This window comes from Mercurialis annua, linkage group LG1-X (genome assembly GCF_937616625.2).
Source record: "Mercurialis annua linkage group LG1-X, ddMerAnnu1.2, whole genome shotgun sequence".
NCBI lineage: Eukaryota > Viridiplantae > Streptophyta > Magnoliopsida > Malpighiales > Euphorbiaceae > Mercurialis > Mercurialis annua.
In genome coordinates this window covers 58530898-58593527 of record NC_065570.1, presented here as the reverse complement: position 1 = coordinate 58593527, position 62630 = coordinate 58530898, and the positions used below count along the sequence as shown (strand labels likewise).

The window sequence follows — 62630 nt, the reverse complement described above, 5'->3', positions numbered from 1 at the left end:
TAATTTAAATAGAGTCTGCAACATTTTTTACTTTTTTTAGACCAATCTAAATTATATGTTAGATTTTATCATACAATACTTTTCTACAAAATCCAATGAATTTATTTTATCTGGTCCAAGTGATATATTGAATGACACATTACTGTCAGTGTAAAATTAGAAAGTCTAATTAACCCATAAACTTAGTTTATTAGATTAGCTAATATTTTTTTTATCAATGTGAGGTAGAGCCATCCGTCTCTGAATCTAGCCAAAGATAGACCTTCATGCGTGACATAGCTTCGATTAGATTGGCATTTGGCTGAATATATTGTCTGACCCCTGAACTTATATCTTTTTTCTCATCTAATCTCTAAATTTAACGTTTTATCTATTGAACCTATGAATTTATTAAATAATCCGATTTGACACCTAACTAAACTGATGATTAATGTTAGGGTAAGATTAAAAATAAACTGTGTGACCTCAAATATATTAGATAGAGATAAAGTAAAAGGAGCAATCAATAGTTTGTCCATTTCTTAATAGAGCCATAAAAAAATTAATAGTGATAAGGTACATATAGACATCAAAACAAACTTTCATAATCAAGAAAAAACACGACATGCAATTCGACCGACTGAAACAGCACTTGTGCTTAACATTTAATGTTATTTGTCATCTTTTCCCCATTTTTCTTATAGTCTGACATAGGCTTTCTCCTCTATTTCTCATTCATTTTCTTTTAGGCCTTGACTAGGGGTGAGCAAGAACCGAACCAAACCGAAAAACCGAACCGAACCGAACCGAATTTTGATGTTTGGTTCGGTTTTTCGGTGAAAACGGTTTGGTTCGGTTTCTACTCTAGGTAAAGTTTGGTGTTCGGTGTTTGGTTTGGTTTGGGTGTTTTGAAAACCGAACCGACCGAAAAACCGAATTAACCGAACTTTAATATAAAATATATATATTTTTTAAAAATAATATACATATATACTTATATTTATATGTTTTTTGTATTTATATCTTAATTATTGTTGATATATAAGTTAATAATTGTTATTTAAACATATATGGAAGTTTATTATACTCTAATTATTTAATATTTCAATTAATTTTAATATAAAAAATTTTTAAAAAATAAAAAGTGGTGAAATTCGGTTTTAACCGAACCGAACCATACCGAACCAAAATTTTCGGTTTGGTTCGGTTCGGTTTTTTCACCTCCAAACTAAAAAAAGTTCGGTTCGGTTCGGTTTGAGAATTTTCCAAACCGAAAACCGAAAAAACCGAAAAAATTTCCAACCGAACCGACCGATGCTCACCCCTAGTCTTGACAATAACATGCCTTTCTTCCATCGGTTTGCATTCAGTTGAAATCAAACAGACTGTAATTGAAAATTTTAATTTATATATTTTCTGTTATTAGGGAAGGGGATTGATAAATTACTGTTGACTGCACCGGTCTACCGAGTCTGAGACAGCATGAACAAACGAAACGTCAAACAAAATACCGGTGAAGCACATCGGCAAATCGCTCTGACTGTCTAGTCAGTATTTGTAGAAAGAAGAGGAAGAAGAGAAAAGAAGAAGTAGGTGTAGAGTAAAGAATAATTATCTCAGGGTTTGAACATAAGTTGCCTTATATAGATTCATCCGGTGCAAACCTACCGCAGCTGATCATTTCTCTTCTTTTGGTCCCCACAATTCGGTTGGCTGACGTGGCAACTTCTCATTGTGTCTCGAATATCGAGTGAGATACGCGATGCGATGCGGAAAACATTCTATTAGTGGCAGATTATGTCTGTGGTCCCACGAAATTTGTTAAGAAAATGGACAGCTCGATCCGTGGAAGAAATGGGAATAGCTCAGGCCATAAGCCGAACCGGTGTGAGAATTCCGTCTACCGCATCGATAGCGTTTTATATCGAGATACCGTAGTTTCTTTCAGCTCGTCCAGGTGTACAGATGTTCGTTCAGTGTGTTACATAGTGGAGATATCTCGGTCCGGATCCCCTAATTGTCTGACCTGATGAGGTCTTATCTCGTTGAGACTGTTTTGCTGCTTTTATATTACTAGTTACTTCAATCTACCCTTTTAGATTGGTATGTGGGAAGTTACTTCAATCTACCCTTTTACATTATTGTCCTTCTCACTTAAAAAATTTAATTATTAATTTAAAACTATTAAAATAATCATTAAAATTAGAATACTACTTAAAATAATGCTATGTTAAGATAGGTTAGAGTACTAGTTAAAATAAACTATTATATTGAAACAATTGTTTAGAGTACTAATTAAAATATACTATTTTGACTATTTAATGATTACTATTTAGTTATTTTTTAATCGTATAGAATTATAAATAAGATAAACTATTTCAATAAATTACTATTTTAATTTTTATTTTATATTTTCTATTAAAATTTTCTATAATTATAAAATTTGAGTACCAATTAAATTTTTTAAAATAATTAAAACAGTCATTTAGAGTATTTAATAAGATAAACTATTTCAAATTAACTATTATTTTAAATTTTATTTGATAATTTGACGAGTCATACTACGAAACACGTGTGAAACACGTAAAGCGAAACTAGTAGAATTAAAAGAAGCATTCTATCGACGCTAAGTTGTGATGATAAAGACCGGGTTTTTTGGATCCATTTAATTCTAAAGCAGCTAAGTTGTTTGCAATTAGAGAATCAATTAGTTGGTTAAAAGGGAATTCTAATACAATGATTGAATTGAATCATGGAAGTTATATCGGATATCACAAATTAGAGTTCAATAAATATAATTGATCAAGGATATCATTTTCATTTTTGATAATTAGGGAGTGGAGGGCGCTTATGGAAGGAATAGATCCCACGATCTAACAGATTGAGTTTAACACTTATACCGTTTGAGTTCATTGGTCAAAAATATCATTTGTTATTAAAGTAATGATTTAAGTAGCAATTTGCCCCCTCAACTTGTAAGTAATGGGCAATTAACACATAAATTAATTTTATGAGCAAATTAGTCATGAACTTGTATATTATGGCAATTCGCCCCGTTTTAAAAAATTAGCTTAAAATTTTATAGGGCAAATTGTCAAATTAGGGACAAATGATTTACAAGTTTAGGGGCAAATTGGCAAAATGGGGCTAATTGCCTATAATATGCAAGCATAACTAATTTGCCTACAAAGTTAATTTATGTGTTAATTGCTAATTGCTTACAAGTTGAGGGGGTAAATTGCTATTTAAGTCTTGAAATAATTGTTAATTTATATTTTTGTAAAGAATTATTTTGACCCTAAAGATTAAAAAATCTAAATTCATCATTTAAAAAAAAATACTCCATTTAATTTTTCAATTTTGGATTAGTTACAATACAACATAATCTAAAGTAATACAACGTCAATTTTGATGGTCAAAGCAACGAACTAGAACTCTTTTGGTCTTCTATTTTAATTCGAAGGATTACAATGAATCAGTATTATTTTGTTTTTTGTTTTTTAAGAAGACTAGTGTCGCTTTACGTGTTTCACACGTGGCTCGTAGTGTGACTCGTCAAATTATCAAATAAAATTTAAAATAATAGTTAATTTGGAATAGTTTATCTTATTAAAAACTTAAGATGACGGTTTTAATTATTTAAAAAATTAAAGCCGTTTAACTAATTAAAGGTTTAATAGTCATTTACTAATTATTGCACATTACTATTATATTAATTAAATTAATTATAATTATATTAACTATTTTAAAATTATAATATGTTAAATTAGTTAGAGTTTAATTGGATTATAAAATATTAGATGAGTTGAATTAAATTCAATTTTTTGTGGTTTATTTAAAATAAATATTAAATAGTTATAGATAAATTAAAAAAATTGTTGAATTAAAAAATATCTTATGATCGAATTAATTGATTAACTATATTAAAAATTAAAATAATTCCGGTCAAATAATTTTGTAAAAGAAGATGTGGATAGTTTATGGAAATTTAGAATTCTCATCAAATAACAACTCTAATGTTGCTTATTTCATAAAAACAAATTATTTATAGTATACTAATTATCCAATTGTAAAAACTGTAATTGCTATCGTTAATGGTTAGATTATTTTGTTAGCCTGTCTGTTCATAATTTTACCACTATATAAATGTATGAATGACATATTGTATGTTTTAAATTTTTTCTCACATCCCATGATTGAAGATTCCGAATAACATTGCTAAGTTAACTATTAAAGAATTACCATCTCTTGTAATTGTGACTTTGTAATAGCCAGAAGAAGACAATAGTTGTATTGAAGCAAATTATAAAGGATATTTTATATACGGAATCCAACTTAAGCAGGTATTTTTGATAAAGAAAAATTCGTATTAGTCAATATGGTGTTTTAATTAGGATTCTAATGACAATATATTTTATTAATTAATTAAATAAATAATAATTAGTAAATGACTATTAAACCTTTAATTAGTAAAAAATTAGAAAGGATTATTCGGTAAATTTGCCTGTCCCCCCCCATCCGTGCTTTTATATATAGTATAGAAGATATGTGAACCACACAACACAAGTGTTAGCACATAACACTCATCTCTTATTAAATTATTGAGATTAGTTTTTAGATTTCTCTAAATATAGTCTATATGAAGCGACACATTCTTGTCAAGGTCTAGGGCGAAGGGAAAGGCTAGCGGTTTGCGTTACAAATGAAGTGAGCAGAGGTGCTCAAATTTCGTTTTCTATATCCATAGACTAGGTAGGGCGATGTTGATGATGATGAAACATGGTCCAACAAGCAAAATTTGAGTTTGCTTGCTCCAATGCAAATCATTTATAGAGAGAGCTTATTGATCCTCTACTTTTTCATAAATATATGACATGTATTTAAATAAGTTTGTTACAGTCGGTCGAATTCGGAATTTTGAATAATTTTTCAAATAATTCGTAACAAATAAGTTTGAAGTATCGTAATTTTTAACTCAACAAAAGTCGATAATATACAAGCTCAACACATCACAAAAAAAATCTTGAATGAATCAAAAACTAAAGCCACAAATTATTAGGAGTTGATATAGGTAATCGTCTAAAACAATAAGATATTGATCGACTTCATAAAAAATATGTACGCCATAAAAATAAATAAACCACAACCAAAACACACCTCCATGATAAAAAAAAAAGATTATTCAAAAACCATAAAATATAAACAAACCGAAAGCAAAATATAAACAAACGGGTAAAATTTATGGATTTTCAGACTAAGATCGGAAACATCGCATTCTGACATGCACAAATTATCTTCGTTAAAGAAAAGATTTGGAAACAAGCTGAATTGCACTGCTTGCTTTTATTTCCTTGTTAAAATTTTAACTTTAGCCAATAATCATTTTATTAATTGGTGGCGGATTAACAAGAAACGTATATCATTCACCTTCTTTTAAAACCTATTTATAAAAATATTTTAAATTTAAAAATTACACTTCCTATTTGACCATTTGACCATTTTTAATTTGATTTTAATTTATTTTTTTTTACAAAAATACTGGATTTTGAAAAGCACTAAAAATACACTACTAAAGTCGGGTGACCGGTTTAGAACTTTTGCCGGAAAATTTTCCGACCGGTGACGGTCAATGGAGGTCAACAAATTGTCAACATGTGGTATGTTTGATGTTGACAAGTGAGTTGTTGATTTTTATTAACTATTTGTATTGTATATTTTAAATATTTTTAGGTGTATTTTAAGAGTATTTTTTTTGTGTTTTTGGTGTATTTATAGTGTTATTTTATCATGTATTTTTATAAAAAAAATATTTTGGAAAATTATTTCTCAGTGCTAGTACTTCTTTTCCCCAAATAGTTACTTGAAAATCCCTTTTTATCAGTCTAGTAGTTAATTTATTTTAATTCAATAAACATATATTTTATATACATATATTTAATTTTTTTGTAATGTTCGTAATTTTTTCATGGATATATTTTGAAGTTTTTCTCATATATAATCCTTCCATCTCAAATGTTTACCTCTTTTTACACTTTTTTTAATTCCAAAATATGTGATTTAAAATATCCTGCTTCAAGCTTTGATAAACATTAGTCTTTCTTCTCCCCTCTCTCAAATAAAAAACTCTAGCCGTCAAGAATTTTCCTTATATTTTTCGATAGTTTATTTTTGCTGTTGGCGGTAGCCATTTTTTATTATTACTTTAGAATAAAATAAATGACCAACTCTTTTTCATATTTTTTATTTTATTGGAATCTATCGACGAGGCGCATCAATTTCAATATATATACAAATCAAGAATCGGAGATAGATTAAGACCTTTCAAGATTGAAAATGAAATCGTTATAGGTTATATTCGTTTTTTTATATAACTATATTACAACGATTGTCTTTCTTTAAGAAAGTTTTGCTGTTCTTTCTCTATGAAAGATTTGTTTATTTTTTTTTATGAAGAGTTTTTAAGTTTTCTGTTAGGCAGAAAAGAATTATATTTTTTATGAAGAGTTTGTGAGTTTTCTTTTAGACAGAGAAAAATTGAATTTTATTGTGATAGAGCAGTTATGTAATTTTGATTTTATTTTGTAAGGCGATTTTTGAATCAAGGTTTACATCTTATTTTATGTCAGATCATTAAAAATAATTATACTCTTTTTAAATTTTTATATTTGTAACTGCTCATTATTATTAATGAAAAATTATAAAAATGTGATGATTTGATAAATAGACATATATCTTTTTACTTATTTCTAACAACAGAAACTATAATCTGCATTTAATCATTGCCATTATTGTTGATATTTTGACGGACTTCTATCACACGTTGGATTCCAATTTCATGAGGGTATGGTGTATCACACGAACAAACGTTAAATATTCTTGATCTAATTAATGAGTATAGTGTCAAACTATAATTTACATCATGAGAACGTTAAAAATCACATATAATTCTTAATAACGGAGCAATCTACTAAAAACATTGAATTAAATAGAGGAATATATGTATGAGAGATAATGAATTTTGGCTAGAGAACGAAGATCACCGTCTACCACCCTTCAAAACCAACAAAAATGTAACTCTCTTTCTCTAGATTATGTTCTCTCTCTAAAGAGAAAACACCGCTCTTAAGTATATATGTAATTTGTTGGTCGGTTTTATAGTTCGAGACAGATTGTCGAATTATAGATCTTAAAAGTTCTATCAACGCTATTTTTGACTAAATTGCATTTCCATTCTTCAAATAATAATATATTAATTATTATCAAATAATTCCTCTATGTCAAAATTTGTGAAATTCTCTACGCTTATCATCGATTGTGGTCAAAATGTTTTCCAATTTTTATGATTGTTAAAATAATTATTTTTATTTATTAAAATAACTATAGTAATTTTTAAAGTTTACAGAATATGAACTAATTAATATAAAGATGATTTAGTTAAATTATTAATAGTTAATTAATCTCTAATAAAATAATTAAAAATAAATGATAAGTGTATGATATATTTTGCATGATAATTTTGTATTTTTAAAATAATTATTCCTTCCCTTTTTATTTGTCGAAACTAAAAAAATATCCAACTCTTTTTACTTTTCCAATCATCTTATTTATCCAAATAAAATTGAATCCACATCTTAACTTTTCATTTCATCTCCTCTTTTTCCTACTTTTATATTACTTGTTTTTCCCGTTCAAATCATATATCCATGCAAAGTGGCAAATTGTTAATCGGTGCCTTATAATATTATTTTATTATTCACAAATTAAAATGTTTTCCAATAGAAATAAATAATAAATGTAACTTTTTAAATAATTATAAAATTAAATATTAAAAAAAAAAGCACTACATAATTAATAACACATGTGAGTGTCACACTGAAAAACAAAAATTAATTGCATGATTGATTTAAATATTACTAAATTTGTGATGAGATAAGGAGTTGCTACACATGCGTCAAAGATGAAGTTTGACAATGGAAGGAGAATGTTTATCTACAACTACAAGTCTAGATTGGCTGCCGGACTATCGTTTTCTATCATCTGACCAAACTCATTGTCGTTCGGCCGCCGCGTCCATCTCCTTTTTGAAGAAACATTAATCCTTGTCAAGATATATTTTTGAAGAATCATTTGATGAAGACACGCATTTAAATAACATTTTGTTTAGGATTGCCGACTGATTCTTGATGCCCAAGGAAGCGTTCGGGAAAATTAGGAACTTTATAAGTTGATTTAAGCTGTTTATAGAGACATATTCTTTCTATAATAATAAAATTTTATTAATAGAGAATTTGAGTTGCAATTTAATCAAAATTTAAGTGAAAACAATATATAGTTCATAAGTATAAAAGAGAAGATTAAATATATAATGATTAATCTATATTTATATTTTCTAATTACGTTGGTGGGGCTTTTTAAATATGTAATTCGTCTTTTTCTTTATCCTTTTCAGTGGTTGGGGGCGAAGCTACTAAGGTAAAATGATGGTCGACCACTATTTTGAAAAAAAATTCCATGAAAATATTTTACGAATTAATTTATGTTATATTCATTTTTGATAAATTGATCACCTTATTTTTAAAGTTCTGCTGATCTATGGAATTTGTCCCTTTTTATAATAATTCCTAACTTCGCCCCTGTCAATGATTATTTTAAATTATAAATCGACGATTTGATTTTTATATGGATTTTAATGAAAGAAAAGAAAAACAAAATTTTAGTTAATAATCACATAAATTTTTACTATAATAATATATTCATAAAAAAAATCCCTAAAACCAATACAAAAAAAAAGACATCCATAAAAAAACCACAAAGGAATTGAAATCTCAATATACATTGAATTAAAATAAATACTACTCCTTGACAGGAAAAAAATGAGGGACCGTTTCATTTTTTTAATTAATTTTATTTTTTTAGTTTAATTATTTGATTTAGTTGACTAACACTAAAATGGACAACAAAACTAAATCGTTGACGGAGATAAAAGTGAGGACCATATTATTTGATTTCAAATATGAGGGACGAAAATGTGAATTATAATATACGTCAGGGCCTTGTAATAATTTGCTCATAAAATAAACAGTGTTAGTCAAACTAAAAATATTAAGACATAATATGTCTCTTTTTAAACGAGACGAGAGAATTATGAATGTGTTTTGTAGCCGTCAGCTTCTTAGGGATAAGTTTAGTAATAAAAAATGCATGAAAATTTAATTTTCTATAATTTGATTTTATATCTATTTTGGCAGCCAGTAGTCTCATTTTTACCACGAAAATTCAAGATACGGAAAATTGTTTTAGATGAAAAAGGAGGTTTCATGCCAAATAGTTGAATAAAGTCAAGTTAATAATTATGATTATACAAAATTCTTCCTTCATGCATGAAATAATCTTACAAAGGCAATTTAATTAATGTTGGAAAACATGTAACAGTAATAAAAACTAAAAATGGTTGACCCTAAAAAATAGTAATCATTATATTCCTTTTGTTGGAAGTCTGGACTTGGAAATAAAATGCACATTCTTGATTCCCTGAAGAAAACACAAAGACAGCAACGTATTTTTTGAGAGAATGAAAAGAAGAACAAATTTTCAACCCTAAAGAAAATAGAGACATTTACTTATCAAATTTCAACTACAATATTTTTGACTTGTGTCACATTGTTAAAAGCTAAATTGGAGATAATTTAACTACCTACACTACTAAAATGTTTGCTTTTAGCGACGGATTTTTCCGTCGCTAAAAGCATGAAATCCGTCGGGAAAACGTTTCCCGACGGATTTCCCGACGGATTCAATCCGTCGGCAAAATCCTCGTCGCTAAATTTTTGGCGACGGACCAAAAAATTTGGCGACGGATTTTTCAGAAATTGCCGACGGATTTTAGCGACGGATTTAAATCCGTCGCTAATTACCGACGGATTTTAGCGACGGATTTAAATCCGTCACTAATTACCAAAAAATAAAAAAAAATTAAATCGTAAAATAAATTATTATTATTTAATCGGTCACACACCCGTCACACTCCGTCAACCTCCGTCCCCCACCCGTCCCCCGTCGCCCTCGGGTACCCATCCGTTGCCTCCATCACCCACTCGCAATTTTTACAAACTTCCCAGTAGGTCACCCATCCTTCCCACTGCTCCCACTCATTGCTCTTTAACTTTGAAGTTCTCCCGCGCGTATCTCCACCTGAACCAGCTCAGCTTCTTGTTATATATATATGTATTTTTATATTTAAATGTAACTAAAAATGACAAATACTTCCTCCCACATTTTAATATAATTATTTTTTATAATTAATAGTTATTTTAAATAATTATTAATGAATAAATAAATAACAATATTTTAAATATTTATATTTATGTTATATTTAAATAATATTATATATAATTAAAAAAATAATAATTATTTTTTCTTTAATAATTATTTTTCTAAATAATTTTTTGATAAAAAATTTATTTAATTAAATAATTTTTTACGATTTTTTTTATTTTTTGGTAATTAGTGACGGATTTAAATCCGTCGCTAAAATCCGTCGGTAATTAGCGACGGATTTAAATCCGTCGCTAAAATCAGTCGCTAAAAACAGATTTAGCGACGGATTTGAAATCCGTCGCTAAATACATCAAAATAATTGGCGGGAGTGTTCCCGCCAACTTTAGCGACGGATTTTCCGTCGCTAAAGTTGGCGGGAACATTCCCGCCAATTTAAATGACAATTTAGCGACGGATTTCAAATCCGTCGCTAAATCCGTCGGTAAAAAAAAATTAGCGACGGATTTTGAATCCGTCGCTAAAATCCGTCGGTAAAACACAGTTTTTTAGTAGTGCTATTCTAATTAGGACTTTAATTATAATAGTAATTAATTAAATAACTAGTTAGTTAATGACTATAAAACATTTATTAAGTAGTAAATTGAAAAGGATTATTCAGTAAATTTGCCTGCCCACCCCCCCATCCGTGCTTTTATATATAATATAGATAGATATAGATATAGATATAACACATGATATTATGAAATATCATAACTAATTAATAAAAACATTTAATTCTAATTAAAATATCACTAATAAGTATGATATTTATTGATTGATTAGTTTTATTTAATAATATTACATGTTATATATATAACGAATGACTTTAATATATTTTATCTGACAAACTAAATGGAAAATTATACAACACAACAGTTGTGTTATTTCATTCATACAACAAACTAATGAGGCGTTTGCTATATGTTGGAATATTTAGTGATAAAAAAAATGAGAACATCTCCATTATATGCTAAATTAACCCTATAATGTTAAATTTAGCATTTGGAATGAAATGCACAACTCTATTGCAATACAATATTATATACTAAATTTAGCATATGTTAAATTTGGTGCTAAATTTATATTTATCTACCTATATTAATTATAAAAGTGCCAATAATAGTAATTTTATTTAGCATAATTATATCGATAAAAATTATTTCAAATTAATAAATTATAATAACAATAAATTCCCTTATATTTGACAAATATTATATAATTATTTTTATTATTAAATATAAGTTAAATGGAAAATAATAGAAATAGTATTAATATAATAGATTTTAATAAAAAAAATTATTAAGATAATAGTTTTTTTGACATATTAAGATAATAGTTCAAATTATTAATTAGTAACATATTGTATAAAGAATATTAAAATAATTTTAATTTTATAATATTTTATTTTTATTTTTGTTATGTTATGTTATATTTAAATTTAATAATAATATTATTTTTAATTAAAAATATATATTTATATTTAATTAGTAATTATAAATGAGATTGAAATATTGAATTAAAGTTAAAATTATCACTGAATATTTTACATTTTTTTGATATAAATAAAATTCCAGATAAACTTAAATGTTTGTCATTTAATATAAGAATGTTTATCGGAGTCAAAATTTAAAAATTGGGATATATTTAATATTTTATTATATTTTATGTTAAAAATAGCACAAAATACACCATATACAATGAGATGCTTTAATTAATAATTAATCTATTGTAAATGTTTATTGCTTGATAAATATGATATACTACATGAGATAAATACTCGAACTAAATTTATGTAATTATTTCTCCTCTCTGCGTATCCGTTCTTTGTCATTAAATTTTTATTTTTATTTTATAATTAAAAAGAGAGAGTGTTTGTAGAAAAAATTGAACTCACAACTTAGCAGTTTTCTATCACTTATCACTTATTGTACTCCTACTTCACCTAACTCAAACTTTATACACTCTTGTTGACATTGGTTTGAATTATAGCGTGAATAAAGTATTCATTCTTTAGTGTGCGATATTAATCATAACCGGAAAATAATCCAAATCAAGTTTCAATCAGTCAAATGAAATTATTACCACAAAATACCAAACTAAAATGAAGATTAATAAACACATCACGACTCTTACTTTGTAAAAATATATTATTTGGAAGACTCCAAGGGACACTTGTATGATTTTCATGTAATATTGACAAAAAAATTTAAAAAGAAACCGACTAAACAAAGCAAAGGTGGAGAAGAAAAAATCATAATAATGATGTTATAGCTGAGCCGAAGAAAATTTTGTTTACAATTTTCTTTTTTTACATTTCATGATGAATGAATGAGTGGTTACCAATTATAAAAGATTCTGGTTCGATGGTCCAAACTCAAAAATATGCAATTCAGAGACACAGTGGGGACCTGAAAATAATTTAAATTATTTTTAAGTAATACCACACTTCTCTTCTTCCTTATAATTCCCACCATCAATGGTGCACACACCAACAGAACCCTTCTGTTCAATTTTCTTTAAGCACTTGAATCTTTGTTCCTCACTATAATAATATTCTTTACTCTATAGTTTCAATTCCTCAAAAAATTATATATTGGCACTCAGCAGAAGAACCACTGTTGATTCCGATACTCGTCTGTCTCCACCTTTCATTAAATTATACTATAAAAGACAGCTTCTTTATTTCACTACTTTAAAACTAGCTTCACTCACTTATAATAATATATAGACACAGTGTAAGAGTGAAGATACTTTTAATAAGAATATGGCTAAAGAGATGCAGGCAGCAGGCAGCTTGTACGTGGAACAAGCAGATGTTGAAGGATATGAAAACGGTGGATTTCGCAAGAACGTAGATGATGACGGTCGACCAAACCGAACTGGTATGTATTAATCAAATGTTCGTAGTTTCTTCATTTTCTTGAAATTTACTTATTTTTATTCTCTTCTTGTTCAGGGACATGGTTAACGGCCAGTGCTCATATAATAACTGCTGTAATCGGGTCAGGAGTGTTGTCTCTGGCATGGGCAATAGCTCAGTTAGGTTGGGTGGGTGGGCCGATTATTCTGATGGCCTTCTCCTTCATCACCTTCTTCAATTCAACCCTGCTTGCAGATGCCTACAGGTCACCTGATCCTGTCACCGGCAAGAGAAACTATACCTACATGGATGCTGTCAGAGCAAACTTAGGTAAAACATGCTCACACAAGGAGGAGGACTATATAGTTTAAAAATCTGATGACTAATTAACTTGTTTAATTTCTCTATAAAAAATGTACCAGGTGGCTGGAAAGTCACGTTCTGTGGGATTTCTCAGTATGCAAATCTAGTAGGAATCACTATTGGTTACACTATCACAGCTTCTATTAGCATGGTGTAAGTAACTAAGAGTACCAAAATTCTATGTTACGCGGAAATTTCTCGAGTCTTACGTTTTGGTGTTTCGTTTGCCGCCAGGGCGGTGAAAAGGTCAAATTGCTACCACAAGAATGGGCATGGAGCGAAGTGCGAGATATCGAACAATCCATACATGATACTATTTGCTTGTATCCAAATACTGCTAAGTCAGATACCGAATTTTCATAAGCTGTCATGGCTTTCGGTGGTTGCAGCAGTAATGTCGTTCGCGTACTCTTTGATTGGGCTGGGACTGTCCATAGCAAAAGTAGCAGGTGGAGGACATGCGAGGACGAGCTTAACTGGGACTACAGTTGGGGTCGACGTCACAGCAGCACAGAAGGTGTGGAGGGCTTTCCAATCTCTCGGGGACATTGCTTTTGCTTATGCTTATTCTACTGTTCTTATTGAGATTCAGGTAACTCATTAATTATCTCCTTTCTTCTGCTAATTAATTTACCATGGTGATTCAGTAGATTTGACTGAACAATATGGTAGAGTAATAGGAAACAAATTGAAAAGTGTGCCGGATTAAATGTTGACATGGGTTAGTTAGTTAGTTAGTTGCTGCTGGTTCTCTAGTATTATTCAATGGCCTGTCACAGCCTCGTAAAAGAAATGCATGGTAATAAACACACAAATAAATCAGTATTTTAAAAATCGAACCAATAATGGTTACAGAACCGACCGATTAAATAAAAATGAATACCATATTAATACAACATACCCCTTCTATTCTAGAAAGATAGACAAAATAGATTAATAAATAATAGCCAGCTTAGTTATTTCTGTAGGACGGAAGGAGTATCTTATAATTTTTATTTTATTTTATTAATTGATTGAACTAGTGAAACTGTAAATTGATGTTTATACCGGTTCAGTCGTTGATTCGGTTTTTAAACTTTATGTAGCAGATGAACTTAATATAGACATTATTATTTTGATGATAAATTGTGGGGTAGGTCCTGCCAAGGTGGTGATTATATAGGCAAGTTGCGTTTCCTGATTTGATCCCTGGTTTTCTATGTATGGTATATCTTGTCCACACACTACACTGGAGTGATAACGACATAAGAAACCCTAGACTCCAGATTTTCCATAAATCTCTGGACAACTGTGTATTGATCAGAATGAGAAGTGTCTAGGGGGCTTAACTTGCACTACAGTTAATGGGTTATGTAGATTCCTTATGGACTATATTTAAGAAAAGGGTTCGATGAATGGTGTGACCACAATGCATAATTTGGGCCAACGAATATGATATCTTGTCTCTGTCTAGCATCATCTCCTTCTCTGCTCTGCTGCTCATCATGCAATACCCATTACAAATCTGTCTCACTTATTCACTCGTTGCTCTATTACTAATTTGTCTCTGTGTCATTCCTTTGATAGGAACACTTTTGTCCAGTGGCTAAGTTGACAATAGAGATAATAAAATCATAGTTGGATCCATAGATTTGCATCTTGTTCCTACATAGTCAAAACATTTGATTAGATACCCGCAATGAAGGATGGTTGGAGTCGATGGCTCTCCTAATGTTACTCTCATTCGAGATCTCCGATAATAGAATCAAATTGTTCGAAACCTTACCTAATCATTAGATCTTTTGAATAAATTAGTTATTTGGTATATGATTGAAAGATATAAAGTTTGATCCTTGGTGATTCCATTTATTTAATGATAATACCACAATAAAACTTTTACTTAATAATTTGAAATTTGAATGAATGAATTGGTTATTTGACAATTGCAGGATACCATAAAATCAGGTCATCCAGAGAACAAAGCCATGAAGAAAGCATCCTTCATTGGCATCCTAACAACCACCTTGTTCTACCTCCTATGCGGTTGCGTTGGTTATGCTGCTTTTGGAAATGATGCTCCTGGCAATTTCCTCACTGGTTTCGGATTCTATGAACCTTTCTGGCTAATCGATGTCGCCAACGTTTGCATTGCTATCCACCTCATTGGCGCATATCAAGTAAGCTTTTCTCTAGCACCACATTATATATACTATATAGCTAGATAGTCTAAAATGACAAATTATACGCAGGTCTTTTCTCAGCCGATCTTCAGCTTTGTAGAGAAGAATTTCCGGCAAAGGTGGCCAGAGAACAAATTCATAATCAGTGAGCATGCTGTTAACATTCCATTTTATGGAGCGTATTACGTCAACATATTCAGACTTGTGTGGAGAACTCTATACGTTATAGTGACAGCAATAGTAGCCATGATCTTTCCGTTCTTCAACGACTTTTTGGGACTGATAGGCGCAGCAGCATTCTGGCCGTTGACAGTCTATTTTCCAATAGAGATGTACATCGCACGCTCTAAAATGCCCAAGTACTCTTTCACTTGGACGTGGCTGAAAATACTGAGTTCCGCTTGCTTCGTGGTATCAATTCTTGGTGCAGCTGGATCAATTGAAGGTCTCATCAACTCTCTCAAGACCTATAAGCCTTTCCAAACCGAGCAATAATTCACTATCTTTATTCCCTCAAATGTTCTGCTATTTCGAACCACTTGTACTACACTATCAATTAACTGCAGTAGTAAAGTCTACTTTCTGTGTTTTGTTTGTATTTATTGAAGCCAAATCCGATTAGATTCTCTTTACAATTAGCTGATGTAAATTTATGGACAATAACTGGAACACGTGAATGTTTTAAATAGCTAAAAGTATGAGATAAACAGGCAAATGTGAAACTTACAAGGCATGACAAACAAAAAGGTCTGTGATTAAGAATTCTAATATAGTCCAAATGTTCTAACAAATCCACGGCATCAAGTAGGACGTTTAAGTACTAATCAAAGACTTTCCTTGCGAATGTCTACTACAAAATTATCATTCAGATTTCACCAAAATGTAAGTTTGGTAAGTCAACTCTAGTGGATGCCATAAATACATTTTGAGCAATTGAACATGCATGCCAGCCATCAAATTAGTAAACTATGTGAAAAGTATGTAATACATTTCACCATAAAGCGCAGACGAGTTTCACTGTACTCACAAAAACTGCCAAGTTAGAGGTGCAACTATCTTCCATCTTCACAGCATTGGCTAGATGCAAGTTTTTGCGATTACTCGGTCCCTTCTGCAAATACATTACAGAAGCAAGTAATAGAATAACTTATCACAATACGCGTACAAGAGCATGACTAGGCAAAACTTTGAAGGCAGAGAGAGGTGTTTACAAATGTGACCTCATATAAAGATCAAGCGGACTCCCTTTCACTCATCACAAATGCTTGAATAAGACTTTGAGCTGCATGGGTTTGTTCAGGAGTCCCAGATATTACAATTACAGTTTCTACTGCTCCAGGCTTCGGCTCAATATCCGTAACTTTTGCATCCGAAATCTGAAAGAGAACTAGATTACAAACCAAACTTTCTTGCTAATAGTAAAAACATTTGACTAAGAGAGTTCAGAAGCCAGAAAGTAAACATCGTAATTAATCATAGGCATCAGGCGAATCTTCGACAACAAGACAACAAGTAGAATAACCAAATAGTATACTGAAGTGAATCTCAATAAAATCAAGGCATGCAGAAAATTATCTTGAGCAAATGCAAATGCATAGCCTCACCACTAATGAGCTTATGCAAGCATTTCATCATAAGAATCTTTCAACAGACAATTATTGCTTATAGGATTTAACATGACTATATCTTAATATCCACAAATGATTCAAAGCTCAATGACTTTTTTTCTGTTACAAGACATTTGACATCAAAAAGCAAAATCCGTTTATTTTTTATATGTTTAATGGTCTGCAATCACAATATCAACCAAGAACTTACCTGGCGAATTTGTTTCAAACATGCACCACCTTCTCCATATAATACAGGGACCACAGAACGAGGAACAACAACTTCAACAGTTGTGCTTGTGATGATAGCCGGATGGTTTACACTACAAACATATAGTACAGAAAAATAAGGAATTCCAGCAGCATAAAAATGAACAATTTGAAAATTAAAACCACAGGACCATAATGAAAAAAGATCTTCAAAGATTTTATATAAATACCCTCCAAAATTAGAAATTCTTCTTTTAGGGTGCCCTCCAAAGTCCGCCATGCCCATTGGTGCACCACCTTCAATATGTCCCTGAAGACCAGCTAAGAAAAGAGAGACTAAAGTGACAGCTTACACAAATTTGTTGCACAAATTACTCTTATGGAGGCTTAACAGTATTTTGACAGCAAATTTTGCTTCTTAAAAAAACTTTCATTGTTTTGTCCTATACACCATATATCCCTAAAAGTTTACACAACAGCCTTTGGACAGTCAAGAAGAAAGCAGATAACATGATTTTTTACCTGAGGACCCCAATGTTTTCTTTCAAAATGCGGGGGCATGCCTGGTCTGTGAATATTATGCATGAAAGGAGAATGATCGTCATGGGGATGGAAACCAGCATGCGGCGGTGGACCACCCATGCCATCAAAATTGTGAAACGCATGGAATGGAGGCGATGGTTCCCTTCTTCCCATATATGGAGGAAATGGCGGTGCTTGGTCCAGAAAGGCAGGATTGGAAGGATAGTCTAGAGAAGGAAATACATCACGGAAGACATGATTGCGTAACCTAGTGGTTATCTGCACAAGTGCTTCTTGAACTATTTCATGCTCTCCATTTATCTGCCCAAAAAGGAAAATTGACTATTACAGACCTATAGACAAGTATTAAGCAGTTTACTTAAAAAAATGATATGCCGTAAATGGAAGCAACTTGGTCGTCAAGCTAAAACAAATAGACATTATGAATGCACCTGAATTACTTCTTCATTTTCTGAAGCACATTTTGGAACTTGATCCTTTCCCAAAATACGAATATATGCCCCAGTTGACTTCCTCATTTCCGTCATGATAGAACCACCTCTGCCAAGGAGACAACCAATTTGATTAGAGGAGACTAGAAGCCTTGCAATCACAGCCTTGTCCTTGCCATCAGGTAAAGGTAAGGCCCTAGCAATCCTGGTTTGTACACGAAGGACAGCATCTTGTACAACTGATATCCTATCATCTGGGTGCTGCAATGGTTTATTGGTTGTCAGCATAATGTAAAAAAATCAAGGAAGGTAAACATTAACACTTATCAGTTATCACAAGCAAATTTTGTTAGAGAGACAAATTGTACCGCTGGACCAGATATGACAATGATGCGGTCCTCTGAATCAGAAAGCCCTTCCAAAACTTTAATCTCACAGCCTGTTTCTTGCTGGAGGCTTTTTATTGTTGATCCTCCTTTTCCAATAACACCGCCTACCTTCTCATCAAAACACAGTAAGCGGAAGGTTATAAAATTTGGTGCAGCCCTCATTCGACCAGGCATACCACCTTCATGAAACTCCCGAGGTCCAGTACCATAAGGAGTTCCTCGAGCATTAAAAGAAGGGTATTGTGGTGGATATGCTTCTGGCCAAGGAAAAGGATGGACAAATGAATTGGATGAAGGTCCCATTGAATTGGGAGGATAAGAGTCATGATCCTTTGGTGGATTCTCCAAAAGCTGCTGAGCAACTAATTGAAGAGCTTTTCTAACCGCATCAGTCTCTCCTGCAATCTACAACATAAACACAGAACAACATGGAAAGGTAAGATTTGATACAAGATATAAAAAACATACACCACATAATAGTTCAGATATGCATGTATTTTATTGCATGAAGCAGAATTATTATTTTTTTCCAATTAAAGCTGCAGTTCTAATGTTTTTGTTTTGTCAACCTAATCATTGTGCAAGAATCAGATGGCTACATAGATGCATGATGCATAGCACTTAGTTGAGTTAGCTCAAGTTCGCAGGAGCTAACCAAAGTAACTAATGCTAAGAGAACAAATCTACACCATAAATACAAAATTACAGAAATCATGTAACATAGTCTTTGACTGATGCACATACAGTTGCCATCTCATAAGAAAAAATCTTTTAAATCATTAAATCCAATTTGAATGGTCTCCATCCAATTTTGACACTGGCATTCCAGATTCCCATTCTCATTCCATGTAAGAAAGAATCGCAACCCCTTTAAATATGACAGCTAACGATTATGGTTTTCATCATCAATGAAGCAGTAGGTATTGTTTACGATTACCTGCAGAAGTTCATCATTAGGTGATGCACAAGGAGGAAGTTTATCTCTTGGAAGAATCCGAATCTGTGCCCCACTTTCAGCTGACATTTGCTTGATTACACTACCACCCTTACCCAAAAGGCAACCAACTTGACTGGAAAGCACAAGTAACCTCAACGTAAATGAAGAAAGCTTCTTCTTTCCCTCATCCTCTCCATCTGCCTCCGGTTCTGCTTCAATTATTCTCTCAAAAACGAGCACCAAAGCTTTTTGCAAGGACGAAATTTCCTTTACCGTTGTATCATCACCTTCTCCCTCCAAATTAGCCTCTTTACTATCATTATCCTCTCTATTTTGCTCCGCATTAACATTGCTTTCCTTATCGGCACCTGCAATAACTACAACTCTCTCGTCACTTCCGGGGACAGTTTCCTCAACCCTAACCTTGGCACCAGTTTCTTGACGGATTTGCGATATAATGGAACCACCTTTACCAATAAGACCTCCAGTTTTAGACGCAGGACAAAGTACTCGGAATACTACATTACGGCTAGGGGAATTAAGGCCAGCTGTCTTTTGTAACTTCCCTTTTCCATTAGTCTCCGTATAATTCCGATCATGCGGCCTCTTAGCCGGCGTCAATGCATTAGACATATCTATTTGCACCAAAGCTAAGTTCACTGCAAACTAGCAAAAACATAACATTAAGAAATCGGAATCCTAGTTTTATAAATTATTCGCTACTAGCGCAGCCCTAACTGCTTTAAACTACTTATTCTAACTAAATGGTGTAAGTAATTGCTTGGGTAAAGCGACACTGAGCATTCAAAATATAGAAATAGCAAAAACTAGGAATTGTGATTGACGGTACTTACATGCTTTTTTTTGTCGATTTAGAGCAATACGCAACTTAATTTGCGAGCTTTTAGAAATAATGATGCAGAATTAGGTCTTCTTCTTTTATAAGAAGAAAAATAAAAGATGTCGCGATATTGTCGTCAGAAACGAAAAAAGAATATACAGTAGAGATGAGAGAGTGATAAAATGGTGAACCGGTTTTCTTTGGATAACCGACCCAGTTCCTTCTTCGAATTCGTTTTTTAGGGCTTTTAACACAAACAACCTATATTGCCAAATTATTTACTTTTATACAGGTACAAGTTTGAGTTTCCTAAACTACCATGTGCGGAATAAATTATTACTTTTATACGGATTGTTTATATTCAACCCTAATAGCACAAAAATCATAATTTCATTTATTTTCTCTCTTCTCATCAATCAATTCTCTCTTCCTCTCAACTCAATGTTCTCTCTCTTCACTTATGTTTTTTTCTTTCATTCTCCGGCAACCTCTTCTTTACCGTTCTCCATTTTTCTATTCCGCCGTCTTTCGCAACGCCGTTCTCTGTTCCTCCGCTCCTCCGTCATCGTTCTCATCATCGTCTCCGTCGTTATTTTTGCCAACGCCATCATCTGCTCTACTCATCATCGTCATCTACTTGATTTAAGATCTACAATTTATTTATTGTTCTTTTTCTTCTTCTTCTTCTTTATTTTCAGATCTACACTTTTTTACTGTTTTTTCACGATTAAACATGTATACAGATTATATTTAAAGAATATAATGTTAATTTCATGTTATGTAAAATAAATTTATTGTTATATGGAATAATTTTTGTTATTTCTGCATTTTATTTTTGTTTTTGGTCGTATTTCTGTGTTTATTTATTATGCAGCTCGTTTTTTTATGATGGTTGATTGCTGAATTATTATAATGTTACAGAGTTGTTGATTTTGTGTTGATAATCAGTTGGTATTTTCTTGATTTTAACATTGGAAAATTTTATTTTTAAATTTTTCTGGCAAATTAGATAACTTTGTCGCGAAATAAACTAAATAAAATAAAATTTAACTGAGACTAGATAATTATATGTTAGCATTATCATGTTGACATATTGTTGATTTCTTGTTAATATTTTATTGATTGTCACAGTTTTTCAAAAAATTATGTTTTATTTTTATTCCTTATGTTGATTCGTTGTTGATTTATTGTTGACATTATGTTGATATGTATTTCAACTTTTTTTAATTTTTAATTTTATGTTGACATGTTGTTGATGTACTGTTGATAACATGTTGATTTTTAAATCATTAAAAGAAAAATAAAGTTAGTCTTAAATTGTTGTATTAATGAGCTATTGACATGTTTTTTGATAATATGTTGATTGTTTTTGACTTAAGTCAATCAATGTTCTCATTTTACAAACATCTTTACTAAATTAGTATTAATTGTTGATATCATGTTGACATTATGTTGATAACTTGTTAATATGATAATAATAATTTTATTAAAGAAGAATAAAAGTACAAAAAGTTCAAAATAAATGAACCAAAATTAATACTCAAAATAATATGAAAAAACAACAACAATAATTCAAATAAAAAATTAAAATCATCCTTATACATAAAAATAAAACAATATTATACATACAACCAACATAATAGTTTGTAAATTAAAAAAATCTATTTCAAAATATTTTGCTTACTCAATTCTTTGCAGCTGAACAATTCTTTCAACTTCGCTTGTGTAATTGTTTTTCGTCTTCCATCTCTCATACTTAACCAAACTTTGACAAATTCGGATACGATACAATTCCATTTCACAAAATAGAAAAGATGAAATACCTTAATAAATACATTATCCAAATCTTTTTCAGGTTTACTATAAGGTTTCTTTTTCGAAGAACTGGAAGTTGACCTAACCTTAAGTGACTGTTACAGTCAACATAATATCAACAACATGTCAACAAGTGAAAAGATAAAGATTAATAAGTCTTTCAAAATCAGTAACCTGCATATAAAATCAAACCATTTCAAAATAAAAAATATACAAATTTAAAAATTAATTTAAAACATAAATTACTATAAATAAAACATACAAAAAAAGAAGATAAACACAAGCTTGAAAATGCAGTATACAACATCAACATCATCAACAACAAAAGGTTTATTTCACAGACAATATTATCTTATTTGTCAATGTTGAGATAAAAAGAATCTGTTGATATCAACATAATATCAACATAAAATCAACAACATTGTACATTACAATAATTCAGCAATCAATAATCATCAACAAATCGTTCTGCAAAATAAAAAACGCAGAAATACAACAAAACATAAAAAATGCAGAAATAATAGAATTTTATTACATAAAATCACAAAATTATTCCACATAACATGAAATAAGTATTAGATTCTTTAAATATACTCTTTATACATGTTTAATGGTGAATAAACAGTAAAAGATAAACAAATTACAGATCTGAAAATAAAAAAAAAGAATAAAAAATTTCAGATCTAAAATTAAAAAGATAAAAGAAAGATGGCGGGACGAGACAAAGGCGGAACGATGGAGGCGGAACGGCGAAGACGGAGGCGGCGGAACGGCAGAAGCGAAGGAGCAGAAATTGTGTAAATTTTCTTTCACAACTCAAAAAAAATTGTGGAGAAGAAGAATGATTGAGAAAAATAAGAAAAATCGTATAAAAAAAAAGAATTTAAAGTAAAAGTTATCAAAGTAAGAAAATAAGGTAGGTAAAGTAAAGATTTAGGTTGGGCCGTATAAAAAAAATAGTGGCTGATTTCCTGTATTCTATATAAAAAGCCCTTCTTATTAGTTGAATGGTTGCTGCCATAGGCCCACAGCCCACTTTTCAAATTATATGACCCATTATTAAAGGCCCGTTGATTTGTGCTACTCCAACACAAGGGTACTTTTTCTTTGAAAAATTACGCTCTATACCTCATTTTTTGAAATTTTTTGTAAAAATATATCTTTTACCTCGAATCTACCAATGAGTTGTCAATAACATACTAATAAACAACCAAAAATATATATTTTTGCAAAAAAAAATAAAAATTTGGGTTTTTTTAAAAAAAAAAACTCTTTTTCTTTCCGTAAAAAGATTACAATAAAAAAATGTTTACTTTATGATTTAGGTTAAAAAGGGTCATTAAACTATACATGTTTCGTTTATATGGTCTTTAAACTATTTTTTATCCTTATCTAGTACTTCAATTTAGCGAAAAATTATTTTTCAGTCCTTAACTGATAAAAACAACGCCGTTTAGGGTATCAATTTGCATTTTCGAAAATAAAAAAACAACCAGTGACGGACCTAGAGACATAATATTGAGGGGGCCAATCCGAATTTCAAAATAGCACGACCTAATTTTTAAAATATATATGCAATTGATCTCGTTTATTATTATTTTTGTATAAGTTTTAATATATTTATTGTATTCAGTTCGAATTTTAAAAATACAAAAATTAGTTCAAACTGATTAAAAGATCAATTAAGTTTATTGATTTTGTACAGTTCCGTTTAAAATATTAAAGTATTTTGATAAATTATAATTAGGTGTAATTGTGAAAAAAATATTAAAATTAAAATTTAATTAAATTTGACTCAAACCAAATACTCCATTTTTAAAATAGATTTAAAAGTACCTATTTATATATTTACAATTACAATTATTAAATCTAAATATTATTAAAAAGAAGATAATTATTTAATTTTATGTATATGTTTTCCATGAGAATTAAACACAACTCTAACATTTTTAGAGATTTGACATTAAAAAACAAAGGCATTAAGTTATATATTATCACTTACAGATAAATAGAATAAGTGGATAAAATTGGGTTCTTCATTTTAGTTGAATTTTTCTTTTTAATTGCTGCATTATGGATGTCTTTTATTAGGTCCTGTTGTTTGCTTTATTTCTTTATATTGCTTTTAAAAACAAATAGCATTAATGGATAGACCATTATTCTTTGAGGTGGCCATGGCCACCTCTGGTCATGTTGTAGATCCGTCCCTGAAAACAACATCGTTTTTATCATTCAACGACTTAAAATGCGTTTTTGCTTAGCTGAAAAACCAGATAAGGATAAAGAATAGTTTAAAGACCAGCTAAACAAACCAAGTATATTTTAAGAACCTGAAAATGAATTATTTCAATTAAAATATAAATTTATGCAATAAAATCATGTGAGTTTTAACTAATGCCACTTTTAGTTTCATGTTATTATAAAATTGTTGGTAGATTGTAAGTTTTTAAACGAGTTGGGTATTCACGAGTTATTCGAAATTGACTCAAAAAGTTCGAACTACTCGAACTTCATCTCGAGACGAGTTCAAGTATCAATTATAAAGGTTCGTGAATCTTATGAGTCTAAATTGACCTAAACAGACTTCATATACATATAATATTATTTCTCTAAAAAAATATATATCTTTAAAATTAAGTGTATATCATCTTAATTGATTAAATACTACAGTTTATAATAAAAAATTAAAACACATCAAATATTATAAATTTTAATCGTTAATTGTATTATTATTGAATTTGAGTTGAGTTCGAGATCGAGCTCGAGTAGATCAGTTATTGTTCGAGCTCGAACTTCAATATTTACGCCCATTTAAGCTGAAAATCGCGGTTGTATAACGCACCCGACATCGAGCTTGGCAATAACTCAGCCTCGGTTCGGCTTGTCTACACCCTATTAGTATTGGTTTTCTTTTTTCATGCTCTTAGTAAATTAATTTGAATCGACACTCAAATCAAAAATTATTTGCCAATTAGTTATAATTCAAATGATATAAGTCTTCAATAACAATTATTAGGTCGTGGGTTTTATTCCTCCCACAAACGATCTTTCCGATTATCAAAAAAAATTCAAAAATTATATTTCCTCTCTACCAATGTAATTGATAAAATTTCAGATCCACATTTTTTATAATTATGCGTCTTTTCTACTTATTTTAGTTTGTAGCTTTTCATTATATTTTTTTAATTATTCTATTTCTGTTAAAAATAAAAAAAAGTAGATTTTTATTTTATTTTTTATTACATTAAATATTCCATATTTTATTGTAAAATTTACAATATATTGATTAAAAGCGATAAACACAAAATGAAATTATAAATAAAAGTTATCACTTAGAAGAACACTAATTCTTTTAATCAATTATACTAAAATAGAAAATGTAAATAAATAAAAACTGCAAATTGTTTTTATTATGCCTAAGATTCTTCATATAAGTAGAAATTTCCTCATTTACTATACTTTCTGTAGGGGTGTGCATTCGGTTAAACCGAACCGACCGAACCGAAATTTTTGATTTTTTAAGAAACCGAACCGAACCGAAATTCTGAAAAATTTAATTTTTCAAACCGAACCGAACCGAACCTGTCGGTTCGGTCGGTTATTTCGGTTCGGTTCGGTTTTTCGGTTCGGTTTACGTGTAAAAGTGACTGAATTTTTTTTACTCTAAAAACCGAACCGAACCGACCAACCGAAAATATTCTACTTTTTCAAACCGAACCGAACCGAATTTGTCGGTTCGGTTCGGTTTTTCGGTTTCGGTCGGTTTTTGCACACCCCTAGCTTTCTGCAATGAACCGATTTCCATTTCCAGTCTTTATATGCAGAATCAGGCAAATAGAAATCGTCACGTCAACTTTAATTTTGAACTCATCGTCACGTCAACTTTAATTTTGAACTTACTTTTTTATGCCTTACATTTAAAATACAATTTCTTAACCAATGGGAGTTGGTCCAAGTGGTAAGCGGCTTGTTATCGCTTAAGCAAGGTCTCGGGTTCGAGTCCTTGTGAATGCAGAAAATTCCCATTGGCAGACTCACCCAACATGCCAGGTGCGCGACGCGGGTCGGATTCGGATTAGTCGGGGCGAAACCTTGAAAACCGGATGGGCTTACCGAAAAAAAAATACAATTTCTTAGTTTACTTTGGGCCAAAGAAATAAAATGTAAACGTTATTTAAATATACAAACAGCTACTTAACCCACAAGTCACTACTTTTCCGTCTAAAACATGCATAACCGTCTAGATTCCGATCTAGTTTACTATTATTTGTCAAACTTCCCAAAACACCTTTATAGTTTTGTCACCCACCGACTCACACCCGAGGTTAGTTTCGTCAATATACAAACAAAAAAAGTAACTATTCTCATGATAAACATCTACTATATTATTCAACTTAACAATACGTTTACTGTTGATTCTTCCAGTTCTTGTTGATTTTGAGGAAAAAGTTGCGAACCGCTATGGCTCAAGAAACAGCAAAGAACATGGTGGAATCCCCTGCTGAGGTTAGGGTTCCGACCTCAATGTCAGTTGCTTCATCTTCTTCCACTTCGGCGCCGAGGAAGATCATAGAAAGAACAGACAATTGCTGCCGGAACTACGATAACTTCAAACGGAGCGCCGTTCCAGTTCGGTTCATGTATTTTAATCACGACGGTTGTTGGACCGATTTTTCAACTGAAGTTATCGATTCTTTAAAATCGGCTTTCTTGAACTGTAAACCGTTGGTTGACTTGTCAATTACTGGCTCCAGTTATCTTTTTGATTTCATGCGTATGTTGCAGACGGATTTCGACTCCGGTAGTCAACGGTCAATTGCCTGGATTGATGAGAATGGGAAATGTTTCTTCCCTAAAAAATTTATAGGTGAAGATTTTGATTTGAAGTTGAAGTTGAATCATCATCGTCAGGCAGTTAATCCAACTATCGAAATTGATATCCGTATCGCTTACATCAACAACAATGACGGAATTAAGCGAAAAAGGAAAGAAGAGCCAGAGGTGAGTTCTGGAGATGTTTTGAAACGGCAGCGTTTAGACACATGGCCAGATTGTGTTAGGTTATTGATTGAAAGTGAATTAGCATTTGCAACAGTTAGGGATTATTTTTTGAATGGAATGAAGAAAATCGACCCTGCTGTTAAAATTACTGCCGTTCGTCAATGGGAACATAGAGCTCCTATGCGGCATGCGCGTTTTTTAACATTCGAAAAGCAAATCGAGGTCACAAAAACTGCCTTATTTCGGGATGGTAGGTCTAATGTTGTCTATGCGTGGTATGGTGCGCCAGTTAAAGATGTGAAGAGTGTTTTAATGTATGGATTTGGTCTGCCTAGTAAGGTTTACGGCCCTGATAGTTATGGAATTGGTGTGTATCTGTCTCCTGTTGGATTTCCACATTTAAGGTAACGCGCATTGTGAGTTGTCGGCAATTTTTTTTATCTGAAAATGAAATTATAGGCTTATGATTTGTTTATCATTTTTGTATAACTTAAGGTGACTCTCTGTTTTGTTCAGTGTCAAATACGCGGATGTGGATGAGAATGGGGAGAAGCATGTTGTATTGTGTAGAGTTATCTTGGGTAATCTCGAGCAAGTGGGGGCAGGGTCCTCACAAGATTGTCCCTCTGGTAGGCGTTTTGATACTGGTACCGATGATGTTGATAATCCCAAATTCTTTGTTGTTTGGCAATGCAATATGAGCAAGCATATTATTCCCGAAGCTGTTGTGAGCTTCAAACATTCAGTACAATTTTTACAGGGTAAATGTTTGGTTTTCTTTCTCATTGTGGCTGCTTGCTCAATTGTTAATGGTTCTTTTTAGAACTGTGTTTGATTGAGGTTGTTTGCTAGGTAAATTGAAGGGATCACTTGATACAAAAAAATCTCTTGAAAAGCTAATTTCAAATTTGAGGAATTTCCTCCCTCTTGCCAAATTTCAGGATGTGGAGACATTGTTTAAGACATTCAGGGTAAGGAACATGTTATGCATTTCTCATTGTCTTGCCTAAGGAAAAGTTGGAAAGCAGCATGTGATGATCTATTTGTAATCCTTTATTTTTAATTACAGGCAGGTAAGCTGTCCAGGGATATATTCGCAAAGCAGTTTCGGTTAATTGTTGGGGATGAGGTTTTAATGTCCATAAGGAGGGAGATTCGAGGCCAGGAATAATCTTTTTCTGGTTTTATCTTGTCTTGTTTCAAAGAATATACTCTGTGGTTCAGTAAATTTGTAGGATATCATTAGGTATAGAAAATTAGTATGTGAAACAGCGACAAGTATTCCAATCCCTTAAAAATGTAGCAGAAACAAAAGAAATATTTTTCCCAATGTAGTGTAGCTGTTATGGCCCTAATTCATTGGAATAACATCTCTAATTCTTTTAGTTATTGTTCTTTGTCTCATCTTTTTTTTCCTCCGTAAACTATTTGAGGAGCATATATCTAATATCTTAAAGTATTTTGCGTCATCCATTGAGTTTATGACTTCGCCTAGTGATAGAATTCAGTTCTCTTTTGAATTTTAGATTTCAATGTTTAAATTATTTTAAATCAATGAAGTCTTAGTTTCTTAATGATTCTTAATTTTGATGCTGAAAGTGGCATTATGTGCATCAATGCATGAATTACTTCTTCCGTGGTGTTGTACGCATCTTCGCTTCTTTAATTGCATTATTTCCACATAATCTCTGTGATGTTTGTGAATAAACTACCACATGTATTTTTAAGCATAAGGAAAAAAATAAAGGTTTGCACCATGCTATGGATTGTTTGAATTTTGGGCATCAAGAGAGGGGAACTCAAATTGTTTCTCCCTCATTTGAGAAGCGAAAGAAAATCAGAACCGCTTAGCAGTTGGTTCTTTCTGTGTTTTTGCGCAAATTGCTGCTACTGCTTTGATATGTTGGGGTTTAAATTTTTTGCATATGCATTATATATGTCGTAAATGTGAATTTTACGAGGAATAAGTTATGATGTTATATTTAAGTGATTTTACATGTGAACTTTGCAAGGACCAAGTTATTTGTTTAGCTAATATGATCTCTGTATGTAGAATAATGACTGACAATCTAATCATGGACGTTTTTGTGATGGCCGAATGAGTTTAACTTTGCTGACTGACATTTTTCAGCATCGTGAATAGTTTTGGAATTCCGCTGGTTAACTGCTATCCATTGACTTACACATGTTTTCACCTGTGTTCTGCATATGAATGTATCTTGATTTCATGTGTATTATTGTCTTTCAATTCATGTTCTTTTTGCTGAGGCTAATACAGTTAAAGGAGCTGTAGCTGCCAAGTTATAGCCTGGCAAATTAAGGTGAGGTAGAGTTTTAAACCATAAAGTGGTGGTCCATTAAATGGGTTTGTGATTCAGTGTGCACTGTCTTGTTCCTGTAATTGCTTTCAGATCATAAAGGTAATTTCTAATTCCTACGGTGACAATACTTCTAGTATACAATCTTATTTAACATCCAGATTATTTTGCTAGCATGGCAGGCTTGTTGCTTGTAGTACATGGCTAACTTGCTTTCTTCACTATGTTGCTTACTCTTCATATATGAGTGCGGATTGTAAAATCATTGTTTAGCATGCATATATGATATCTTTTCATAATTCTGCTCATGTGAGTTAGGATAAGGTGAAGTTCTAGGGGTAACTAAGCCGTTCATTAGTTGCATGGTTTTGTGCAGGCTCGTTACCTCTTTCGGTTCAACACTCTGAAGATCGGTAAGCCTCCGCTGAATGTGAAAGTTTAGTGAGGCATGAAGTATTTAAACATAAAAACAATAATTGAGTTGGATGGCCCCACAATGACAGTATAATCTCTATAAATTAATAACTCCTACATCTATTAATTTGAGTAACTAGAAGAGATCATTGATTTAGTTCCTTAGTCAAGTCGGAACTATACAAAATTAGTTATTAACAAAGTTAATTAGTTTATAGAGGCTATATCGCATGAACATTTTTAATTGTGAGTGAGGGATTCAGGAGCAGGCTTCATTCCAAGTTTCTTCTTCATAATTTTGGAAATGCCCAAATGATTATGGTAGCTATCATGGTTTACCGCGGGGTGATGTTAGACATGGAGTGGGTCAGTTGATGTCATTAGTTTTAATGAGTCGTGGCTGAAAATGAGATTTCTTTTGAGGTTTTTGATTTTGCTGGAACCTTTTAGAGCAGCAGCTGCATGATTCATATGTGATACTTTGAAGACCTTGTACGCATTACGTGGGTAGATTGAGGTTGGTGTGTGCTCAACTTTCAGGGACTTGTATGTGCTTCATGTTAGATGACAAAATGTCGTGAAGTGTAATTAATAAAAGCAATATGGTTTTATAATTATTTATGATTGACGAGAAAAAATGAAGTTCATTGACTTGGTAATGCTATAAAGGTGTAACCAAGTCGGGCCAACTTGCGAGCTACTCGGAGTTGACCCGAAGAATATTCAAATTGACTCGATTAATATTGAGTCGAGCTAGTTAATTAGCGAGAGTTTGAGCATCAAAATACTCGGCTCGATAATCTCGTGAGACTAATCGAGTTTTAGTTAATTTACTTTTTCATCCTTTATAATTATATAAATTTACAATAATATCTTTATTTTTATATTAAAACTTTTTTTATATATCTAGTCGAGCTTGAATTTCAATTATTCTAGCAGTTTTGAGTTCGAGCTCCTAAAATGGAACTTGATAATTGAATTGAATTTTGAGTTTTAAATTATAGAATCTGAGTCGAGCTTAATAGTATTTTGATTCGACTCACATGTGTAGTATGTGATATTACAATTGACATTTAGCTTTTAAGTTTTAACGAAGTGAGAATTTTTTACTTATAATCACCCCCTGTCTACCAAATATGAACTTATTGATGATGACTTATTTAAATGTAAATGAGACATAGGTTTGTTTTTGATTTGTGTGTAGATCAAAGTGATGGAACAATTGTGGGTTTCACATGCAGATGAGAGGATAGGTATTATGAGAAGATGTATAGACTACAGAGTATCGAGGGCATTTATAGTTTCATATAGCTATGAATGCATGGATGTGGTTGTGGTCCCTCGGCTCGCTGATGATTCATTACTAAAACATAGCGTATACACTCTCATAAGGAAAACGCTCATGCAGTGTCTGTATTCCTGTTTCTCTCTCGTATTTGTACTATTTCTCCACCTTCATTGATGATTTTTCTCTTAGTGGAACACCAGCAATGCATATTTCTCACTTGTATTGTATGGCTATCTTTATTTGTTTTGTCCTTTTTCTGAGGATAGTTCAAGGCTTTTATGACCTAACAACAATAATGGTCACTAAATTAAAGTGGCGGCAATTGCAATATCAAAATCATTCCACCTTTTGTTTGCCCCCACTGAAGTTGGATTGTTGTCCGAGTCGAATGGCACCCCATTCTTTGTTTGCTGCTGTTGGGAGTGCTGACTTACCCCTCATCCTCCATGCATGATCATCGGTATCTATTGGTCCTATAAACTATACTATAGGCATTGGGCACACTGTTCTAAGTAAACACTAGGATTGAAACAATACAGTTTTCATCGGTGCAAACCATGACAAAGATGAGAACATTTGTTGAAGGCTATCACTGCCGGCGCATTAGCGGCAGTACTACTTTAAGGCTTGGATAGATTTTAGTTCGTGCTAGTGTTGAATTTTTCTTTGAAGATAGAGATGTGGTTTGTAGTAAATTTAGAGGTAGAGAAAAGTTAAATTCGGACTACTGAAAGATTAAAGGTGAACTAAAACTGAAAACAAGCTGATAAAAGATCATGGATCTGTTAGTAAAGTGTTTTTCTTAATGTAATTATATTATAACTTTTACTCTAAACAATAGAACTAATAATATGATAATGTACATAGGTGTAGATTATATTAATCGAATAGTAGAAATCTCATGTTTTTATTGTTCTGCTACAATGGGGGATTTGCTCCCATTATAAATGATATGACAGTTCAATTTTCATGCCCAACGATTTCATTTCAAACATTAATAAAATACGTGCTCTGCAAGACAATGATTTCGGTTTCATTGAAATCACTAGGGTCGAACATGATTTCTTGAATTTAATTAATTGCGCTTGACTTATTTTATAATTAACGATTATAGCATTAATTATAGACCAAATGTTGTAAAAAGGCCAAATCTTTCACAAAAGTTTCACAAAAGTCCTGACCTTTCAATTTTGTCGATTTTAGCCAAAAACTGATTATTTGGTTTCACAAAAGTCCTGACCTTTCAATTTTGTCGATTTTGGCCAAAAATGAATTATTTGATTTCACAAAAGTCTTGACCTTTCAATATTTGGCATGCCACATGGGCGCCATATAGGCGTCACATAGGCAAATTGAAATCAAATTGAGAGTTGGCCACAATTGAAACCAAATAATTTGTTTTTGGCCAAAATCGACAAAATTGAAAGGTCAGGACTTTTGTGAAACTTTTATGAAAGGTTTGGCCTTTTTACGACATTTGGCCTTAATTATAAAATAAATGAAACGCACCTTTATATCCAGTCTAATAGATATAAAGAAAAAGATTTAGATTCTTAAGTTCAATAGAGATTTGGTATGGCTAAAGTAATGTCTAAATCAAATCAAACCATGATTTGTTAAATAATTCATATCAGTGTGGTAATCTAATCCTCCAGCACCTAATTGTACTTGTTAATCATTATGTTCGTTTGTTATGCTCTTAGTTGTTGGGACCAGATATAAATTTAAAAATAAATTTATATATTGTTGCTTATCTGCCAATGTGGAGACAACTTCACCAATTAAAAAACTATATGATAATATTATCTCTCTTTCTCTATTAGTACAGACACATTATCATATGAAGATAAACACAGAAAGTCTAATCTCTTTGAAAACAATGTTTTTAATTGAGAGAAAAATATAAAATTAGAAACACTTTAATTGGTGCATAATAACCATCAGAGTTGAGATGGAGCAATGGCCCTTTCCTAGTTAATTAGAATTTTTGGATTCACGTTTTAAATATAAAATAATTTTAAAGATATTCTTAAAGAGCTTTGTTGCCTTAACAGATCGCATCCAGCTCCGTCTGAATTAATCGGATAAGCAACTTTGTTGTCTTGACAAATTGTATCCAACTTGGTTTGAATTGATGGAGCAATGGCTCCAAATGTAGGACGGTACTTGTAAAAAAAATGGCACATAATTTTACTATGGTTGACACTGAAATTTAAAATTTAAGAATCATTAAACTGAAAAGATATTAATTAAAGTACAATTACTGTGTATTTAAATGAAGGGTGACTCTTTATTCAATCAGGAACTCTATAATCATGTATTCATATTATAGAATAACAGATTTTATTTGAGTGTGATTCATGAAAATTCGATTTGAATAAAAATATATAAATAAATACTGAAGCCCCTTAAAATATAGTTAGGTGACTTATCGTTAAGTCAGCTTATCACAAGGGGCAATACACATTGTCAATGTAATTATGTAACATCATTTGGATTAACTGATGCAATGAAGCTTCACTAATTATTGACCTACTCGTTTAACAGAAATTATTGACTTGTTGTATTGTTAGAAATTACGATACATTGTAAGAAAATCCATAATTTTTTTTTTTGATTAATCCATAATTGTTTTTTAGTAATACCTGTAATTGTACGAATTTTTCCTTTCCTACATGCCAACAACATACTTCCAAACAAATAGCATCACCTTGTTGATGCACTAAATTATGTGTCAAAAAATCAAAAAACTCACGACACTATTTTTTGTTGTTGCTTAAAATCATGAGACATGCTACCCCAAACTGGTATTAAATATATATAGTATACAGTATTTATTATAATGAATGACTAATAGTTATATTAAAGGGCTTTTTATGTAAAATACGGGATTTGGCAGCCCATTTATTTTTACACTGTTGAACTGTAATTTTTATATTGAGCATTTTAAAATTTACAAAAATAACTCTGTCTATCAAAAATATATCTTTTATACGGTTTTTTCAATTTTCTTTCATTATTTTTAATTTTTTTCTTCACAATTATATTTCTGCACTTAATATTTATTTTTAAATTTTTTTTGATTTTTTTATGATTTTAATTTTCTTTTAACTGTTGATGTTTTTCGTTATTTTTAATCTCAACATACTATCAACATGATATCAGCATAATATCAACAACACTTAATAAATTGTGTAATATTAATTTTTAAATTTTTTTTATGCGAATTTTTGCTTTTTTTTATCTTTTTTTAAGGCTTAATCACCAAAAAACACCACCTTTTAGCCCCTTTTCAAATGCACCCTGACGTTGCAATTTTGTCAGCTGCACCCTAATTCGCACCTTTGGTTTTTAATTCCACACTCAAATACTAAATTGATTTCTTCCCCAGTTGGAAAAAATTAAAATAAGTCATCCATTTTTAACTTTTTGTGTGGAAAAAAGTTCAAACGAGTACTTTATAAGGTTTTTATGATTTTTTTCCGAGTGAAAAAGAGTCCAATTTGATTTTGAGGGTGGAATTGAAACCCAAAGGTGCGAATTATGGTGCAGCTGACAAAATTGCAACGTCAGGGTGCAACTGAAAAAGGATTAAAAGGTGGGGGGGGGGAGGGGCAATTGGTGATTAAGCTTTCTTTTAATTATAATCAATCTATATTTATTATTTAGCATATATTTGATTTTATTTTATTTTCTATAAAGTGTTGTTTTTTTTTTTGAAAAAATCAACATAAAATCAACCAAAAAATAATGCATCATTTTTTCGGTAATGTTAAAATTAACATAAAATCAACTTAATATCAACATAAAATCAACTATGTAATATTATAATAATTCAATATCATTATTTATATTTTTCACCAATGGTAAAATCAACACAAAATCAACTATATAATATTGTATAATCCAACATCATTATTTATATTTTTCACCAATGATAAAATCAACACAACGTTAACACAATATCAACAACGATCATCAACCAATCGTGTTGTAAAATAAAAAGACGTAAAAATACAATAAAACACAGTAGAAATGCATAAATAACAAAAATCTATACATAAAACCATAAATTTTTTTATGGAACATGAAATTATCATTATATTCTTTAAAGATAATGTTATACATGTTTAATGTTGAAAAAAAACAGTAAATAATGAACAAATTATAGATCTGAAAACAAAAGAAGAAAAAGAAGAAGAAGAAAACTCCAGATCTAAAATAAGAACGATAAGGAAAAGATGACGGCAAGACGAAGGCGGAACAACGGAGACCGAACGACGACAAGAGCGGCGATGACAAGAGAGAAAGAAGAGAAGATGAGAATTGAAAAAAAAAATGAATGAAGAAGATAAGGAAGAATAAAAAAGTCTGTATAAAAGAAAAGAATAAATCCGTGTACAATAGTTTTTGCAATATAAAATATGTGTTCGTATAAAAATAATAATATAATAAATGTGGGTTGTTTATGAAAAAAGCCCTATATTAAATAGTTACCCTAAATATAACACATACAATAAGTATAGCAAACACAGTGATAGCCCAATTGGTATCACTTGATTTGCACTTCCACAGGGTGTGGGTTCGACCCCCTCTGCAGCCAGTGAGTTGAATTAAAAATAGTTTTCTAAAAAATAATATTAACACTATAACTAAACTCCGCTAACCATCTCTCGGATAAAAAAAAACACATGTTAACCCGCAAACTATGGATTAAGTTGATAAAAATGAGTTGATACGATATAGCTGAACCATAGTTAATGCCTAAGATAAGGTTCAACTTGTAACACCCGTATTATACCACGGTCCACGCATATATGTACATCTAGAAGCGGATCTAAATAGAGCGTATAATGAGCAGACTTTTATTTTAAAATTTTGAATTTTTTTCTTTAAAATTAATATATAATTGAATAATATATATTTTTACCATCTTAAAATGTATAGTATGCTTATTACAAAATTTATACTTTATTAATTCTCACAATTTTTTAAACTTTCAGTATTAATTTTGCTAATCTTATAAAAACTTTTTGGATCTGGCATTGTATAGTGTATACACAGGATAGTTAAGAAATTTTCATTGATTCAATTCCAAGATGCAACACATAATTTGAATCCGCCATTTATGAATTAAATAGTTGCAATTAATTATCGCTACTTGGTCGAAAATTCTTATTTTATTTATATGTCATGTCTATCCAATTGGATGCATCAGTATAATATTTATTTATTTTAAAATATAATTACTGATGCAAACCCAGAGTTGAACTACTATTAAAATGTTGACCTTATACTTAATTAAGTTAATGTTGATTACCCAAGGTCTCCTCTTCCAAATAACAATTGGTTCATACGCTCATCTTTTATAATATAATTAGAAAAGAATAACAAATTTACTATATAGACAATGGATAAAAAAAATTAATGACTAATTTGGTTATGATATCTTGCCAAGCACTAAGCAGAAGAGTAATTTATGAATTTGGAAATACATTCCATTACAGTTTTATTAATATTATCCCACTAACGCGAGTTTCTAAAATTTGACATGCATTCTGATTAAAAAGAGCTGGCTTGGTATAATATTCGATTTGTCTGGTAATATTTAATAAGTATTGTGAGTTTAGTAGAGGTTAAATAATACGGAAAAAGAATTAGTGAGGATAGCTACATTTTTCTTTCTCTTAATATGATATTTAAATTCCAAATTAAAATTAAAATATCTTAAATATAATTTTAAATAAATAAAAAGTTTGTTAACAAATCTAATAATTAAAACAGAATAATATTACCAATGAGCTGTAACTCAAATGGTATAAGCGCTGGACACAAAGTGTTAAGGTCGTGTGTTCAATTCCTCCCACAAGCGCTCCCCTTCTCAATTATTAAAAAAAAAAAGAATAATATTGAGATATGTATATGATAATATATTTTTCAATTTTTTTTTAAACAGATAATAAAAATTTGATATGATGATGCCACATAAGATCCGATATTAAAGCCATGAGAAATTGTTTTTCTTTTTTATAATAACCACAACACATTTTCATCTACCTCTAAACAGTAATAAATCATTGGATAAGACTAAAATTAATTTTATGATCAAATAAATATCAACGTGATTGTCACGTCAATATAATTTAGCAGAGATAAAAAGAAGTTATTTACAGAAGATTTTTATTTCTATAAATTTATAATTTTAACATATTTTATTTAAAGAATGAAAATTAAATAATTCACTCATTTAGAAGAGTGTAGAAAAATTAGATAGCTTCAATGAATTATTTTGAGCAGGGCTAATTAATACTATATGCTATAAAAACATAACTTTGTAACTGTAACAGCAGTCCACACCCATGGGCTCTGTAACATCAGTTATACGCACAGTTTTTTTTTTTGCCAAAGAGTTATACGCACAGTTAAAACGCATAAACGCGTGTTTATTTATTATTATTATGATTGTCCTTTTAGCAGAGGAAAGGACCAAAATGTCCCAGGTGGAGAGTGCGGCATAAATACGGTTCAGATGAATGAATGTAATGTGGTATATAAACGGACACAACCGATTCCTTTCTCTCTCTCTCCCGCACATAATTCGTGATCCCATTTCTCCGTTGTCTTCTCTCTCTCTCTCAAAAACCAAACCAAAGCCCATTTAAATTTCGCCTTCTCCTCTTTTTCTTCTCAGCCATTTCACCATTAAAAATCACACTCTGGTTTTTTCCCCTGCGGTTCAATTTGAATCTAAAACTTTAATTACAGCAGCATTAGCTAGGTTTTTTTAATAATCGATATGTTGCTGCACGACGAGATTGTTCCGTTTAATCAAAACGGAATATTGCGAGATAGTAATAATGATTATCATGGAGCAGAGGTGGAGGATGAGGAGATGATATCTCCCATTTCTCCTTCTCGTTGTTCTCCTCAGCGAAAATTCGTTATTGTTGGTTATGCTCTTACATCTAAAAAAATTAAAAGCTTCTTGCAGCCCAAACTCCAAGGTTTAGCTAGGTAAAACAAAAATTACATCTTAATACAATTAAACCTAATTCTCTTTTACAACATCAATTGAATTTCGTTTGTGTAAATAGCTTCTGCTTTTGTTTTGAGGTTTATCCATTTATGTTTTGTTTGTGTGGTGGTTTGCACGCTTATTCTATTTTTATTTGAATTTGAGATTCTCTTTTGATTTTTATTTTCTTTTCTGTGGTTGGAATATTCTTTTGCTTTCTATTTTGTTTTACATGTCCTTTTCTTTTTCGCTTTTAAATTTTAAATCTCAATATGACAACCATTAGTTCAATTTGCTTAATCAGTCAACATTTCTTTTGTTATTTGTGTTGATTAATTTTTATATACCTGTCGGTCATTTTCTTTTGTGTTGCAAGTTGCAATTACTTATGTGATTCAAAGTTATTTGAAATTTTTAGTGCTATTTCTTTAATAATTTATTTTTCATGTTTCTATGTCTATTGTAAATTATTAATTTACTTTCATCTGTTTAATTTGATGCTAAATCTTATTTAGTTTTTTTGTTTCTTAATTGATCGACGTTGCACTTTGCATATAAACTCCTAAAACTTAAGACATCTGTTTCCATCTCTTGATTTGGTGATTTTTGGGAGTTTAATTTACTTTTGTTTTTCCAGTGCTTTGGGCTACTGATCTAATATTCAATGTGATCATTTTTCAGGAATAAAGGAATCTTATTTGTTGCAATTGATCCTAGCAAACCCCTGTCTGATCAAGGTCCTTTCGACATTGTGTTGCATAAGGTTGAATGTTTTTTTTTTTTTGAGTATCTCTTCCCGGAATTGTTTTGTTGAGATTGCCGTGATTTATGATCAAACTATTTTGGCAAATAATTTGGAGTCATTAATGCTCCTCTGTGGATTCTGTTTAGCTGTTTTTGACTCATCTATTTATGATTTGTGAAACTTTAGTATATTTATTTACTATTATGTGAATATCTCATTGTCTGATTTGTTTGTTTTTTTATTTTTGCAGCTTACTGGCAAAGAGTGGCGACAGATTCTTGAGGTTGGTCTATATTTTTATTTCATCATCTTTACACTGTTGCTTAATCAGCCATCTGAATTTTAGGGAATAGGTCATGTATGATATGATGTTTGCCTGATCACGTTGAACTGTTGGACCATGTGATATCCATCAAGGCAAGGAATCAAATAACCAATTTTTTAATGCTTTAGTCTCATTCCTGTCTGACGCAATATGCAGAGTGCTTGCTCCTTCCTCCTTCATGCATCATGACTTGATATTGAGGTCGAGGCAGCAAGTGGGGACTTTTTCTACTTCCTTGAACATCTAGCTGACTCTTTCAGGTTTTCTAAACATTACATGCAAAACCTTTCTTTTTACTGCTAACCTTCTTTATCACCTGAAATTTGAGATGGCTGCTTTGTTACCCCCTTATGTCGGTTGAATGTGTTTATGCCTTTCTGGACCTTAGTTCAAAACTTTTGTACCTGTACTTTGGTCCCACCTCCACTTCATCATTTAGGATTAAAATCTCTGAACACGTCCTCCTGCTCTCTGTCTGCTCCTCCTTGGATTAGTGGAGGCAGTTGGTAGGTAAATTCTGGAGGCATTCAGCTTGAACATTCTGACCTCAGATAGATTGTACTTGTTGTGTTTTGTGATGAATGCATACTTATATTTAGGATTTTGATGCATTTAATTTTGACTTCTGATAATGCATACACTAGTTTTTTAGCATTTAAAATGAGTTATAACTCTATAGTATCTGGGTTACTATCCCTTCTAACCATATATCAAATTTCCCCAATTCCTTTCTTGAATTCTAATTAGTTGTTAATTATTTTTATTTACTTATCTAAAGAAGAATCCATTTTATTACTTGGTTCATTTTGCATCATCCGACACTTGGCTATGTTGGTTCTTAAATAAATATGCCACTTAGAATGAATACAAGGTGACACAGCATACTTTGATAGAAAATGACAATTTAGAGAAGTGCCAATTCTTGATAGCCTCATTTCGTTCATTTCTTGTTGATTTGGGTGTTAGTACTATTAGTGGTGGCTGCTGATCTTGTATATTTTAATTTTCTCATGTCACTAGTGAATTGTTACACTTTCTATTGTTGAGATAGTCATTGTGCATCTGTCATGAGAAGTCGTGGTTACCTGTGTTCAATATGAACTCTGTATTCTTATTAAGTAGCTAAATGATTCATTTCATATTTATGACATGTGGAAAAACAGGAATTATTGCCAGTTGTGTATTTTATACCAAAAGGGCATTTTAATGTGATGAGTCAAGTCAAAGATGCTGTCTTTCTTTCTTATCTTATACCAATTCCCCTTTCATTGGTCTAGTGTACCAGGGTCAATATTGTTTGTTAGTCTTGTTGATGATACTCTGAAGTACTTCAATATGCAATTTTGAAGAAAGAAATGTTAGTGTATTTATGTGAAACAGTAAAGGTTTTCTAGTGAGCTTAAAAGAGTTGGAACCTAAGTGGTTTACATGTTGCCATTTCTTTGGTTCTTGATGTTTCATTCAAGAATTGGCTAACTGTGAATGCTAATGTTACCAGCAAAGTCATCCTACTTATTCTTTGTTTATCATTTTACTTATAGCATTTGTATCACTTCTTGAGCATAATGCTCCTTTGCCAATTGGCTTTGGTATTGGTGTTTCTTTTTCTTTGTATCTGGTGAAAACTTCCCCCTCTGGTGATTCTTACCTTTTTGCTTGCCTGGAATTTTAGGACTACAGAACAACACATCCAGAAGTTACTGTCCTTGATCCTCCTGATGCCATTCAACATATACGCAATCGCCAGTCCATGCTCCAGTGTGTTGCTGATATGAAATTGTCAACTGCCTATGGTAAGTTATTATGGTTCTCATTGATTTTAATATGGGAAAATGGAATTTAGTCTAAAATCGAGATGTAGTATCTCTGGTTTCTACTTGCTCCTTTCTCTTTATGTCTATTTTCATGATTTATGATGCAGGGAGAGTTGATGTTCCCAGACAATTAGTTGTCAAAAAAGATGCAGCATCTATCCCTGATGCAGTCACAAAAGCTGGATTGATGCTACCCATTGGTGTGTATCTCTTGTGCATTTTGTTGTCTCATGCTATGTATCACTGTATGTTTGTAGGGAAGCTTATTTTGGTATCACCATACATACAAATAAATGACTTACCTGCTCCAGTCTTATTATTGCCTCATCAGTTTGATGGATAACATCAGACCACACTTTGAGCACTTCAATTTTGGCAAATGAGATAATGACACGGAATTTAGAATTTATAAATAACACATGTAATTTGGCATGATGAGACAGAATTGGAAAAGAACTTTCCTCGATAAACCTTAGTCGGAAACTTGAGAATGTATTTTAAGGCCCCTGATTTGTAAAAACTTGTGGATATTGTTTTTTTAATTGTTCTCATATTGTGATGATCTATACCAAGTAATCATGGTTCTGCTGGATGTTTCAGTTGCAAAGCCTTTAGTGGCAGATGGCAGTGCAAAGTCTCATGAATTATCACTTGCTTATGACCAACAATCACTTCAAAAACTTGAGCCTCCTCTTGTTCTTCAAGAGTTCGTCAATCATGGTATGTTATTTCAAATCAATGTTGCTTGTGTATTGTTTATTGGACATCACCATAATTGCATGATACCTAAAATGACCTAATTTTTTTCCCATGGTTTTAGGAGGTGTTCTCTTTAAGGTTTATATTGTTGGGGATGCTATAAAGGTGGTCCGGCGATTTTCTTTACCTGATGTTGGTAAAAGAGAACTCGCAAATAGTGCAGGTGTATTCCATTTTCCACGTGTTTCTTGTGCAGCAGCTTCTGCAGATAATGCCGATTTAGATCCTAGTATTGCTGGTGAGTTTATTTCCATCTCTTCTTGAAAAAGCTTCTTGTCATCTTTGGCATTGCAGGCTGCATGTCTTTTTAACTCATTGTTTGATTATGGGAGTCATTTATCATTGGGCGGGTAGTTAGAATTGGTACCTGAAGCATTTTCCCCCCACTGACTGGGGACCTTATTTTCTTGATAGCTATCCCCATGGCACTTTCAGTTCCTTTAGATTCACATTTACTAGATAGTACCTAGATAAATTCTTAGGTCCCAAGCTGGTGAGGAAAGTTGAGCTCTAGCATTTATGGGTCTGCTAAGCCCTCTTTCCTGGTCTGTTTTTTTAATTTTTAAAATTGTAATTTAGACATTTTTTGTATATTGAATTGTGTCTGAATGCTTGACTAGCTTCTTTAACGTGGTTCTTTCCTGCTGCAGAGCTTCCACCGCAACCCTTACTTGAGAAACTATCAAAAGAACTTCGACGTCGGATGGTAGTGTTTTCATGCCCGTATTTTTTCTCTGTTTTCACTAGAAGAGCTATTACCACCATAGTCGGTGTCATTTTGTTTCTTTTTTTCTAAATTATTAATTATTACATGCAGGGGCTCCGACTTTTCAATTTGGATATAATACGAGATCATGGAAGCAGAGATCAATTTTATGTTATTGACATAAACTACTTTCCAGGCAAGTGATTTTTTTGTTTTTATTATTGTTCGTGTTGCTGTTTTCCATGGAAAAAAAAAACTTTCTGTTGGAACTTCACAAAATCTCAAAAGGGTTTTTCCATTGTGATATTTCTTCTTGGTGCTATTATGTCATTTTGGTATCTAAAATACGCCTAATGGAATATACAACAGGGTACGGAAAGATGCCAGAATATGAGCATATATTCACAGACTTCTTGTTGAGCCTGGGGCAGAGTCAATATAAGAAAAGGTGCACCTAATAAATGGTGTTCAAAAGTGGGCCACATCAAAGACGTGTTGCCTAATAAAGTAATTATGGGATGAGAGCTTATGGTTTTGACGAACCATGTATAGCTTAATGTTACTCCCGGCGGCAGCGGCAGCTGGAGGTGGATATATATGCAAAAATGTGGATGTTCCTAATCTTCAGCCTCTGTATCTACTAACTTGATGGCATGCAACACACCACTTCAGAAGCTTACTCTCTGGAGTTGAGCTGGCGTTGCTCAACATGTCTCGCCATTGTTTTATTTTGTTTCAAGGTTCTATGAACTATTGGTGAATGGTAATAGACATCTGCTCTTTTTGTGGGTATTGAATCCCCTGACTTGTATTTACCAGCTCTCTAATATCTCTTGGTTTTGCTGTTCCATGGTTTTTGTTGAAATCGCTTTTTATAGTTTATTAAGGAGTTCTTGTTCAGTTTTTAAAGCTTGAAGTTTTGCTTTTGTGATAAAATATAATTGCACTTTACTTCGATTACATTGTCAAAAAAAAGTAAGAAATTAGGAGATGGCTGCTGAGTAAACCTAGAAACTACCCCCGCTTCAACTTCTAATTGCCTGCAGCAATTAAAAGTTGTAGAGTTGAATCAAAGTCATGGTTAGTGCTGGATTATACCGCGATGATGTAACCAATACTTGCACCGGCACATATAATGTTTCATTGCTAATATATTTTAGAACACTTGTTTGTCTTTGCTTGTTAGCATTGTTCAAGGTACACAAATTTCTCTTTTATCCAAAAGAGACCACCAACTGTGATTTTAGTGAAAATCTGTGAAGATATATAATCGTTTACATAAGACCAACATAACATTTCTCTCGAGAGGAAAATCTCCTCTTTTTTTCACCTGGTTTGCGTGTGTAAATTCTTTATTCTTTTTTTTTCCCCCAAAGCTATGAATTAGATAGATAGAATTAAGTTTACAAATTGATGAAAGTCATATTAACAAAATCTAACCATATGAACTTTTAAAATGTAAACCAAAGGCAAAATCAAAAATATATATAAAGCTTATAGAAAACAAGCAAAAAATAATCGAAAAAGCATAATCTAAGCCGGAATCCGCTAAACCTAGCACTTGAATTTTTCAAGAGAGCGGAGTTAGATCCATGAACTCGTTCGATTTCGCCTTTGAACTCGCTTGCTCCCTACCTTCATCCGCACTTTCAACAAGTCCCAACAAAAATAGAACAAACAAACACCATACCCACATCAAAACTTCTTGGTTCATTAAAGTTTGAAAGTAAAGCTCCAACAAACACTAAAGATATTTGAAATAATCCGAAAAATCTGACATACAACAAGAAAAACCATCCTAAAAAATTAATTCAACCATAAAAAAGCTCCAAAGGGAAGGATTTATTGAATAAAAGGTTAGAAAAGCAAAGAAATAAGAAGTCAAAAAATGGAGGAGATGGTTTTCCGGCCAAGAGACCGGAAAACCACCTCCTCAAGCATAAGGTTTTGATGAGAGGTTTTTAGAGAGAAGGGAGAGAGTTTTTTAGAGAGAGAAGGGATTCAAAATTCAACTTTTCTACAGGTTTAGTCTAAATTCTGTACTCACTCAAGGTGTTTAGAGTTGTATGTTTAAGATTCTTGGTTGATAATTTTTTATATTTAATTGAAGAAGGCTCAAAAACAAATGAAGCACTCTAGTAAAGGTTGCCAGAAGCTGTTTTGCAAATCATTTTACGTGGTCAAAATATCATTCTGGAAATTTTGTTTTGTAGTTTTATTTCAACTCAAATTAGATTAAATATTAGGCTTGGCTCTTTGAAACCAAAAAAAAAAATTAGGCTTTGCCATTTGATTTTCTTTACTTTTTGATTTTATCTTAAATACAACATGTATCTTCAAAAAATCATAAAAAAACATTTGAGCCTCAATCCATTTGAGGACCTACTTCAGGATTTAATTACAATATAACTTGTGATGAAGTTCCCTTATATTGGAAAAATAGCTACTATCACTGGGACAATGCAAATGAACCAACTACTATAAAATGAGTCATTTTAAACTTCAAATTGAGTTGGGTTAATTTGTAATTCAGCAAAATTTGATGAAACACTTCCTACAACAACATAATGCAGTCGATCATAAGATAAAATTACATCAACTAACTGAAACAACAAGTAATTTAGCACTGGCATGAGGCTGGATCAATCGCAAGCAAATGAAACATGGGCCATACACCAAAGTTATGTCAACAGAAAATAAGAAGAGTTTTTTTTCCCCTTCAATGAACAGCCAGTACATTAAGGGAAAAATCCCAACTCAAAAAACTGAAATACAATGGAAAAACTAGATAAAACAACGAATTACCAACTACTCACTTGAAACCGGCGCCTCTAATACGGCAGCAGAAGTAGAAGAAGCCTGAGTAACATCACCAGTTCCGTCATCGGAAGCAGAAGAAGAAATTAAAGTCCACTCAGCAGGAAGAGGAGGTAGAGGAGGATAAACAGTGGGTCCACGTTTGATATCCCATGGCTGACTCTTTCTAGGCCTCGTCTTCCTGTGATGGGCTGTTGCCTTCTTAGTTGGCCTTGACGAACATTCTATCGCTAACCCACCACCATACCCAATATTCTTAGGAGGTGACTGAACCAGGGGATTGACCGGTTTGGATGATGATCTGGGCAATAGGAGAATCGGAGAACCGAATATGGAAGAGACTGACATTTCTTAAAGATTGTATTGTGATTATTTCGACTTCTAGTACTGCTATAGCTGTAGCTGAACGCTAATCAGATATGGCTTCTTTTTCACCATTCAATTCAGGATTATGAATTTCGCATTTGGTTAAAAATTTACCTTCATACCCTTCATTTTTCTTGGGCCTGCTTCCCAGGCTTTACTATGAAGCCCACTTTCACTCATTTTGTTTTTTGTTTTTTTGTAGATTCTTTATGAAAGGGTCTTAATTTTTTTTTTTTCATAATTTAACCTTGTCTCCCTACACTTCTACCTGGGATTCCTACTAGTTATGTTCCTCCTTTGATTTCAGGCTTAATGCTTTCTGGGAGTCGTTCTTGGAATGAGCCACTACTCAGATCTTTATTTTGCTCTGAAGATGTCCAACTAATTTTATCTATGCCTCTCAATTTATATCCTTATCCAGATAGATTAATTTGGCATCATCAGCCTAATGGTATTTATACAGTTAAGTCCGGTTATCATTTTATCTATCACAAGCTTCATCCAGACATTTTACCTTCTGCTCAGAACTTATCAAGTCATGATTGGAAATTTCTGTGGCATGCACCAATTCCTCCAAAACTTCGCCTATTTATTTGGTGATGTCTTCATAATGTTCTGCCGACTGGAGAATTACTTTTTCAGCGCTTCAATGTTAATTCTCTCTGTCCTCATTGTATGGAACAAGAAAGCTTATCACATATGCTTTTTACTTGTCCTTTTGCACAACAGGTATGGTTTACCTCTCAGTTATCTTTACGAAGTGATTGTTTGTCATTTTCTTCTTTTCCTCAACTTTGGATTCTCCTTTCTACTCAACTTATCACTATGCAACCTTCTATGGATTCATTTACCTTGTTCTGTTTCACTCTTTGGCATTTATGGAAGAGTCGTAATGCAATTATTTTTAGAGAGGAGTACATATCTATAGAAGATACGGTCTTGCTGGCATCTAAAGCTTGTTCTGAATATATTTTGGTTTTATCTTTGGAACCTCATACAAGCAACATCTCATCATCTACATTGACAGCTCCTATTTCCTTTGCTTCTTTACCACAAGATTGTGTTAAGATCAATGTGGATGCTGCTACAGACAAACAACATCACTTTGGAGTAGTTGCTGCTATTGCCAGGAATTCGACAGGATTGATAATTGGCAAGTTTACTGCTGTTTTTCGAGCTATATGGGATCCAGGTATTTTGGAATTTCTGGCTATGCGTGAGGCTCTTAACTGGGCAATATCAAATCGTTGGCATTCAGTTCTGCTGGAAGGAGATGCACTTCAAGTTATCCAATCAATTCAGAAACCGATGGTGCAAATTTCAGGTGCTTGGGGAATTTGTAGTGATATTTTACATCTCCAGAAGTATTTCCACACATGTTCTTTTTATTATATTTCTAGAGTTTTCAACTTTTTAGCTCATGATTTAGCAAAAGTTTGTAAACTGTCTATGATACAGCTTTAGTTTGTTTTCCTGCCTTGTATGCCTTTTCAGAATCAATATACCTATCTTTGGAAAAAAAATAAAAATAAGAAAGACACTGATCTTATGGGTACCAACTCTTCTGGATAAACTCTTGATATCTAATGACTGACGGGGTGTCGGAGATGGCCTGGGCCTGAAGAGTCCACCAAAGACCACCTAAAACCCACAAAAACACTGTCAGAAGGACGCCATAAGTGGATTTCGGGACGATTGCTTCGACAGTCAAGTATGTTAAAGTAGGAGTCAGAAATTAGAAGAGAAAGATAGAGTAAAAGGTGTAAAAAAGAGTATCACCGTTAGACTTTACCTATCTTGAGGTATTAATAGGAAATAATAGAATGACAAGGTTTGTTCTGAATAGGGTGACGTGGCATAGTTTAAAATATAGTTATAATATATTGGAGATACACCTTATACATAGTTCTAAAATATTAGTTCCCATATACATAATTCTGATCAGCGGAGAGTCTTTCATTTTGTTCTCATTTTCCGAACAAAATTTTTTTTATGTCATTTGCTGACTCATTTCTCTCGGGTCTGACTTACCTGTTTCTCTTTTGAATGAACTAGTAATTTTCTCATTAGTTTCTCCAAAATTCTTAGAAGCATTATTCTCTCTAGAGCCATCTAAGGTGAAACTAAAAGGATAACCACCTTCACCTCAATTAAATGCTGCAAAGGGACATGAATTTCATTTAATGGGAGAATAACCATGATTAGTGGAACATTTAAGCTAAACAATGGGCAGAAAATATGAAACCAGAAAGCAAAACAAACAAAGTATAGCTTAAGAGCATACCGATCAATCAACAAAGGAAACGTGACTCAACAATTTCATTCGGTAGTTTGCGAAGCCACGTACATCACACATAGGACTATCTTTTTCTCCACTTCCATAAGCCCTGCAAATAAACATGAAATAAGAAAAGTAACACATTTAAAATAAACGAGTCCAAATTCTTCAACTTGTTGATTTTCCAACAGTTTTTTAACAGATTTTACTAAACCGACATCTTTAGTAGGAGACTTCAATTATGTTAATGATTTCGTTATTTTTTAGAACATAATATAGAGAAGATGTAATCAAAAGGAGCATACAGAAACTCGGGAATGAAAAGAAAAAGTTCGAATTATAGTGTAATTTACATCTAAAATATTATCCATAATATTTCAATTTTATAAACTTTCAGTAGTTAAATCTATAACAATTTTGATATAATTGCCATCAATGTGACAAGGAAAAGATGATGAAGAAAGCACCGTTTTAATAGTTTTAACTAATATAAGAAGTTAACAAGTTGGATTCAATAATTGTTAATAGCAGTGGACAATTCATGTTTATTAGAGAGGAACAATAAAAAAAATATTTTTGCAATTTGAATTTTTTTTAGAAACAAACAAAATTGTATATGATAAAATTAGTAGCGTACTTTCATGGCCAAATGTTGTAAAAAGGCCAAACCTTTCACAAAAGTTTCACAAAAGTCCTGACCTTTCAATTTTGTCGATTTTGGCCAAAAACTGATTATTTGGTTTCACAAAAGTCCTGACCTTTCAATTTGGTCGATTTTGGCCAAAAATGGATTATTTGGTTTCACAAAAGTCCTGACCTTTCAATATTTGGCATGCCACATAGGCACCACATAGGTGTCACATAGGCAAATTGAAATCAAATTGAGGGTTGGCCATAATTGAAACCAAATAATTTGTTTTTGGCCAAAATCGATAAAATTGAAAGGTCAGGACTTTTGTGAAACTTTTATGAAAGGTTTGGCCTTTTTACAACATTTGGCCTACTTTCATAAAAATAAGCGTATGAGGTATAATTTTCTCAAACAATAATGGTTTGAAGTTTGAACTGAAGCAGCTAGCTAGTTTAAGACCTAGTCTCGCAGGATTAATCCGATTATAGTGTCTTAATATTGGCCCAGTAAATCGGAGATGGCAGACTCTTTAACTAAGGCTTTAACTCCACTATGAAGCCCTAACAGTATAGAAAGGCTATCCAGTGTTTCTGAATTTTATCATTTCAATATTTAACTAAATTATTTATGACTTTAAGACAAGTTGTTAGTGCTTTATTGTTCCACATATGATTATATAGATTTCAACAAATGTTCATTTTCTCACTTCTAATTTGAAATGAAAAAATAGATAGCAAAATTTGTGGTTTTAAATAAAACTACTTTTAAAAAAAAAGTGTTTTAAACAAAAACATATTTAAAATATGTTTTTGCTCGTTTACTCCTTCAATTGTAAATATTTCAATAATTTGTTGTCGCCTCAATTTCAATTGTTCCAATCATTTTTTATCTACTCTGATAAGGAGGTAAAATGAGTTAAAAAAATGAGTTAAAATAATTAATATATGAATGTTTTTATTTAAAACTATAAATTTATCTTTAATTGATATTTTAAGCCAAATCGAAAAGTTAAAATGCTATTTCATCATATAAATTTAATAAAGAATCATGATTCAACACTTCAAATAATGTTTTTGTTGTTAGGATGATTTATTTTATAATTATTTTGGGTGAATTTGGATGTGGAAATAAATTAGGTGGAATCAAGCAATGTCAATCTATCGCTGTCAATAATTTACACTGCATATAACAGACAGACAGTGCATGGAGTAAAAGATGGAGCAACAAACCATATTTGTAAGGGGTATTTCTCATTAAACGTATAAAAAGCAATCTATTTGTCTAATTATTTTTGAACTAAAAGCCCCGCTTGGTTCGTTTTATAGCAATTTTCAGGAAGTTAACTTTCCGAAAAATATAGTTCCTGGGAAGTTAACTTTTCAACAAGTTGATAAATATTGATTGTTTTGATTTTTACTTCCCGAGAAGTACGAAACTAATTTTTAATTAAAAGACAAAAATGTCCTACAATAATTTTTATATAAATTTAAAAAGGAAAAAAAGAAAGAAAAAGTTAAGGTTAAATTAGGAAAACACAATAAAAGTGTTAGGGAAGTTCCACTTTTTTGGGTTTTGTTAGGGAAGTTACTTCCCTAATCAAAGGGAAGTCAAACATCCAACTTTCCGGAAAGTAGAATGTATAAATTGAACCAAATAAAAAATATTTGCTACTTTCCGGGAAGTACAACTTCCCTAACCTATTTACCCCCAACCAAACGAGTAAAACATCATTTGTTTCAAAAATATATAATTTTTGGAAAGTATATTTTCCGAAAAGTTAATTACTGAGGAAGTTAATATGGAGAATACTAATATTTTCATTACTTGATTCACTTAATAACTTCCCGGGAAGTTACATTTTATTTTTAATTAATTAAAATCTAAAGACAATATTACACTCAATAATTAAATTGACTAATTAAATATAAGGATATAAATATAATAGTATTTCGATTAATTTAACTAGGGAAGATGAACTTACCTAATTTTTGTTAGGGAAGTCATTTTCCTAGTCAAAGGAAAATCAACCCCTTAACTTTCCGAAAAGTTGATTAGTAAATGAACTTACCCCAATTAAGTAAGACGTCAGTCTATTATTATTTTGTTAAAAAATTGGATATTTTTTCCACTCCACCACAATTACAATTTTCAACTAAAAGTACATTTCATTTAAGCTATGGATTGATGATGTACATACTCTTTTTCTAAAACTAAATATTTTGAATTTCAATTCAAGTATTTAAAATTTGTAAGAAATGGAAGCTGTATACTTTTATTTTGATGAAAAATAGAAGCTGAAATAAGGGTTTAATAAAAAAAATCCATTGATGTGGTGACATCACTATAACATAATCTAAGTCTAAACAATTTTCTTGCTCTCAGGAGCGACACGAAGCCATATTAGTGATCCACCTGTCATCATCTCGAATCTCGATACCTAGCAAATAGAAGCTAAATCCAACGGCTGCTAATCACTATGTAAGCAACTATAAAGAACCCGCATGTGCAGACTAGCGAGCTACTGAGGGCACACATTTCGTATATCCAGTCAAGGCTAATTTCGTCTTTTGAAGCTACGGCAAATAGCACCAAGTTTGGATCCGACTGGTATTCACAGCCAGCCTGTAAATGAGCTGTACTCCAAACAGCCTGTGAGCATCTCTTAAGAGAGAGAAACACTATAAACACTTATCTATTTCGCAAAAACCATACTGATTTTGAATATTTTAGGTTTACAAACAGAATCCTAAGTTAAATGTAGAAGATGAACAACAAACCTTATGATAATGCTGCCATTACTGATGCGCATTGCGCACCCTCTCTTCACCCATTCTTCTCCTGCACATATCCCCAAATCTTCTTCTTTCTATTTCTGTCTCTTCTTCACCTCTTTAACTTTCACAACCTTTGGTATTAAATATTAGTCCCTCGCATTACAAAATACCTTAGCCATCGCAGAAAAGGGCAGACGATTACTATTAAATTATGGATCCCTGCCCTTTCATTCGCTTAACTGTAGCCAATCTCGCGCTTAAACTTCCTTCAGCTGCTAAATCTGCTCCTTCTGTCGTTCATCCTTCTTCTTCTCCTTGTTTTTGCAAAATCAAACTCAAGAATTTCCCTCTTCAAACCGCCGTAATCCCTTACATTCCTCCGGACACCACCAGCTTCCCCGATGGCCACCCCCAGCCTCTTGCCGCCACATTCCACCTCAGTAAAGCCGATCTTGAACGCTTTATCTCCAAGTCTATTTTCTCCGGCAAGGTTTTCCTCAAAATATCTATTTTCACCGGCCGACGTGGCACTAGTTGCGGAGTTAACTCGGGGAAGCTTTTAGGGAAAGTATGCGTGCCGTTGGATCTGGCGGGAACTGAAACTAAGGCTTGTGTGTTTCATAATGGTTGGATTTCTGTTGGGAAACAAGACAGCAAAGGTTCCTCTGCTGCTCAGTTCCATTTGAATGTTAAAGCTGAGCCTGATCCGCGATTCGTGTTTCAGTTCGATGGCGAACCTGAATGTAGTCCTCAGGTGTTTCAGATCAAAGGAAATATCAGACAACCGGTTTTCACTTGCAAGTTCAGTTTTAGAAACTCCGGTGACCGCAATCAAAGACCTAGGTTAGTATTCTAAAAGCAGAGATTTGATTTTATTTTTTTACTTTTTAGGGTTTAAGTGATTCTTCATGTTTGATTCTTGTTCTCTCTTTTAGTAATTTGAATGTGTTTTAAAAGAGTAAAGCTAACTGAAACCGTAACAAACAGGTCACTGCCATCAGATTCCACCACTACAAGAAAATGGCTAAGTTCATTCGGAAGTGATAGGGAACGACCAGGCAAAGAACGAAAAGGATGGTCCATAACAGTGCACGACCTCTCCGGTTCACCAGTTGCGGCTGCTTCAATGGTAACTCCTTTTGTTGCCTCTCCTGGCTCAGACCGAGTCAGCCGTTCCAACCCTGGCTCATGGCTCATACTCCGCCCAGGGGACGGCACCTGGAAGCCATGGGGCCGACTGGAGGCGTGGCGCGAGCGTGGATCCTCAGACGGGCTCGGCTACCGGTTTGAGCTCATACCCGACACCAACGGTACCGGCATTGTACTGGCGGAGTCTGCTTTGAGTTTAAACAAAGGAGGAAAGTTCGAGATTGATTTAGGATGTAATTTGAACGGACGGTCAAATGCAGCTTCTCCGGTTTGCAGTCCGAGAAGCAGCGGAGATTTCGGGTATGGATTATGGCCTTATTGTCTGTACCGAGGGTTTGTGATGTCGGCGAATGTTGAAGGGGAAGGGAAATGCAGTAAACCTAGCGTGGAAGTGAGTGTTCAGCACGTGAACTGCACGGAGGATGCAGCTGCTTTTGTTGCATTAGCTGCTGCCATTGATTTGAGTATGGATGCTTGTAGGCTGTTCTCTCAACGTCTCCGGAAGGAGCTCTGTCAGGACCGGGACTTACTTGGTTGATCATTTTGTTTTTAATTTTTCTGTAGTTTTATCTGGGTGGATTCATTTTTAGTTCCATTGCCGGAGTTCTTTTTTTCCTTTTTCTACTAACTAGACTCTGTACAGTAAGGAGAGAAGGTCTTTTTTTAGACAGGCACGCTTTGATTTTTACTCGTGTGGCTTGTATTAGTTTCCTTTTTTTTTCTTGGAAGGAAAAAATAGTTTGTTTTTGAGATATTGTAGTCTGATTTAAGCCGACTTCAAAATCTTTTACTAAATTCTATGAAATGTAGATGGTTTGCCTTATTTCCATTTTATATTCAGCTTCTGAGTAGAATAATGTACTCCTGGATTGGACGTTTTAATCTCTCAATAGAAACTAGTGTTATTCAGCTTCGGAGTAGGTAAGTTTAGTGTTAGATATATTCAGCTTACACTTTCATTTTTTGGCTAAATTAACTGCTATATGATCTCAAACATAGTAGAAGCCAGAAATAATTTTTCGTATATAATTTTTTAAAGTAAAATTGACAATATATGCCCGCACGGGTTTGGTCTAATGGTCTAAGTATCAGCCATCTGGGCGCTAAAGGTCGTGGGTTCGAACCCCGGCTACGCCCTTTCTTAATATAGAGTGGTTGAGGTTGGATTACTGGCCATTATAGCCCGGGATTATCAGGTATGTGAGCTTGCGGGCGGCCACTTCCGGGGTTTGACAATGATATTGAATTCAACTCAGTAGAGTGAGTTCTCATCACAAAAAAAAATTAACAAAATAAAATACTGTATTTTTTTTTAGAGAGCAATTGTCCACAACTATCTATATACAATTATTAGTAATTTATTTGCAGTTGTCCGTCTATAATACACTTATTAAATAATGGACTCATTTACCAGTTTCAAATAATTATTCAAGATGAATTATTATAGAATATATATAAAATTGTTATTAACATTAAAATTATTTCTATAATCGATTACGACCAGAGGAGTAATTAACACTAATTATAAGATTTAATTAATAATAAAACACCTGAGTTTTTTAAATAGAGTAATGTAATTTCTATAATAATTAAGATAAATCAAAATAGTACTGAAACTACTAGAGAGATTAACTTTCAAAACCCTAGACCAGTGAATAAAAAAGTACTCCAAAACAAATTCAGAAAGCATGGAGAAATGTAAGAGCTGGCAGGTGGTTGTTGGAGATTGGGCATTATGTAGAAGAGGGATGTGCTGTGCGTGCACGTAATATCTGATTATCATTATTTTTATAGAGAAAAGAATTTATGGGAAATGTTGCCTATAGCTGTAATGCACATTTTATAAATCCTTAAACCATAATTAAGACTTTACAATATGAAGAGATTAGATTAGATTAGATTAAGCATGCTTGTAGAGTAGTAGTTGGTATGACTTAATTACATACAGCTTGTATGGGGGCCTAAAGGGTAATTAATTATTAGGATGAGATTAGCTGACTTCTATAAGAAGAGCGTAATTTAATGGAAAGTTGGGTGATGTCTACAAAAATAAAGGTAAGGTGGGGAAAATTTTGAAATATTAAAAGAAAGAAGGGGGAAGGGAACACACAAAAAGATTTGTTATGTGCGTGCGTATGCATATGCATTGGGGTCCAGTCCAGCTGAATTCTTGTTGTGGCTAATTGTTTCAGGGGACCATTTTAAGATATTTAAACAACAAATTTAAGATATTTTGACTTTAAATAGTTTAAACTAAAAATGTTAAAAAATAAATTAAAAATAATATTTGAAAATTTACTTTTTATTTAAATTTACATCTTCTAAACAGATAACATTAAATTTATAATATTTGTTATTTTAAATGATATTTTAATATTTCTAAAATATGTATTATTATTCAATAATAAAACACTACTTTTCACTTTAACTTTTAACATGTTAATTAAGAAAATAAAATAATTTTTACATTTATAAGTATTTTTATTAAATAAATCTTTTTTTGTTGATATTTTGTGATTATGATATTTGTTTGTATTTTTTAATGAATTAATAAGAGATAAATATATATAAAAACTCATCTTGATATTTTAAAATAACAAGTATTATAAAACGACGAGTATTATGAATCAGAAGAAATATTATTATATGAATTTTGTATTAATAATTTATATTAAATTTAAAGTTCTTACAGCATTTAAAATCAAATTATTGTATAATAGATTTATAAGAGATGAAAGAATTTTTGGATGATATATGGTGGATCTATTTCATATGAATTTAAATTTTATTTTATGGTAAAATGATTTAACTTAAAAAAAAATAAAGTCGTGAAGACTCAACCTCTACTATAAATGTAAATGGAAGTATTTCCTCAAAAAATACATTTTTAAATAATTATATTTATGAAAATTGCTATTTATTTCTCAATTAAAAGAAAAAAATAATAGGATGAAAGACAAAATAAAGAAGATGAGAGAAGATGATTTTCTGCCCATAGTATTATTAGTTATTGTAGATTTACTTTCTTATTTGAATAAGTCTTTTTTAAGATGGTCATTTCAATTTGGATTTTTATATTGTTGAATAAATTTTTGTGGTTTTTTCCACTTCTTTCATCCGATATTTTAGATCGTTTCAAACATTTTTGTAAATTTTATCTTTCTAGAATATCATTGAGGATGAACCGAAAAGATTAGGTTTCGTTGGATAGAGCGGATTTCATGTCAAAATCGAAAGAGGAATTATCTAATTATCCCGCTCAACGGGAACATAATTTTACATTGTGTTAAGTTTACGGGATCCATGTCATGGATTTTTTTTATTTTTCGATTATTTTTTGCTTATATTTGTTCAAATTTAGAAGACTATATTGAGCTCTTTGTAATATATGATTTTCATTTTTTATATTTATGTATTCATCAATACATTTTAGCTTTAGAAAAAAAAAAGGTGGTCAAAGAGGGCAGAAATGCATATGGGCAAATGGATATAAGTTTAAAATTCCAAAAATGAGCAAAAAATTGTACAATTAGGTGTAGAAGAGGACCACACGAGTACCATAAATTGAATAAAGGGTGGCTGGCTGGGGCTAGGGCTGAGATTCTGTTTATGGTACCACAGATTTAAGACTCAAGTTTACGCCATCTTTCTTGTGAAGCAAAAACTCTCTCTTATTAGCCTAACTTTTTGTTGGACTAATGGGTTGGAGAAATAATGTCTAGCTGCCTCTAGGGGTCTCTCTGCCTATACATTTAAATCATACAATCAATTAGATTAATTTAATTTAAAAGAGTCAACATTATTTAAAATTTAGTATTAGAATGATCCAGATCAAAGCGTAATAATAATAAAAAGTTATTTTAAAATTTTGAATATGATTGATTTTAATAGATAAAATCGAATCTAATTGGTGTTACCATTTTTATATAGTTTAGTACTTGTTGGCCTATTTGATTTCTATGTATGACATTAGTCATTAGATTTTTAACTATTTACAGGTTGTTATGTATTTCATTTCATGTGAATATTCTGCAGAAAATAATTGATCCAAGTAAAAGAGGTGACTCAGTAGTGATTCACTCACGGGTACGAATGGATAATACATTTTAATTATTTTATGAATTGTTGGCGTCAACGTCATTTTGGCCTACATAATAAAATGAGTTGGACATCTTCTCCACTCAAATCATCAAATTCTAAGGCAACTCTTTATGCTACTTGTTCCTAAATTTGATTGGATCAATTGAAGAATATGACATTATGTTCAAACATATAACGTAAATTTTACTTTTTATATAATTTATAAAATTAATTAATATTGTCAATGAATTCATCCAGTTTTAAGATTAATTCAAGCTTGTTTAAATTTATATTTATCAAATATATTATTAAAGCCTTTTTATTAAATTCAATGTCATGAACTACAAATAAAACCATGATAATGGAACTTAATGATTTTTTGTTTACCTCCAACGTCATTTTGAAGTTTTAGACAAACTTTCTTAATTAAAAAAAAATGTATATAATTTGTATATAATTCATATTGTATAATAAAATTGTATATGTATATCATCTGATTTACATACGAAATTTGTATTTAATGTATGCACAATTATATTTTTATATATAAAAAAAATAGTATTTTGTAAAGTGAAATTTGAGCTATTATTTTTATAAATATTTTTTTTTTGATCGTACAAATATTTTCTATTGTTGGGTATTTATGTAAAAAACCCAAAATCATGAGCTGACAGAATAATATATGGACTGGACCATAACCCAGAGTCTCAGACGCATATGTCCAATCGCAAAATCCAAGCCCGAGCGGTTTATAACGACGCAGTTTTGTTAAGGGGTGAGCGATATCGTTATAGTGAGAAGGGATAGGTAAGAAAGCAGTAAGAAAATGGAGGCGTTAGGATGGTGGTTAATGCTAGTGGGTTCACTCCGATTAGCTTCCGTATGGTTCGGTTTCTTCGACATTTGGGCTCTTAGACTCGCTGTTTTCTCTAAAACCACCAGTAAGTTCCTTAAATTGAGATCCCAATGTTCCCGCATTTCCTTCAATGCAATCAAATAGTAAACTATTAAAAATAGATTCAACAACTTTTCGTGCTTGTAAATTCTTTATTTGAATGTTTCATAGAAAATTTAGATATGCTTTTTCTTTAAGATTGAAGCTGAAAGATTTTTACCTTTATAATCTTGATTAAAGAGAGAAAGACTGTGAGTCCAGTGATCGAGATGATATGTTAGATTTTGAATGAGATAATGGCATACAATCCGGATTCTTGCTTCAGATACGCAATGGCTGACTGTGTTCTTTGAATTCCTTAGTTAATGACAATGGCATGCTTATTAAGAAAAAAATGTTTATCTATTAATGACTTTGAGTAGCACTATGTGAATTTGCCTCCCTGATTTGTGAGATTTGTTCTTTAGAGGTTCATGCATCTGCTATTGTATATGTCAAGTGGATGATTTTATTACAACTAAAGCTATTAAAGTTTTGAAGTTTTGATCATGTGCTAAATATGGTCAGTCTTGGCTGATTTGTACTTGCCTTAATTTCCCGCATATGTTTATTTTACCTCAGGAACAATGCACTTTGGTTCCCGCATAATTTCTTAAGTTGCTTCCGTATTTGAAATTATATTCAATTTTCCTGCATTGTTTTTCCCATCTGAATTTGAACATGTGTGTTTGCATTTGGTTATGACTTGAAAAAGTTATTTAGTCTTTTCTATTATGAATCCAGAAAAAGGATGTGCAAGTATGTAGTATAGTAACATAGACTAGAGTATGCAAAGTCTGTTGAGTGATGAATTACTTTTGATTTGATAATACTGGTTTTAAAACAACGGCTCTCGAACCTAATCATGTGATTTCCACACAATTCATCCCTTTTACCTTCAAAGCTAATTTTTGAATGATAAATTTATAATGCCGCTAAGGTGGACAATAATGATCAAGGACAAGCAACAATGCAACAGGCTAAGGGACAGTTTAAGTGGATCTGAAAGTAAACTTAATGGTTGAAATGAAACTGAAGAACTATTTGCTTACATTTTTAAATGAAGTTATTACTTTTTGTTTGGTGGTTAGGAATTCTGATTCATTTTTTTAATTCTATCTTCTTTTTGGGCCCCCCTTGCTAACTATGCAGTGACTGAAGTTCATGGGCGGACATTTGGAGTTTGGACGCTTTTGACTTGCACTCTATGTGCTCTTTGTGCATTCAATCTTGATAACAAGCCACTTTATTTGGCTACCTTTTTATCTTTCATCTATGCTTTCGGACACTTCCTGACTGAATACCTAATATATAAAACAATGGCCATTGGGAACTTGACAACAGTGGGCATTTTTGCAGGTACTTTTTATATCTATCTGATCTACCATTATTTTTCTTTGTTATTTTACTTTTGTTATCAAACTTTCAGTGGCATTATTTTGAAGTTGCTCCATTTCTTTTCCTTGTCCATCTTATCACAACTCAGTTGCTGACTTGAACTGGTATTTTGTCTAATTTCATCTAGCACACTGTAAATTAAAACCTGAGATTTGGCGTAACTGACCTTATTATCTTATACTCCTTCAATAAAAGGTTCTTTTTATCCTTGATATATGGAGCATGATGATTTATGCTCACTGCTTCCTTGACTTCTAAGGTATGTATTATGTCACCGTCATCTATGAGAAATAAGGAACTAAATGATGATGTAGTTAACATTTCAGGAGCCTAAGTCATTCAATTTAGGGACTCCATACTTAGTTGGACAAAGGAAGAACCGAGAGCAAAACATTTTTCTCTATATCCTAATTTTCAAACTGCATGTTTAAGTTAATAGTTACAATTTTGAATTGGTCATGTTTCTGTTAAGAATGGTCATCCTGCAACTTAATCAAGAACACTGGCTTAATCTTTATCTAATATATGTATTCTTTTTCAATCAGGTACATCAATAATTTGGATGCTGATTCAGTGGAATTCACATCAAAAGAGCCACGCCAAACATTCCTAAAAATTGAACCAAATGGCTAGTTTTATTATGCTGCTCATTCCAAGCCGGTACTTGTTTCTTGTTTCTAGTTTCTAGCTTCTAGTTCAGATTTCTTCTCTATACTAAATTACTGCAACAAATTGGTGCTCAACTTTTATGGATCCTGTTTAGAACCTCAAATTCCTGTCAATTTGTGTCATCGCTGTCCTTGTGTTCTGTGTTTCTAGTGTTTTACATTATGATGTTCTGTTATACTGTGGATAAAGTCCATGACGGGGCCTCCTTGTCCTTGATATGTGCATTAGGATTGCCATGGACGAACGGCCACTGGACTAGCCAGCTTTGTGGTGGTGGGTTTCCATTACAGAGAGCCATCATAAGTTGTCCTATCCAATAATTCCTACTGCCCGCTGATCATAATATCATGTATCAGTTGTGCAATCATATCAGATGCATATAGCCTGCATAACGTGGAAAAACAGCACAAAAACAAAAGTGTAATAATAGCAAATGTAGACTACTTTTGAACTTGTAACTGATACATTTTATGTTGGCATTAACAGACATTAAAATATAAGAAAAGATTAGCTTAGTGTATAAACTATTGCAGAGCTATTCTTCCTGATATATCTATAAGTGTTATTTTCTTGTTCATGCTCTAAATCCATTGTTTTCATCTGATCAACAACATCCAGCTTCTAAATTGTTCGGTCATCTGACTTAGCTACCCTAGAATGAAGAACGCTTGACTGTTTACAGTTTGAGGTGTTGAATCAAACACTGTATTGACTGCTTCATGCTGCTCCATTGCAACTCTTGTTTTTTTGCTTGGGAAGCAGCTTGCAAGAATCAGGATTCTCAAATGGCTGTTGCATTTAACCTAATTTTTGATTTCTGATTTTCTGGCGTCTCATTGTGAGAATTTAGGTTTGAACTAGACTCGATACCCTCGTCTTCATCATGTACATTTTCATTATCAGTCAGTTCAAATGTTACTTTTACCTTTCTCAGATCACCAATCTTTAATCCCATGCGTTGGGTTGGAGTTTTGGGCTCCACAGAACTAGAAGCATCGTCACCCTTGTAGAGTTGTTCTCTTGCATCTTGAGAAGTCATTTCACCTAAATTTCGAAACCGATCATTATTTGCATTGTCACTCTCTTGTTCTTCACTTCCTACATCTCTATCCCCGTCGTCTTCATCGATGAGATCCTCTACTTCCTCGGATTCTTCCTCATCTGCTCGCTCTTGATCATGTCCGTCTATCTCATCATCTCCGCCACCCCCTCTGCCATCCTCAACATCCTCAGCTTTGATCTCTTCACCTTCTTCTTCCAAATCTGCTGTATTGACTCGGGTATCAGTCTCTGATACTGTTTCATCGTCTCGAGGAAGGTCTTTTCTCCCGAGTTTTGGAATTTCATATTTACTTGGCATCTTTTCTGATAACTTCGGGTTGCTGTCACGATTATATGCATATTTCTTATCATAGGAGTGCCTGAGCTGGTTGAGCAACCAAATGCTAAGGGCAAGTAACAGACATATCTGAAGAAAATGCTTTACTTTAAACCCTTTTGACCTCTGGCTCCTACTAGCTGCTTGCTTCAACATACTTAGCTCCTAAAAATTGCTGTATGCTTCAACTGTAGGACCAGATTGAAAAAGTAGACAGAACAAAATGATAAGAATTCAGAAACAAAAATTATCACCTTAACGTGACTTACATTCTATAAGAAAAAATAATTGTTTGTTTAGACCTAAAATGACAAAAACAAGGGTTATATTGTTTACAGCAACCGAAATACATACTTTTAACAGAACGGATACCGACTTTCTCGTTTATAACATTTTGATAATCCAACTAATGTTTTTCTAGAAACGGAAGATTATCCGGTCATTTTATGTGGTTTTTGGCTTACGTGGCTGCAGGGTTTTTTCCTTTCTAACTTTTTATATCATCTTCAACATCAGTATTAAAACGACAAACACTTAATAATCAAGCTGCTAATCATATGTAAAAAAATTGATATGAAATGAGCGGATAATCTTCTAGTTTTTTAAAAATTAATCGATTTGCTAAAATATTACAAATGAAATATTGATTCCCTTTTTGTTAAAAGTGTATAGAAGCATATATTTTTATAACCCACAAAAACAGAGCTATAATTGGATTATTTGCAGTGCCATAATGCAAAAGCCATGACTGTAAAAGAAAACTTCAACAGAAGTAGAAGAAAGATCATTGAACCAAAAAATGGATAAACAATTGAAATTGTGGTTAAATATGTACCAGAAAAACAAAAACTGAGGTGCAGATCGGTGAAAACGACAAGAAAAAAGCAGAAAGAATTCAACTTTAAGCCTTTCTGTTGATATGGTTTGTGTTTACATAAATTATGAGCTAAAAAATGTTGGTCTTTTTTTAATTGTTTCTTCTGCTTCAAAAAAATGGGGGATAGGATTAGGAGGTGGTTAAAGGGCAAGAACATTGCTGTGTGAGAAATGGAGAGTGTACATGTGTGCCTTGGACACTCAAATGTCGGCCTTCTTTTCTGTACTGGTCTTGCATTGATTTAATGAACTTTGGTTGGTTGTTTGGTACGCCTGAAACGACATCGTTTCAGGTCTCGAGTATTTATTTTCTACGGTCTTAAAGACTACTTTGATTTAAATAGAGGTTTAATCACCAAAAAAATCCTCACCATTTAGCCCCTTTTCAGTTGCATCATGACGTTGCAATTTTATCAGTTGCACCCTAATTCGCACCTTTGGATT

The 62630-nt window shown here is 32.1% G+C and overlaps 8 protein-coding genes across 15 annotated transcripts; 6 read left to right on the top strand and 2 right to left on the bottom strand.

Moving 5' to 3' along the window:
• Window positions 1-12616: 12616 nt before the first annotated feature.
• On the top strand, window positions 12617-16276 carry LOC126680668 (amino acid permease 6-like). The gene is made up of 6 exons (XM_050375830.2): window positions 12617-13178; window positions 13253-13486; window positions 13579-13672; window positions 13754-14111; window positions 15448-15675; window positions 15748-16276. Exons 1-6 carry the CDS (start codon window positions 13061-13063, stop codon window positions 16171-16173), a joined length of 1458 nt encoding a protein of 485 aa, XP_050231787.1. The 5' UTR covers window positions 12617-13060; the 3' UTR covers window positions 16174-16276.
• Window positions 16277-16411: 135 nt separating this feature from the next.
• Window positions 16412-20831, bottom strand: LOC126680644 (KH domain-containing protein HEN4-like). 5 transcript variants are annotated; one of them, XM_050375815.2, is made up of 9 exons: window positions 20650-20828; window positions 19796-20454; window positions 18838-19263; window positions 18470-18730; window positions 18018-18338; window positions 17726-17805; window positions 17497-17608; window positions 16890-17054; window positions 16412-16789 (listed from the first exon to the last, which is right to left on the bottom strand). In XM_050375815.2, exons 2-8 carry the CDS (start codon window positions 20426-20428, stop codon window positions 16911-16913), a joined length of 1977 nt encoding a protein of 658 aa, XP_050231772.1. In that variant the 5' UTR covers window positions 20429-20454; window positions 20650-20828; the 3' UTR covers window positions 16412-16789; window positions 16890-16910. The 5 variants fall into 5 exon arrangements, with proteins under 5 accessions (XP_050231772.1, XP_050231768.1, XP_050231762.1 ...); XM_050375811.2 differs by having other exon boundaries at window positions 16899-17054; XM_050375805.2 differs by having other exon boundaries at window positions 16412-17054; window positions 19796-20461.
• Window positions 20832-26849: 6018 nt separating this feature from the next.
• Window positions 26850-28837, top strand: LOC126665538 (probable inactive poly [ADP-ribose] polymerase SRO3). Its single transcript, XM_050358359.2, has 4 exons — window positions 26850-27856; window positions 27969-28213; window positions 28305-28423; window positions 28522-28837. The coding sequence occupies exons 1-4, from the start codon at window positions 26913-26915 to the stop codon at window positions 28621-28623; spliced, it is 1410 nt and encodes a 469-aa protein (XP_050214316.1). The 5' UTR covers window positions 26850-26912; the 3' UTR covers window positions 28624-28837.
• A 9197-nt stretch (window positions 28838-38034) lies between these two features.
• On the top strand, window positions 38035-43684 carry LOC126683977 (inositol-tetrakisphosphate 1-kinase 3). 3 transcript variants are annotated; one of them, XM_050379450.2, is made up of 10 exons: window positions 38035-38486; window positions 39169-39250; window positions 39483-39515; window positions 41230-41350; window positions 41479-41571; window positions 41972-42091; window positions 42192-42368; window positions 42781-42836; window positions 42948-43032; window positions 43206-43684. In XM_050379450.2, the coding sequence occupies exons 1-10, from the start codon at window positions 38269-38271 to the stop codon at window positions 43292-43294; spliced, it is 1074 nt and encodes a 357-aa protein (XP_050235407.1). In that variant the 5' UTR covers window positions 38035-38268; the 3' UTR covers window positions 43295-43684. The 3 variants fall into 3 exon arrangements, with proteins under 3 accessions (XP_050235407.1, XP_055960239.1, XP_050235408.1); XM_056104264.1 differs by lacking the exon at window positions 38035-38486 and adding an exon at window positions 38931-39086; XM_050379451.2 differs by lacking the exons at window positions 38035-38486; window positions 39169-39250; window positions 39483-39515 and adding an exon at window positions 39714-39817.
• A 1707-nt stretch (window positions 43685-45391) lies between these two features.
• Window positions 45392-46091, bottom strand: LOC126684003 (50S ribosomal protein 6, chloroplastic). Its single transcript, XM_050379452.2, has one exon. It carries the CDS (start codon window positions 45999-46001, stop codon window positions 45645-45647), a length of 357 nt encoding a protein of 118 aa, XP_050235409.1. The 5' UTR covers window positions 46002-46091; the 3' UTR covers window positions 45392-45644.
• A 603-nt stretch (window positions 46092-46694) lies between these two features.
• Window positions 46695-47436, top strand: LOC126673877 (uncharacterized). Its single transcript, XM_056104872.1, has 2 exons — window positions 46695-47343; window positions 47420-47436. The coding sequence occupies exons 1-2, from the start codon at window positions 46695-46697 to the stop codon at window positions 47434-47436; spliced, it is 666 nt and encodes a 221-aa protein (XP_055960847.1).
• A 4203-nt stretch (window positions 47437-51639) lies between these two features.
• On the top strand, window positions 51640-53666 carry LOC126679599 (uncharacterized). Its single transcript, XM_050374669.2, has 2 exons — window positions 51640-52545; window positions 52690-53666. The coding sequence occupies exons 1-2, from the start codon at window positions 51914-51916 to the stop codon at window positions 53387-53389; spliced, it is 1332 nt and encodes a 443-aa protein (XP_050230626.1). The 5' UTR covers window positions 51640-51913; the 3' UTR covers window positions 53390-53666.
• A 3967-nt stretch (window positions 53667-57633) lies between these two features.
• Window positions 57634-60482, top strand: LOC126664602 (ergosterol biosynthetic protein 28). 2 transcript variants are annotated; one of them, XM_050357082.2, is made up of 4 exons: window positions 57634-57872; window positions 59018-59224; window positions 59809-59923; window positions 60161-60482. In XM_050357082.2, the coding sequence occupies exons 1-3, from the start codon at window positions 57758-57760 to the stop codon at window positions 59874-59876; spliced, it is 390 nt and encodes a 129-aa protein (XP_050213039.1). In that variant the 5' UTR covers window positions 57634-57757; the 3' UTR covers window positions 59877-59923; window positions 60161-60482. The 2 variants fall into 2 exon arrangements, with proteins under 2 accessions (XP_050213039.1, XP_055960238.1); XM_056104263.1 differs by lacking the exon at window positions 60161-60482 and having other exon boundaries at window positions 57635-57872; window positions 59809-60077.
• The last annotated feature ends 2148 nt before the right edge of the window (window positions 60483-62630 follow it).

Excerpts from the sequence above, each read along its gene's own strand:
- LOC126664602 (XM_050357082.2), top strand. The coding sequence starts at position 57,758 with ATGGAGGCGTTAGGATGGTGGTTAATGCTAGTGGGTTCACTCCGATTA. Across the intron at positions 57,873-59,017 it reads TGTTTTCTCTAAAACCACCA|TGACTGAAGTTCATGGGCGG; the intron begins GTAAGTTCCTTA and ends CTAACTATGCAG. Across the intron at positions 59,225-59,808 it reads AACAGTGGGCATTTTTGCAG|GTACATCAATAATTTGGATG; the intron begins GTACTTTTTATA and ends TTTTTCAATCAG.
- LOC126679599 (XM_050374669.2), top strand. The coding sequence starts at position 51,914 with ATGGATCCCTGCCCTTTCATTCGCTTAACTGTAGCCAATCTCGCGCTT. Across the intron at positions 52,546-52,689 it reads GACCGCAATCAAAGACCTAG|GTCACTGCCATCAGATTCCA; the intron begins GTTAGTATTCTA and ends CGTAACAAACAG.
- LOC126680644 (XM_050375805.2), bottom strand. The coding sequence starts at position 20,428 with ATGTCTAATGCATTGACGCCGGCTAAGAGGCCGCATGATCGGAATTAT. Across the intron at positions 17,609-17,725 it reads AGAATTTCTAATTTTGGAGG|TGTAAACCATCCGGCTATCA; the intron begins GTATTTATATAA and ends ATATGTTTGTAG. Across the intron at positions 17,055-17,496 it reads GTTTGAAACAAATTCGCCAG|ATTTCGGATGCAAAAGTTAC; the intron begins GTAAGTTCTTGG and ends GTTCTCTTTCAG.
- LOC126673877 (XM_056104872.1), top strand. The coding sequence starts at position 46,695 with ATGGAACAAGAAAGCTTATCACATATGCTTTTTACTTGTCCTTTTGCA.
- LOC126684003 (XM_050379452.2), bottom strand. The coding sequence starts at position 46,001 with ATGTCAGTCTCTTCCATATTCGGTTCTCCGATTCTCCTATTGCCCAGA.
- LOC126683977 (XM_050379450.2), top strand. The coding sequence starts at position 38,269 with ATGTTGCTGCACGACGAGATTGTTCCGTTTAATCAAAACGGAATATTG. Across the intron at positions 38,487-39,168 it reads AAACTCCAAGGTTTAGCTAG|GAATAAAGGAATCTTATTTG; the intron begins GTAAAACAAAAA and ends ATCATTTTTCAG. Across the intron at positions 39,251-39,482 it reads TCGACATTGTGTTGCATAAG|CTTACTGGCAAAGAGTGGCG; the intron begins GTTGAATGTTTT and ends TTATTTTTGCAG.
- LOC126665538 (XM_050358359.2), top strand. The coding sequence starts at position 26,913 with ATGGCTCAAGAAACAGCAAAGAACATGGTGGAATCCCCTGCTGAGGTT. Across the intron at positions 27,857-27,968 it reads GTTGGATTTCCACATTTAAG|TGTCAAATACGCGGATGTGG; the intron begins GTAACGCGCATT and ends TGTTTTGTTCAG. Across the intron at positions 28,424-28,521 it reads CATTGTTTAAGACATTCAGG|GCAGGTAAGCTGTCCAGGGA; the intron begins GTAAGGAACATG and ends TTTTAATTACAG.
- LOC126680668 (XM_050375830.2), top strand. The coding sequence starts at position 13,061 with ATGGCTAAAGAGATGCAGGCAGCAGGCAGCTTGTACGTGGAACAAGCA. Across the intron at positions 13,179-13,252 it reads CGGTCGACCAAACCGAACTG|GGACATGGTTAACGGCCAGT; the intron begins GTATGTATTAAT and ends CTTCTTGTTCAG. Across the intron at positions 13,487-13,578 it reads TGCTGTCAGAGCAAACTTAG|GTGGCTGGAAAGTCACGTTC; the intron begins GTAAAACATGCT and ends AAAATGTACCAG.